The following is a 72,089-nucleotide window of genomic DNA, read 5'->3' on the forward strand; positions in this document are numbered from 1 at the left end:
CATGTGTCACTTCTCTAAGCTACATGTGCGGTTGCCGCTGGACGACTTCACCATGGGTGTGTTGCGTGCGCTGAACGTTGCACCTACACATCTACATCCAAATAGTTGGGCTTATATGCAAGCCTTCCGCGTTTTGTGCCAATCCCTATATCTGCAGCCTTCTCCTTATGCATTTCTATACTTCTATGATACTAGGCCCCGCCAACCGACTACTTGGCTGTCTCTGATAAGTCACCCCAGCATCAGCAGATTGGACGCATTTTCTCAGTCCTTCAAGCATTTTAAGGACGGATACATTAAAGTTGTGGTGAAGGAAGAGGGCAAGTCCCATTTCTTGAACGCATATTGGAGTACGAAGTTTCCGTTTAGCTGGACGGGAACCCCCTCTCGGTATAAGGATATGGGTACCAACAAGTTGTCGGCGGGGGATAAGGAGGTGGTGGAGACTTTGATGAAGTTTACTGATAAGTTGCCCACTAAGGGCCTAGTGAGAGTTTATAATTCGGTGCACCCGATTATTGATATTGAAGGTATCTGTTTATTACTTAAACTGTGTTAATGATTCTAAGTTGTCTTAACCGAGGTTTGATATGTTATTGTAGGGCACATGGCGCAATCGGGAAAGAAGAATTTGGCGCTCTTCCAGACGTTAAGGAAAGAAATGGCTGTTAAGGCCAAGGTAGCCGGGAAGACTGACGTTCCCAACCCGCAGGAATCGTTGGTCGAGGTACACGTGCATGGTGGGACCAAGAGGAAGGCCGAGTTGCCGCCTCGACCCGGCAAGGTGAAGGATGTGAAAAAGGTGAGGGCGACATTACTCAGGGCGGGGCCGGTTAGTGGGGCGGGATCGGCCAGCGGGGTGAAGGAACCTGAGTCCGACTTGATTGAGTTGTCGGAGATATCTGTCAATAAAGATATTGTGATCAACCTCCTAGATACCATCATCAACTCCATTGACGGTATGGAGGCGGATCATATTGTGAGGACGATGGTTGAGTTTGGAAGTAAGGCGTTGATATTGAGCTGTCGTGTTGGGTCTCTGTATCGACGGGAAGTAAAGAAGGGAGGTAGGGAGAAAGTGGAGGAGTTACAGGAAAAGGTCGACAAGTTTGAGGAGGAGAGAGCCGCATGGAAGAAGGAAAGGGAGAGTTGGGAAGAAGAGAGAAAAAGGCTGGGAACCTGGAAGGTCCGTTGTTTGGACTCGGAGGGAAAACTGAATAAGAAGATAGAAGATTTGGAGGCAGATTATGATGAATTGAAAGACAAGTACGATGGTTCTGTAGGTGAACTTGACGACTTGAAGAATTGCATCATCCAAGAGCATATCAATGGCTTTGAGAAGGGATTGCGGGAAGCTGCCTTTTTTCATCAAGAAGTTGACGTCGCTGACTCAAAATTTGATGTGAACAAGGACGTTGTTGATGGGAAGCTTATCAAGGAGGATGAGAGCAGTCCGGACGAGGAGGCGGAAAAGGAGGCGGCCGAAGAAGAGAAGGAGGCAGATGATGTTGCGGAGGTGGCCCATGATTTAGCAGAATAGGACCTCGATTTTTTAATGATTTAAAAGTATTATTGAGCCTATGTCTGTAATAACTGGTACATTATGTTCGTTACGTTGGTACATTTCTTTGCGTTTATGCTTAATGTGAATAATGTTTTGTATGTTATTGTGTATGTCGGGTGTTTGATGATTTGTGGTGTATGTTATGTATGGCGCAATCGATTGTATGTTAAGGGTGTTCGACCCAGGCCGTTTACATGTGGTAAGGGTGGGGAACTTAAACGAATTAACCAACGAGTTAAGGGTGTTCGACCCAGGCCGCTTACTTGTGGTAAGGGTGGAGAACTTAAACGAATTAACCACGAGTTAAGGGTGTTCGACCTAGGCCGTTTACATGTGGTAAGGGTGGGGAACTTAAATGAATTAACCACGAGTTAAGGGTGTTCGACCCAGATCGCTTATTTGTGGTAAGGGTGAGGAACTTAAACGAATTAACCACGACTTAAAGGTGTTCGGCCCAGGTACATCAGTCCCCCAGCCTTAACCGACATAGGTGTCGGTCAAGGGTGATATGTGTTGATATACTAGCGGGACCGGCTAGGTGTGGTACAATTACTTTTGTTTTGTGTGCTTAAAGGATTAGGAAGTTGTTCTTTTACTTAAAAGGTAAAGAGAAATATTTTTAGAAATAAAGATTGTGTCATAGATTACAACAAAAAACAGAATTAATTTAAGAAAGAAAGATTGTATCATAGATCATAACAAAATAAAATGTATAAGATTTTTCATAAAAGACTTAAAACATTATATATATTTATAATTATTTTATTATTGTGTATGAAAAGATTGTGTTTTATTTTAAGTTTTTATTAATTATGTAATAACATCGTTTAGGTTGAATAAGATAATCATATAACCATTTGTCCTTTAATATATATATATATATATATATATATATATATATATATATATATATATATATATATATTCCGATAAAGTCAAATAAATGTATACGAATATTTGACAAAAATGCATATCATCCCAAAAAGAAGTATAAGATCAATTAATAGTAAAGGTTTTTCAAACTTTATTCATATTAAAACTATATTATCGTCAACTGATTTTAGATGAGTAGAACCATTTAAATATTACTTTTCTATTAAGATAAACTAAATGTGATATATATTTTTTTATATTCAAGTAATCAAATAATACCTAATATTTACACTTATTTTTTCATGAATTTAATGTTTTATATATTGTCGAGTAACATACTATAGTTATGCCAACAGGGTTGTTTTTCTCTTTTCATTAATATAATTTCAGTGGTCTTTGGAAGACTGCTTGATGTATTGATCCATAAATACAAAATATATTTGTGCACCAGCCGGGAATCGAACCCGGGTCTGTACCATGGCAGGGTACTATTCTACCACTAGACCACTGGTGCTGTTTTTTAAGCTTTGAACAATTTTAAAATCTAGTTTAGTTTGACATTCTCGGATTCTGTGGAACTAGTCTCACACTGTGCATACAGATGTTTTTTTTTTTATTTTTATTTTTATAAGATTATGTAATATTGTAATAATTTTGTATATTTATGAATAATATATTATTATAAAAATGTATATAATAAAAATAATGTAAATGTAGATTTTGGTAGTATGGAGGAAAAAAATTATTAATAAGCATATTATAATGTTTTAAAAGATGATAACAATCGTACAGTGCTTATAAATATATTATTATTTGTAAAATAGATAAGTTTAAAATTTGTTTTGGATATTGTATTATGAGACAAGATGTTTCAGATGTTAATTTTTACAAGGGAGATTCTTTACACAGTGTTGTGCTTTTTTTTTAATTATTATTATAAAAGATCAGTGTTTAAAAACTATTATGTTGTGTTAGTTATTATTATATTTTTAGAAATATTATTGATTATTTGTTTCTTGAAAAAAATTAAATTTTTTTTTGATTATCAAGATTTTGATTTGAAGATTATTTATCTAAACAGATATATTTTAACCCTAGTTGGATTTCATGGCTGAATGCGCTTCAGAAACTTCTTCCAAAATTCCTTGTCGTTTTCTGTTTAATCGTTTTCCGTTTTCTATTATTTTTGTTTTATGCTGTTAACTGCAATTGGAATGAGTCGATCTAATGTAAAAAGATTTTTTTTTTTTCGAAAGTGTGACCATGGTAACATAACATCTTTGACTTTATGCATAATTGGATCCATTTCAACAGTCAAGTGGACAACACTAAAAAAACATTAAATGAAGACATTATTCTTTATTACTCAAACTTTATTGTATTTTTACAAAATAATAATAATAATAATAATAATAATAATAATAATAATGATTAATCTTTTCAGAAGATATCATTTTAAAATGAATTAAATCTTTTACGGAAAGACCACTACAGACAAACACTAGCATTGTAAAATTGTATAATGAAACTTATTTTTAGAGTAAATTGTCGAGGAAAGTTTATAATTAATTTTGAAATGATTTTTTCTGTAATGATGATATTCTTACGAAACTAAGCAATCGTCTTTCTGTTTTGACCAAAGTATATGTTAGAATATAAATAAAAGATAAATAATATATTTCCAATTTTTTTATAAACTTTTAGTAGTTAATATTGTTACCTGTGAGTTAATCATTCTTTTTCTTTGTCATTTTCTTTATATGATTGGTCGAAAAGTTTTAAATTTCGATTATAATTTTGTTTAAGTTAAATGTTAATTTTTAAAACATTTCAATTAAATCTTTTTCAAATAACAATGACAATAGTACGTCACGTGTTACATGTAATGTGTGACAATATATCAATTCAGTTTCATTAAATTTCTTTTTTATTCGATTCGGTTTGAATTCTTTTTTAAAATAAATAAAGTTTTCCTTCCTCAAACTGTACTAAATTTATTATGTGTATAAATGTATATTGATATTTATATTAAAATTGATTTTTTAACATATTAAATAAAAATAATAGATAAACAAAGAATTCATTGATTATCTGAATAACAAGAGGAAATTAAAAATCTTCTAATGTGAATAAAAAAAGTCAAAGTACACTTTAAAAATTCTATATATAGGGACAATTATAAGTATATCCACATGGAATTTACACAGTGATTCAAGAAAATCAAAATGTAATTTAAGAATTTTAAGTGGGACCAATCGAAATATAACTTTGTGAAACTTGCACTGTGAACCAAAAAGAAAATTGTTATTTAACAGTTCCATTTAGGATGTATCTCCAACTCAAGTTATAAGGCTTTCAAAATTGAAGTCACACCATCGACTAAGATTTTAAGAGACAATAAAACTAATGTATTTGGAAGATGTCAAATCCATATAAAGTTCAAAAATAATTTCTACTTCCCACAAATTCAATATATAGCTCAATTGTAATATGAAAATTCCACAAAAAATTAAGCTCACAAACCATCATTGTTTCGTTTGATAACTACAAATTTCTTCTTGTAAAACGATTTGAAGTGTTATTAATTCCACAATACTCATCCTCTATCCTAACCATGAATAAATAATTCAATTTGTGCTTCATGAGCCTCAAATTATAATCTGGAATCCTTCCATTTTTTTTTATCATCAAAGCATAAAAAAGATAAACAAAGAATTCATTGGTCATCTGAATAACAAGAGGCAACTCAAAATCTTATGCTGGGAACATAGAAAGTCAAAGTGCATTGTGTCAACACCCAATTTCGTCAATAATTTTGTTTTCAGAAAATAATTAGGAAGTGGAGGAAATAAAAAAAAAAACAAAAGAGTAGTGAACATTGATTTGAGTATGGATATATTCCTACTTTATTTTCATCTCATTTTAAATTTAGTTTAATCTTGTTTTATTTTATTTAATCTTGGTTTCTTTGTCTTGTTTATTTTATTTTAATTTTTAATTTTTGTTTTTAATTTTAATTTTTAATTTTGATTTTAATCATATTTTGTTTACTTTTTTTTATTTTGTTTTATTCCTTTTTTCAAAAAAAAATGAATATAAAAAAAATGAAATGAAAAAATGAAAAAAAGAAGAACAAGAAGTTAAAGTAAAGTCTTTGATAGTTAGGGGTGATAGCTAGCTGGCCATGGTCATGATGGCTGAAGAAGGAAGGAGTAGGAAATAACATATACTTTCAATATACTTTGAGACTTATCCCACGTCTCAAGGTGGGAAAGGAAGATAGTGGGAAAGAAAGATAGCAGAAGCACAACAAATATCAATATCATCAGAGTCCCTTCATTCAAGGGGGCTTCACCTTCTTGACTCATGCTTGATTTCCTTCATTCTTTGCAAAACAAGAACAACACCTTCATCCTCACGATTCCAATAAAAAAAAAAACACCATAACCCATTGTTGCCCTGGATTCACAACAGATTCAACTCCTCCTCAATCCCTCCATCACCACGCATACACTTCATCTTCTACCTACACCAAATAACCAAAAACAGAGAGCCTCCATTCACCTTCCCCAAACACACTTCATTCACGTAACCATGCTATCCCATCCCATTGGGCTCTCCGTTACCTCTATCAGCCATTCATCCCAATCCACGCAAACACAAATGGAAAACATTGAGAGGAATGAGTTGGAGTCTCAAACAGAGGCGGTCTTGATCGCGACGGCCAAAAGGTTGGCTTCTGTGGTTCTCGCAAACCCAATCGCGGTGGCCTGCATGGTGGTTACGAGTCGTAGAGCCTATGGCGCCTTTCTCTCTCGCGGAGGAAGATAATCAAGGATTGGAGAAGAATGGAGGACCAGCGGTGGCTGGAACCGATGGCGGTAGTCTTCGACAAGCATGGCCTTGCGGCACTGAAGGGATTTAGTGTTGTGTGCGGCGACGATGAAGAAGAAGCGACCACTGTCTCGCACGCAGGAAGAAGAAGCGACGAGAAGCACTGTCTCGCGCGCGGGAGAAGAAACAAGAAGGGGGGAGATTTTGGGAGTTAGGTTCTCGCCGGCGACGCCTCTAGTGGTGGCTGGCGTTGATGTGTATCGCCGGTCGTGGGATGTGCAATGGCAACACCTAGCACTGAAGTTGTGGTGTGCGGAGATAAGGAGGAAGAGGTTGCCAGAGAAAAAGGAGTTTTAGTTCTAACTAGGTTTTTTTTTTTTTTAAAAAAGGTTGGATCTGTTTTCTTTGTGCACCCAAATCTTAATCTCTGCACCCCTGTTTTCACTTCATACACCTCCGTATTTTGATAACTTGCACCCCTATGAAATTGCATGGTACTTGTATGATAAATAATTTTCTACTATAGCTAAACCTTTTGTTTGTTGTTTGTTCTCTTTGTGTGTTTTCTCTCTTGCGATGATCATCAATTTATTGATGTGAGCAAATGCGAGAAATGCTCGTGGTCAACAAGGAAATGGTGATTCCACTTCGTAGCCATCTGGGCTGGATTCTGTTCATCTGAGTTTTTTTTAAGGCTATGCCCCAAGTATTTCTTTGTCATTGGGCTTTATTTTGAAATATTGTTGGTCTATTATTATACTTTGTTACTGACATCGTGGTGTGCCTTAGGTCATTTCTTGTTTTTTTTTTTTGAAAAATTGTAAGAAGTAGTGTTCATACTCCAGGACCTTGCTTCTAATATTATTTTGTGGGATATTTCCTTTAATTAGCGTTATTAATTAAATGAGATGTTACATTAGACATTGAAATTACCAAAACATATGTACAGGAGTTTTCCTTTTTGGAAAAAATAATATATGCTTTAGAGATAATAGTAGTGTACAAAAACTTTCCTAAGACTCTTTTTTTGTCTGGTTTAAATTTGTAGGCAGAACCACAGAAATCAGGCCAGAAACAATATTCATATCAAGTTCCAACTACACAGATTTCAATTAAAGAAAACAAGTTAAGAAAACTAAACCCTGATGAATGCATGAGCAACACTGCATGGCATGTTATTTTATTGAAAACTTCAACAACTTTGAGTAGAAGCATCCATTTTCAGCCCTTAGCTAGACTTTTGGAAAACTCAAGAAGCCTCTCTGTCTCTGGCATAACATCTTTGACAGCAGAATGTGCACAAAACCTTTCAGCCCATTTCAGCAGCTCAGGTGTGTTGTTTTGGTCAAGCAACTTCACCCCATTGATTATCTCTACCACCCTCAGCCACCCCAAGAAGCTTCCAAGTGCAATATCCAACAACCCAATTTGGTCACCACCATAAAACCCCTTGCCTTTGCTGCAATCTTTAAACACATCCTCCAACAATGCCAATCCTTTTCTCACCTCCTCTATCAACCTCTTCTTCTCATTCTCTTCCGAAGCTCCTCTAATGGATCTCATGGTTGGGTACAACTGCTCATGTAGTCACAAACTTCATAAGCTACGCTTTTTTTATCATACATTACTTCTTATGTTAAAATAATGAAAATGAGTTAAACATTCGTTCAATATCAATACAAAATATAGTACACTTTCAGCGTCTTGTTAATTGTCACTACTCATTAGATGTGCATCATTTTTACAATTTTCAAAGGTTTTTTTCATCAAAATTGCGTGATTTACTTGAAATTTACAAAAATGAGTAAACTTGAAAAAAATTTCTAAAATTGGTAAGTTGCCTTTGGAATCATAAAACTGCATCACTTTTAAAACTAAAAGGGGAACAATGGCAGGAATTAAGAGTGTTATTATACCGTTTGATCAATGTAGACGGTCCAGAAACGAGCAATGGCGCAATCATAAGGATCAGAAGGGAGAATGGGAGAGGCAGAGGACCAAACATCATCCACATATTGCACAATGATCAAAGACTCGCAGAGGGGTTTGTCCTTATGAATGAGAACTGGGATTTTCTTGTAGATAGGATTGGATTGAAGAAGAAGCTGGCTTTTGGACGATAACTTTTCGTCATGGAATTCATACTCCACTGATTTCATGTTTAGAGCTATGCGAACCCTCAACACGTATGGGCTTGGCCATGCTCCCAACAACTTCACCTCATTCTTCATGGTCACCTGTTACAATTCCCTAGGTTTGTCTTTCTACTTGGATGCTCATCACAAAGAATTAAATAGAAGAATGAAGCACAAGTGATGAGAAGATTAGTTGATGTAGAGTGTTAGGAGGTTAGTTCACAACGTGGACGTAGAATGCTAGATGAAGTTGTGTCCTGTTACCTACCCCTCTCAACTATTTTACTGCACCTACTTCCTACCTTTCATTAATGTCACCGCAAAGTTATTAGATTGAAGTATTAAATATTGTAAATATTATTCTTCAACCAAGATAAAAATAGAAACCCACCTTAAAAAACAAATTTGAAACAAATCCGATTGAGTCATATTCTTACTTTCTACCACTATACCCAGATTCCCTTTCTATTTATACCGGTTCACACTCACATCATCCACTCGAGAATATACATGCTTTGATATACAGGCATTCTAATTGACCACAAAATCAGATAAAGCAACTGTAATTGCAAAAGCTGGATCCCAGGGAAGAACTTATATGTCAGTGAAGCAAATTCATACCAACATACTAGAAATATGCATCTAAGTCCAGTATCCCATATCAGGGAAATCTCAAGCCCCTGTGTGCACATACTGGTTCACCAATAGCCACATTTATGTCATATATTGATTTATGTTCTTCGATTAGAAGAGCACACCTGCATCTCTTTCAAGAACAGTGAGTATAACGCAACATATGATGGAAGAAACTGAAATTGTCAAATACTTGCCTTTGCCTGGACATTTGTCAATTGAGAATTAAGACTAGTGAGAAAATATTTCTTTAAACACTGTATCCTTATGCTCTCCATATATTGAGAATACTGAAATTATAATTATCACAGTACAGAAATAAGATATAAAAAGTTACCAGCAGACCATATGGATATACAAATGTATCTATGCTCCCATGATACAAAATTCTTAGTACCCAGGTAGAATACCAATGCTAGAAAACAAACACATAAGAAAACATTGTTAGATATAAAAAAAGAGAACAATACCACAAAGTAGTGGGGACTAATTCAGGTAGCTTGCAAGACGTCCATGTCTAGACATCTGTGAAGTTGAAATTCCAATTTTGGAACTCTTACAGTTGCTGATTATTATTATTATTCTCAAGACCAACTAGACTTGTGTACAAAATTCAGGATACTATTTCTGACAGGATCAGGGCTAGAGAGTAGACTTGCTCTGTTTGTTTCATCTCCCCCCTAAAAGCTTATAACCCATTCTGGCTTCCTAACGATTTCAAAGTATATCTGCATATGTTGTTACAACTAAAATTTTCTAGTAGTTTATTTCCTTCCAGCTCTAAATTAAGTAGAATTTGATTTAATGGATACAAGCAAGTTCGAAAACTAATACAGAGAAATGAAAGTGCAATAAAATATGAATCATTATTATGTTTTTCAGCCCTCCAACCAGTATCGGTGTGTCACTGAAACTAATAATAGAAATCACACGTCGGTATACACTCTCTATTGGTTTGTCACATTTGGGCCTCACTGTTTTTCTTCATAAGAATATCCCCGTTTCTTTTCTCCCTCTTTCACTATTTATACAATTCTGTTATGCTAACTGATGGCTATTAATCTGCTTATATAAGTAACCATTCTGTTACAATTTTCTCAATACCTGATAGGTTTGATACAGCTTACAAAAGAAGGAAAAAAGAAGGTAGTTAGCACAGTTGTAATTACATAACTGTAATAGACTATTATAAATAGTCTTATTAGGAGGTGAGAAGGGAGTTTTTTTGGTTGTTTTTTAAAAGGAAGTTGGGAGAGAAAGGTCCTCTCGAAAGACCTTGGGTTTGTGTACATGGTTGTTACATGTTCTTACTAAATTGGTAAAACAGTTTGTTCATAATAAATCATACAAGAACCCTTATATCTTTCTGTAAATCCGGGTACCTATGAATTGGTATTCAGAGTCTCTTTCTTGGTTCTGTGGTAGTTGTGTGGGGTGTGGTGAATACAAGAATGGAATCAATATTGGATAGGTTGGAAAAGATAGTCCAAGAACTGGTTCAAGATCATGACAGAGCAGAAAAGGAACATCATGAGATGAGAGGTTCCAGCGGCTGGAAAATTTGATTAACGGACTTACGGTGGTGGTGGAGAAGATGTTGAGTGGGCCGACGTGTGGGTCGAATCGGAACATGGGTAATCCTTTCAAGTATGTTGAACAAGAACAAGACTGGCAGCATAATACAGGTTCAAGATGGTGCAAATTAGATATTCCTCTTTTTGCAGGAGATGATGCATTTGGCTGGACCAACCGGTTGGAAAGATACTTTCATCTCCAAGAAGTATCTGAAATGGAAAGAATGGAGGCTGTGATGATAGCTTTGGAGGGGAAGGCCTTGAATTGGTTCCAATGGTGGGAATCATTCAAATTGGCAGTGGTGTATCGCTTCCAGTCCAACATGTTGAAAATCCTTTTGGGGTGCTTATTTCCTTAACTCAAACTAGATTGGTTGAGGATTATGCTGAAAAAATTGAACAGTATGCAAGGCTACTCAAGGGGATTGATCAAGATTATCTTATTGGGATATTCTTGATTGGATTAAGGGATGATATTAAGGCAGAAGTGAAGTTGTCTGATCCCTCAACTCTGGCTGAATTGACGACGAAGGCTCAGATCGTTGAGGAAAAAATCAAAGTTACAACACAAGGGGGAACACCGAATGGAAACACAAGCTAGTGGGCAATTCTATTGTCACAAGTAATCATAATAAAGGGATAGGGGAGACCCCAAACATAACAAGTAGCATCACTAGTCACCAGGGATGGCAGCCAACCACATCTACACAGCCCCTGCCTCCTCAACTTACTGAAGACTATATTCTGGAAGTATATCCAGAACAACAGCTAGATACTAGAAAGACCACTCAAGGTGACTTAGAAGTTCTTATCAAATGGAAACATCTTCCAGATATTGAGAATAGTTGGGAATCTGCTGCCTGCATTCATAAAGAATTTCAAGAATTTCACCTTGAGGACAAGGTGAATCTTAATGGAGGGGTATTGATAGGTTTGATAAACTTACAAAAGAAGGAAAAAAGAAGGAAGTTAGTACAGTTGTAATTACATAATTGTAACATACTATTATTATAAATAGTCTTATAAGGAGGTGAGAAGGGAGTCTTTTTGGTTGTTTTGTAAAAGGACGTCAGGAGAGAAAGTTCCTCTCGAAAGACCTCGGGTTTTTGTGTAATTTGGGTACCTATCAATACCCTTCCAACCCCCCTCCCTCCTACACTAAACTCTCTTCGTTGAGGTCTCCTCTTACAGGTTAAATCAAACTTTGACAGAAATTTCAGTAAGATTAAAGGAATTTAGACTTTCAGCCCTTGTATCAAGTAGAAAGTAAATCATCATTGGTTACTGTTCTCCGTAAAAAATACAAGAAAATAAAGGTTTCTAGAGTTACTTTCATTTAAACTTTCTGTTTAAATATTTATACTGTTGCTTTTGGTCTTGCACAATTCCAACACTTTTTAGATCACCATGCTATCAAAATGCCTGATTTTGCTCTTTAGCAGTTGCTGATTATTGTTATTATTCTTGAAAACAACTAAACCAGGTACAAAATTCAGATTAGCATTTCAGACAATTTTACTAACCAGTTAGTAATGACTAAAATTTGTAGTAATTAATATATTCTTTCAACCAAATTAACTAAAACTAATTTTAATAGATTCAAGCAAACTAATCTAATTTACATCAGCAGTAATGCCTCTTCATGAAAACAAACCTTAGCACTTCATGATTATTAATGATTCATTTAAAGGAATTTAAAATTTTAGCACATGAGTACGACAACTTTGAAGTAAATCATCAACTTTTCATTATTGATCACAGCTCTCTATAACAAGTCTTAAAGGATGGAAAAGCTACAAGAATGACTTCTATCTAAAATCTCTATTTACATTCTTCTACTAAAAAATCCTATCACATTTGAAGAAATCTCTATTACATTTGTTCCGTATACTTACTGGGCCCAAAGGGACTCAGGCCTACATTGCACAATCCTAATTATCCAAAAAAATCTTGAAGTTTCCTATTGAATTCGAGGTTGTAAAACTCCCTCGTGTTTGTGTGCGCTACTGTGATAATCTGTTTCAATGTTTTGGGATTGGAAAATTCCTGGAAGTCAAGTGTCACTTACCAAGAAAGAAGAAACAATAGAAACAATAATTACTGCCCTGATAATTCCCTCATAAAGTGGCATGTGCAAAAAGTCAACTAAGTTTTCTTAACAAGACATTTCTCTATTGCTTCATCACAAAGCTCAAGAGTATTTTCCCAATTCCCTTCTTCATAGTTTACATCAACAAAAATATCATATATCTCTTTCTCTGCAACAAATCCTTGAGTTCTCATCTCCTCAAATAGCTTCTTAGCCTCAGCAAATTTCTTCCTCTTATAGAAACCCTTTATAAGAGCATTATAAGAAGCAGCAGTTAGACTAAATCCCTTTTCAACCATTTCTTTATGCAAAAACCATGCCTCTTTCATATTTCTAGCTTTACAATGCCCTTTAATCAAAATATTATAGGTATTATTGTCAGGCACCACTCCTTGAGCATACATCCTCTTATAAATCTCTGTTGTAGCACGCATGTTATTTCTAATACAGTACTGCTTCAAGAGAAAATTGAATGTTGTGGCATTCGGCGCTATACCTTTTTCCAACATCCAGTTAATTAGTCTTTCACCATCTTCCAACATCCCTGACATGCAAAACCCATTCATTAGCACATTGAATGTAACAATTGTAGGCTGAAGTCTTTTACCAAGCATAACCCACAGCATTTCATGAGCCTTGGCCATTTCACCCATCTTACAATAAGCGTCCATAAGTGTAGTATATGTAATAGTGTCAGGATAAAACCCTGCCAGATCCATATCTTCCATAAGTTTTATGGCTTGCTCTGTATTTCCTACCTTACAAAGACCATTGATTAGTGCATTATATGTGCAGACATTTGGTTGAAGGCCCTTCTCAGACATTTCAAGAAGAAGCTCATTTGCAACATCTACCTCACCACGTTTACATAGGCCATCAACCAATGCTGTATAAGTGACAACATTAGGAGTCAAACCCTTCTCAACCATCTGGTTGTGAAGAGAGAATGCATTTTTCATTTCTCCGGCCTTGCAATACCCATCTATAAGAGCAGTATAAGTAACTTCATCTGGTTCCAACCCTTTTCTAAACATTTCACTAAACAGTTTGCGTGCTTCCACAACCTTTCCAGCTTCACAGAGCCCGTTAATCATGGAAGTATACGTCACGAAATCAGGAACTATTTTGTTATGCCTCATTTCATCAAACAGTTTGTATTCAGCTGAGACATTCCCAGACTTGCCGAACCCACTGATGAGAGTTGTATACACAACTTTATCAGGAAGAATCCTCTGGTTTATCATCTCCCTCAGGACTTGCTCCGCTTCAGCTACTCTACCAGTCTTACAAAGAAGGGAAATTACACTATTGTATGTGTATTGATTTGGCTTACACCCCTTTCCCTGCAACTCTGCCAGGAGCTTCAAGACCTTTCCTATCTGTTCAACCTGACAGTATCCATTAATTATAACACTATAACTTACAATATCAGGAAAACTCCCCCTAAACTCCATTTGTAAGAGCAGATTATGCGCTTCTTTTAACCTGCCCAATTGACAAAGTGAATGGAGAATAATGTTATACGACATGGTGTTCCAACAAACACCCACTTCTGGATACTCTCTGAACACCTTAATTGCCATCTTTTTCCCATCAAAACTGTTAGATAGCCTAGCCAGAAACAAATTACAAGAATCCACAGAAACAAGAACGCCGTAATTTACCAATTTCTCAAACAGTTTCCCAGCCTCTACAAGCAACCCTGCTTCAACAAGAACTTGGAAGAACACATCAAACACAAAGGGATGTGCACCCCAGTCTTTGTAAGTATAAATCAACCTCTCAGTAAATTGAGCAAACGAGTTACCTACATCCAAATGAGACTTTTCCCAGAATTCAAAAACCAGCCTATGAGCCGTTCTCAAATCCTTAGAAGCGACAGCAATCTGAACAACAATGCAAAGGGCTTCCAAAGAAGGGTCCCTCCGAAGGCGCGTCCAGTTGAAGAAATCCAACACCAGTTTATAATCATCCTTGATGTTCAGAAGAACCCATATGAAATGGTCAGGTTTGAACTTTGCCTCAAAGGGCTTGAGAATCCGGCGAAGAGGCTCGGAGCGGCGCTGCTTAATGGTGGTGGAAATGTGGTGCACAAAGTCAGTGTCTTTGACTGAAGGCTTTCTTGGGGAGTAATCAGGAAAAGGTCTGGCATTGCTTGAACCCAAAGAAGAGGAAAATTTCACAGTAAGAGACTTTGGACCAAAACCCATAAAAGGATTATGATATTTATAACGTAAACAGTGGAAATAAGAGGAGATAACTGCTCTCTTCATGTGCAAAAGGTAAACCCATTACACAAGTTTTGAAATTACTCTTCTACTCTGCCAACAGAGAGGGTTTCTCATGGACAATTCAAATAAGTAACGAACTTTGGTGGGGTTTTGTGAAGGAACGGAGAAGCCCAATACAGTAAGAGAATACTGCGTTTTTTCTTTATTATTATGGCAATTTGTAAACAGAAAATGAAGATGAGAATGAAATGAATGATGAAAGAATCTGAGAAGAAGGAGAAGGTGAATGGGGAAGCTCTAATGTTTTCGTCTTCGATTTAGGGATGCGGCTATGGTGGCAAAAAGACTGTTTGGAAGCTTAGGCAAAGAGGAACAAAGAGACCAAGCCAACCCAATAAAAATTTCCCTTTTCATTTTCGTAATAATTTATTTTAAAATACCTATAATCATCTACTTCAATTAATTTAAATGTAACCAAAGGGGAAAAGACCTATTTAATTTTATTTGAAAAGTTTTTTACTCTTATATTTCAAATTTACTATTATTCATTCAAATTATATATATTGAATGTAGAACGATTTGGTGAAATTATTTTGCCTTATTATGAATTCCTTTGAACACAGACCGATCATGAAGATAATTTTTTTTAGATGTAGACATACTTTAAATTAAGTTTTTCACTTCTTCCTCATTCCATGGCTTTTATTATACAACTAAACTTATACACATTTAAAATACTTGAATTCTATTTTATAGTTGGAAAGAGATATTATTTTGTTTTATTGTTGGAATGGGATATCATTAACCAAATCGAATCAGGTATATAATTATATAATTCAAAAATTCGTCTATTTTCAATATTATCTCTAATATAATATTTGATTTCTAATATAATATGTGATTGCATCAATATCATGTAATTTAATAACTTAATAAAATATAAATGTAGAAATAACTATTAACTATATCTATAACATAACTTTTAATAATTTAAAAATTATTTCTAACATAAACTAGTAAAAACACGTACCATTGTCAATGAGTTATCTGGTCCGGCCAATCCATCACGGATAGGTCATTTAGTGAGTTAATCCAATCCAACTCAGTTATTAGTGAATCAAATAAATTTGAATCCGACCAGATTTATCACGAGTTGGTGGGTTAAACGGATTAACTCAATGACTCACTTAATTAAAAAAATATATATAATTTTTCTTTTCCTTTGTCTCAACAAAAACTAAATTTTAATCATGATTAAAATATAAATAAACTTTATTACAATCCAAAATAATGTTCTGTCCCAAATACAAACTAAAATCACAAAAATAATATGTTTGCATTTGTCAACCCAACATGTTGCCCAAGAAAAAAAAAACAAAAAAAAAACAAAAAGAGTCCAACTCAACCCATATACCAAAAAATTATGTGTGGATGGGTTGGTGTGCCAACTTCTCTCACCATGAGTTTAATTAGATGAGTCGAATCAAAAATTAACTCGTAATGAAATTTGTAAAAAAATTTTAAAGACTTCTCCATAAACCTCCAAAGACTTCTAATGCACACCCAAAAGTATTAAATTTCCTATAGTACCCCTCTAAATCTTTAACCATTCAGTAAAAGAAGTTAAAAAAAGATTTTATGTGCCTATGCTACTGTGAAATCACGGTTCTTCAATTCACCTCACCCCCTAATACTTTTTAACCTAATATGTCTCCTCCACTTTCAATTTTTTAAAGAGAAGTTCTCCACTCACGCTACGAAATACAGAACCCATTATGAATTCGAAATTCACTGCTGCTGGATATTAGAGGCCCTTTGCATGGACACCCACACGAAATTCAAAATCTAAGGCATCCACAAAATCTGCAAGGAAGCAAGGGTTCTTTGTTTCTTCTCAACAGTGGCATCCGTGGTATGCATGATACTACTGTTCATGAATAGCTTTAGTTTGAATGTACATGGAAAATATGGTTATTGTTTGAACTTTGATTATGTCATGTGTGCAAATGATATATGATGTCTAAAAAATGAAAAAAACATATTGTATGTGTAGCATCGTTTTAGAAAGCATGTAGAAATGAAAATCTGAATTGGGACACATGATGTATTTCGAAATCTGATAAAATCGTTAATAGACTTTCAAATTTCTGTAAAGAGTGATAAACAGATTTGAAATTGTATATCGGTATTCGAGATCCGATCAAGTACTTTAACGAAATTCGATTTTTTTTTTTAAATGGTATTCAAAGTTCAGCTAATGAGTTTAGTTTTTCTATTTTTCTATTTGATTTGTTTATAAAATTTAATTTCAATTATTTTATAATTTATGTATTAATTATTTAATTTTAGATTATTAATATTTTATATATTTATATTAAATAAAATTTTATTATTTTATTTTTTGTAGTTATTTTTATTTTTTGTTAATTTTTAATTAATAATGACAAACTTTTGTTAAAAATGTTTGTCTTTATAATATTTAGATTAATTTTATTTAATTATTTTCAAGTTATTTTAATTTATTTCTTGTTTGTTAGTTTTTAATGTTTTTATTTATTTATTTGATTTTATTTATAAGATTTAATTTTAAATATTTTATAATTTATACATTAGTTATTAAATTTTAGATTGTTTATATTATTTTTAATTATATTAAATAAAATTATATACCAGCATCGGAAGTGCGGTTAGTAAGTTACTTTTTTTATTTAATGTTTTTATTTGTATACGACATTTGAAATCCGCTTGTAAGTTTAATTGATTTGTTTATAAGATTTAATTTTAATTTTTTTTATAATTTATGTATTAATTATTTAATTTTAAATTATTCATTTTATTTATAATTACATTAAATAATTTAAAAAAAATTATATAGTTATTTTTAGTTTGTTAATTTTAATTAATAATAATAAATTTTTGTTTGAAATATTGGTCATTATAATATTTTGTTTATTTTAATTTAATTATTTTGAAGTTATTTTTATTTATTTATTGTTTTTTTAGTTTTTAATGTTTTTTATTTATTTATTTTATTTTGTTTATAAAATTTAATTTCAATTTGATTAATTTGATTAATATTGTTAATTTATTGTTTTTATTAATATTTATTGTTTTTCTAGTTCTTAAGTTGAGTTTTTATTTATTTATTTTATTATTTTTGTTTTAATTTGTTTCTTTTATTCAGTTTATTACTTTATTGTTTTATAAATTTTGTCATTTACAATTTTTGTATTAAATTTGTGATAATTATTTTCTACATTTTTTTAACTTTTATTTATTTGATGAATGAGTTTTCAACATTAAATTAAAAATATTATTAAATTTTCAACCAATTAATAAAATTAAAAATATAAATATAAAAAAATATGTTAAATAAATAAAATATTATAACTAAAGCTAACAAAATCATGACAACTAAAAAAATATTCAAAATAATTACAAACCATTTCAAATTAAAAAAAATCAAAAAAATTGATAAAGTAAAATACAAACTGGATTTCGAATTCCCGTCTGTATAAAATGAAATTCGTGGGTTCCATCTCCACTGAAAGTCAGTTTGTATTAAAACAAATTTAAAATTAAGAATTAAAGACTTAACACATTATTTAACTTTTAAAAAATTAAAACTAAATAAATACATAAAATAAATAAATATCTAATAAATTACAAAAAATATATAATTTAAAATTTAATAGTTGAAAATATTTATTATGGATCATTACAGATGTTGAAGTTCGTAACAAGATGAAACGAATATTCAAATCCATTTCGTAACAAGATGAAACGAATATTCAAATCCATTTTTGGAAATGTGGATGTCGAAATCTGTGTAATTCATGAAGCGAATTTCCAAATTTATTTTTTGGTACAATTGGATATCGAATGTCGGTGTATGATTTTTGGTTTTTTTTTTTTCATTTTCTAGTGTCATCTATCAACATCTTCATGTCATTTACAAACATAAATCAGTCATTCATAACATGCATTCAATATATACAAAACTTAACTAATAAAATGCATCAATATACACAAAGTTGAACTATAAAATGCATGCATCTCATTAACATTTGAGTATATCAGTAGCATGAATAATGAACGTGAAACAATAACTTACATATATCAAGTAGATAAAACTTAAACAAGTGAAAAACAAAACAATGTTTCGATAGACTTGAATGATGCAACCCAAACAATGGAATTGCAAAATTTCAAAACATAGTTGAGAGCGAAAGTCGTAGAGCTTCTGAAAACAGAAATGCAAACAGTAAAAGTGACTTCTCGAGGGGTGCAACATCAAAACCAAATACAACTCTTAATTCACCTAACACAGTAATTATTTTAATTATTTTTACCTATTTAAGTCAGAGGTAAGTCAGAGGGGCAAAATCAACTGCACAATTAAGCTTTGAAGGTACAATAGAAGTATTTGGAGGTGTAGAGAGAAACTCCCAAAAATTTCAACTCAACCCGATCCGAACCAGTAGTGAGTCAGGTTGATCGACAAGTTGTGACCCACTTTGACAGCTCTAACCACAAAGGTGATCATGTTTTTTGTTGATAATTGTCACAAAATAAAATAGTTAACATGATAGGTAAATCACCTATGGATAGATGATAGCTTTTATGTAATACCCATGAATTATATTTTCGCGGATAAAAGTTCATTCAAAATTTATCTACACTCATTATCTAATAAACTTACTCACAATCTTTTATCATTTTCTACAAATTTTTGTAATGGGTAAGTATAATATTTTTTATAGTGGTACATAAGTCACCTATTTTATGTTTCTTTACTGAAATGAACGTTAAAAAAAATAATGATATTTTGACTAACTTTTAATCTATTATTCTAATCAACTTTTATTTTATTTTATTTTTTTTAACGATGTGATATGATGATCTAAAAGTGATGAAAATGATAGATTAAAAATTGATCAAAATATTATTATTTTAAGAAAATAAAGTAAATAAATTTCTACAATTAGAGCCTCTAGAGGAACACATAAGTACACTAAAGAAATAAATGTTTTTGGAGTGTGTTTATTAACACAACTAAATTAGTTGCATGACCACCAAGTGTTTTCATTTGAAACTTATAAAAGCTTAAAAAAAGAATGCTTAAATCTATTAAATCTATAAAGGTAAGAATATTGGTTGAAGAAATCATATTAAGTTTAAAACTTGCATAATCAAGAACTTGACAGTAAGATTACATAAATATTTGGAGATATGAAAAATATTTGAACCAAACCTACAAAATTAAAATATTAACACAAAAATGACAACATTTGTTGCATACATACAAAGCATTGTCGATATTAACTTAGAACAACTTCTTAAGAATTAGAAAAAATAATGTGCAACCTCTAGAAACTTGAGAATAATGTTGTGAAAGCCTAAAAAACTAAGGAGAAACAACATTCTTTATAGTAGGTAAAGTTTCAAGCATACGAAATTCGTTTAAGTAAAAATATATTTTATCATAATGATACCACTTAAATTCAAATACTATACCAAAGAACTAATGTTGAAAAATATTGTCTATAAATTTTTGTTTTATCTAAGTAAAATATGTTTTGAAGTTATTTCCTTCAACTGTATAAAATTGAATTCACACTATTAATATCTAGTTGTTTTAATATTTATACACACAAGTGAGGAATATATTATCCTATTCCAATTAAAAAAGTTAGTTAATACTTTTATATAATAAAATTAATTACTTTTTTAAAAAAAAATTAGATGGTTTTGTATGGTATCATTTATATTGTGAATCAAAATATGAGTTTGAGTCTTATATCAAGTAAAAACAAGAAAGTTAAGTAATATATAAGGAAGACTAGACCAATTGATTATAAGTTTTGGGTTAAAGGTGGTACATAATATCTTATATGAGTTTATTCATAGCTTATTGGTCTCAAATCTCGGTAATTCATCTCCTATTGAATGATCAAGGGTTAAAGATCGTACATAATCTCTTATATGAGTTGATGCATAGCTCATTGGTATCAAATCTCATCGATTCAACCCTTATTGAATGATTAAACAATGGTGTCAAAATTGATGGTTTGTATTAATAACCAGCTTAGAAAAGTACATAGGTGCAAAATCCTATGTTGTTGATTTTTTATATAAAAACTCTTTTCTTATAAGCAATGGTGGATCTTCACCAAAATTTTTAGGGGAGACAAAATAACATACTCAAAATTTATATATTTAATATTACTATAACTAATTCAACAAAAATGAATACATAATCTAGTATATCTATAACTATAAAACAAATTACACATATCTAAAGGAATGTCTATCGTTTATTCATATCTTTGAACTCATGGTAATTGAATCATAACTAAATTTTTCAATTAACTTTTTTCGATGTAAATAACAATATTATCTATAAAATATTCATCTTCCATTTTATTAACGTGCATTTGATTCAAAAAGTCTTCACAAGTTTTCATTTCGTTATTATGCGACGAGTAACCATATTATCATATTTTCATCTTCATCAGCAGTTTCTCTATCAATTTTAAAAAATAAATTTATTCTTTTGTTTTTCATCAATATACCTATTTAAAAAAGAAGTTTAAGACTAAAAAATAATTTATCATAATCTAACCAAAATTTGAGAGACATAATTATTAAAAAAAACTATGATAATCAAGTTACAATTAAAAATCGACTATGAAAAATCACATAATACATTGCTTCTTCTTCTATATTAATAAAAATGAATATATAAAAAGGTCATGAGATCAAAAATAGTGCTAAATGTTAAAAAAATATTCCACTATCAAGTGAGACCAGAGAAAGTTATCCTTTTTATTTATTTAAGAATGGGAGAGAAGATATGAAAAAATGAGGACAGAAATGATGAATTTCTGTCTAACTTTTTTTTATTAACAAAAGAATATAAATAAGCATGAGAGATGAATACAACATATGAAAAACTCAAAAGATGATAGGAGAGAAAAAAAATATCTTAATAAATTTGTTTCTTTATATATTTGATTCTATATGTTTTATTATTTATTATTATACTTTATAACATAAATAAAAAATAATTAATTTAATTTTCATTAATTTTCAATATAATATTATTTAATTTAAAAAGATATAAACAATTTAAATAAATAAAATTTATATAATTTAAAAAATTTTAAATATAAACTAGCGAGCGTCTGTGTTCGCATTTTTTAATTTTTATAAAATTTGAGTTAAAATCAATAAAGAATATATAATTAATTTTTAAAATAATCGTTAGATGTTAGTTAGAAAAATAAAATATATATACAAAAGATGTTTTTAAAATAACAGAAGAGATTGTTAGAATAACAGTAAACTATTTATAAAATAATTAATTTTTAAAATAATAATTAAGGGTAAAAGTGAAAATATGAAATGTGAACACAAAAGAGAGTATTCTCTTTATATATTGTTATAGATAATGTAAAAACAATTTAAAATATTTGGGTAGGGGGGTCGTGGCCTCCGCCTGCCCTTCTAACCTCCGCCACTGCTTATAAGTTTCAAATAAAGTCATGTTAGACATCGCTATGAACTTTGAACTTTGACATCTCAGTTATGTTGACACTCCAAAGTCCATCAATCATTTGACATCATATGAAAATTGACTGAAAAGAAAAAATAAAATAAAAGAATACAAAGTATGAGAGAATCACACCAAATCCATGATAAAAATTACATTTCACGAAACATAGACAAACTATACCTATTAAGACAGAAGAAATCTAAATAAATATATAGATATAAAACATTAAACTACTGATATTGTTATCTATGAATCAAAGCTAAATTAGCTAACAATCACTCATTTATCCAAAAAACTATGACAAACTAAATTTCTGTACGATCTCTTCCATCGAAGCATGTGCGAGGTTCTCGAAAAATAACCTCAGATCTAACTTTTCCACTACAACGCCACCTTTTCCTCTACTACTCCACTACCTCCCTTGCCACCTCTTCCGCCACCTTCGCCACCCATCTTTCACTAGGTTCTTCCTTCCCATTCTCACTATGATCCCCTCCACCTCATCACACGCACGCCCTTTTCCTTGTTTGATCATGGGTTTAAACGGCGAAGCTCCACATGGCAGTTGTGTGAACCGGTGGAATCGATTGATGTTTATAGGTTACCGTTGTTCGCAACTCCTATAGGCGCCTCCGAGTACCATTGTACGCATTTCTTTCCTTTCTGTTGAAATGATTGGTCATCTGCGGGGAGGAAAGACTACCACTTTCTTCTTCTCTCATTTTCTGTACAACTATGGCGAGTATGATTTGTGGAAGGTGTTCCAACGATGGGGAAAGGTAACCGACGTTTTCATCTCGCGACTACTGGACAAATAGGGACATAGGTATGGTTTTGTTTGGTTCATAGAGGTGAAGAATGAGCAAAGTCTCCAACGAGAGCTAGACTTAATTAGAATTGGATCAACCAAACTACATGTCAATAAACCCAGATATGGAAGGGAAGAATGGCAGAAAACATCTTAGCAATCTAATAAATTGGAAGCAAAAAGGTCCCCTCAAATTTGGAAAGTGTGGAGAGAGGTCAAACATCACCAATCTTATGCTCAAGCTGTCAAAGCGTCTACCAATACATCCCAACATGTATGGAAAGGTATATCCTTCGATACGGCAGAAGTTGACATTAATTGGTTGGAAGGTAGCTATATTGGCAGGGTAAGCGATTTCTCGAGAGTTAACATAACTATAGAAGAAGTTATTCAATATGGGTTAGGCAGATTAAGTGCAAAATATTTGGGAGAGAATGCGATATTGATTCAAGGAATCGAAGGTGTAGAGATTAGTAATATCATAGATGAGAACAATGAGTGGTGGGAGTCTGTTTTCGATACTATTACCCCCTGGAACTCTTCTCAAACGGTACAAAATAAGCTGGTGTGGGTTAGATGCAGGGGATTGCCCTTCAATCTATGGTCACAACAATGCTTTGAAAAAATTGTGGCTCTGACAGGGGAACTAGTTTCCATAGATGAAAAAACACTTACTTGGGATAACTTAGAATATGCAAGACTAAATGTTAAAGTCCCGATTGGAATGAAGATCTGGATCCAGAAAAGTATGAGAATAAATGGGAAAATTTATAATGTCATTCTAGAGGAAGAAACCAATAATGGTATGCAAACCACGTGTTGTTGTGCAAACGTCAATGACTCTTCCTCTAAGTATAACTCAAGCTGCAAAGGATTGTTTAATTTTAGTTCAGAATCAGAACGGTGCGACAATGATATCCTGAATGTTGTTGAGAAGAATAAGATGAAAGAGGATAGAACGGTCCAATCACCAACAACTATAATTAATCGGAGCATCCAAGCAACATCGGAGATGTCGAGTAGAATCGGTAACGTCTCTCCTAACCGTTGTGTCCTGAAAGCTGGAAAAGGAAGGTCTGAGCCCAAGCCGAATGAGGTACTACCAATGCCAGAGCCTATAAATAACAATAGCTTAATTAATACCTTTGTTAAGGAGTCTGCCCATAGAAATCCTGTTACTGTTGACTTTGGGTCAACATTAGAGGTAGCCCAATATAATGCTGAGGGGGGTACCGACATTATTGTTAATGAAACAGATTTGGGCCTTAATGGGAATGTTGGCCCAGACTATGGGAACACTGGTTTGTCCGTTGTGGGGGTAACTAAAGACAACCAATCTGTTAGACAAAGTGACCATCAACCAGGAAGCGTCATGATGGGGTTCGATCATCAGATCAACAACTTAGGAGTTCGCGTTCAAGAAAGAGGTTCCCATGATGTTTCTTATTCATTCGGGAAGACTATATGGCATAATGCCAATGCGGCAGATAGAAGTGTGAATCCAAGCGGTTCGGTGATCCCCAGCAAAGATCTTGCGAGATCTGAAGGCCATGATCGTTGCGAAACCCCAGTGTCGAAGCAGATGACCCTAATCAAAGAAACAACTATGGACCCAAAAGACTTCCAGAATAGGCGACAATTTTGGATAGGAGAATCAAGTATGAAACGACCAATCTCATTGAATCCTAGTGCGAAGGACAAAGGAAAGGCTAGCAAGCGAAAAATTCTCAAGTCAGTGGTTCAAACTATATGTAATTCGTTATTCGATGATAATATTGTAAATTGCAATAGACTATTCTGGTCCAAAAGGTGCCCGTTGGGTGACTTTGATCCTGTAACAATTTGGAGTCTAGCAAAAGAATTAGGTGTTACATTTTTAGATGAAGAGGAACATATTTTGAAAGAATTAGAACAAATGGAAGAGAGGGACACAAATCATGGGAAAAGTAAAGTAGGAAAGAACGTAGTTGATAATGAAAATCATTAGCTTAAATATAAGGGGTCTGGGAGGGAGTCATAAATGGAAATGCCTAAAGGGGATTCTAGTAAGCGAAGGAGTAGACATGATAAGCATCCAGGAAACTAAGTTACATGATCTGCAACCATCCAGTTGTTACAACTTGTGGAGGGACAACAATATTGACTGGGTGAGTAAAACAACAGTGGGAAATTCGGGGAGGATACTAACAATGTGGCGTAGGTGAGTATTGTAATGAAGTTAATAGCAACTTAACTCCAGTTGTTTTAGTTAATGTGTATTCCCCTTGTAATTTTAAAGAAAAAGTAAAATTGTGGGAGGAATTAATCAATGTTAAGTTGGGGGTAGCATGTAGTCAATGGTGTATTTTAGGGGACTTCAATGCAGTAAGAAAAACTAGTGAAAGAAGGGGCCTCAATCCAAGTGGTAACACTACACTAAGAGAAATGCAATGTTTTAATAATTTCATAGAAACTATGGAGTTGCTAGATGTACAATTGATAGGTGGGAAATATACTTGGTACAAAGAAAATGGAATGGCTAAGAGCATAATAGATAGGGTATTGGTCTCTACTGAATGGCTAGTGCATTGGCCAGATAGTAAACAATATATCAAAGGAAGGCAGATGTTAGACCATTGTGCTCTATTGCTTAAACCGGTCACAATTGACTAGGGACCTAAAACTTTTAAAACCCTTGACATATGGAAATCTGACCCAGCTTTCAAGAAGGTAGTAAAACAATCATGGGAAACCTATATCGGGAAAGGCAATCCAATGATAAGTCTAAAAGAAAAGCTAAAAAAGTTGAAGTTTGATTTAAAATCATGGAACAGAGATGTGTTTGGATTCATAAGCCTAAAGAAACAAAATCTTCTTCTAGAACTTGCCGAACTAGACATGAAAGATTATGAAAGTAATTTAGGAGATGATGATAAGGTCAGCCGCATGAAACTTTTACGCAAGTTGAAGTTACTTTTACACAAGGAAAGTGCATTACTAAACCAAAAGACAAGGCTTAAATGGATAGAAGAAGGGGATACTAACTCAAAGTACTTTCACTCAAGGATAAGATGGAGAAGGGTCACGAACGAATTAAAAGGGGCGGATGTGAATGGGACGTGGTGTGAGGACCCAACAAAGGTGAGAGAGGAAGTAAGGCAAGTCTTCCAAACAAGATTTTCTGCACCTAAAGCCCTTAGAATTCATCTCCAAAACATAGAGTTTCAAACAATATCTGTGGATGATAACATGTTACTAACGAAGGAAATTAGTGATAATGAAATAAAGAGACGTTAAACCAATTTGGAGAGACTAAAAGCCTAAGTTCGAACGATTTTAACTTCCTCTTCTTAAAGCACAATTGGGAAACGTTGAAAGAAGATGTCAATCAAGCAGTGAGATGGTTTTGGAGAGTAGGGAAAATTCCAAAAGGGTGTAATGCATCCTTCATAGCACTAGTACCGAAAAAAAAACCCTCTTGGTCTGGATGACTATAGACCTATCTCTCTAGTTGGCTATGTGTATAAGATAATATCCAAGATCCTAGCAAATAAGCTTAAGACTATGTTGCGTAAGGTTATAGATAACTCGCAATCATCATTTATCAAAGGAAGAGGTCTTATGGACAGTATTTTGGTAGCTAATGAGATAGTGGAGGAATATAGACTTAAAAAAAAGAGGTTGGCAATAGTAAAGGTCGACTATGAAAAAGCATATGACTTCGTTAATTAGGACTTTCTATACTACATGATGAAGAGAATGGAGTTTTGTGATAGATGGATTGGTTGGATTAAAGAATGTTTGGGTTCCTCGTCAGTGTCAATTCTAGTTAATGGGAGTCCTACTAAAGAGTTTATACCCACAAGAGGTCTTAGGCAGGGAGACCCTATGGCGCCCTTCCTATTTCTTATTGTCACAAAGGGTTTGGCAGGGCTAATGAGACAAGCTGTTAAGAAAGACATGTATAGTGGGATAAAAGTTTGCGCTAATGGAGTAAATGTGGGGTTATTATAGTTTGCAGATGATACCCTCTTCTTCTGTGAAGCAAAAGCCCAAAATGCACGAACCTTAAAAGCGATATTAAGAAGTTTCGAACTGGTGTCAGGATCTAGGGTTAATTTCTCCAAAACCAAAGTTGGGGGTTTGGGCCTGAGTGCATCTTTGTTAAAAGTTTTTTCAAACACCTTAAATTGCAAACACATGAAAATTCCATTTGTATACCTAGGAATGCCAATTGGAGGAAACCCAAGGCTCAAACAATTTTGGCAACCCATGATTGAGAAGTGGAAAGGTAAACTTATAAGTATGGTTGGTCATGTATGTTTAATTAAATTTGTATTATCAACTTTGCCATTATATTACCTTTCTTTTTATAAACTGCCAAAATGTGTGAGCAATAAACTAGTAAAAATTCAAAGAAACTTCTTGTGGGGTTGGGGCGCGGAAGATAAGAAAATAGCATGGGTTAAATGGAGAAATATATGCAAACTGAGGGAGGCAGGGGGCCTAGGCATAAGAGACATTCAAAATTTTAATGATGCACTTTTAGCAAAATGGAAATGGAGATTAGGTACAGAGGATAAAGGGTTAAGGAAACTGATCCTAGAGTCAAAGTATGGGTCGTGGAGAAACCTCAGCGATCCTAACATATCAAGATCCTCTTCAAGATGGTGGATAAACATTCATAAGGTGTCTGGGAGTACTAGGCAAGGAATTTGGTTCGATAATAATCTTGAATGGGTGTTAGGAGAAGGAAAAACAGTGAAGTTCTGGGAAGATAAATGGATTGGGGAAGAAACACCGAAAGATAGGGTCCCCGGGTTGTATTGAATATCAGAGTGTAAAGATAGAGTTATTGGGGAGGTTGGACACTGGAAGGACAACGTTTGGTTTTAGGACCTAATTTGGAGGAGACCTAGATTTGTTTGGGAATCAACCATGGAGGAACAACTCCTCCTACTTATTAATGGGCCATGATTGCGTAAGGGACACCCAGATAGTTGGAAATGGAAAGATGGGGAGGATGGGATATTCTCAGTAAAAATAGCCTATAATGCTTTACAAAGTAATGTTGAGGAAGAAGAGAATAAAAAGCTTAAAATATTATGGAACACAAGGGTAACCCCAAAGGCTCAAATACTAGGTTGGAGGGTATTCTAGGATAAATTACCAACCAAGGATAACCTACTAAAGAAGGGGGTCCAATTACAACATAGTCTTTGCAACTTGTGTAATGCACACGAAGAGACTGCATAGCATTTATTTCTCTCATGTAAGGTGTCCCAAGTGGTATGGAATATGTGCGACAGGTGGTTGGGGTTGAGTATTGTGCACCATATCAAACCTAAGGTTAACTTTTCAACACTTTCACCTTCTTGACCTTAATAGCAGACAAAATCTAGCTTGGCGAGGAATGTGGTTAAATATTATAGGGGAAATTTGGAACCATAGGAATGGAGTGATCTTTAAGCATAAAAAAGTTAACCCTATAGAAATCTTTAGTCATGCTCAAGTGGTAGCTTGGGTGTGGATGAAACACAAGATTCTAGCTGTGATGTTCTCATTTAGTGATTTGTACCTATCGCCGCATACATGTTTAAAATTATTGTGATATGGTAATGTTGTGTGTTTCAGTGTGTTTCAGGGTGATAGGTAACCAAATGCAAGTTCCTCAAGCAAGGATGAAGATAAATTTAAATATTGAAAGGGAATAGTAGAGAGGTGTTGCCTATATATAAAGGAAACCCAAAGCAAGTATCCAAGGCATAAGGTTGATGCACGAGTGGATGAAGGCAAAAAGGATAACTGAGATGCTATACTCTGGGTATACTGTCAATGACAAAGAAATTTTTCCAATATATGTAGAGGCTATTTTCCTCACTGCTGCACATTTTGCACACCATCATATATGTCTGTATTGTTTCTTTAGAAAGGTTACAAGAGCAATGTATGAAGGGGCTAGATGTTGGTATAAGTGATTGATATCCAAGGCAGAGTCAAGAAAGTGAAATACCTTAGAACCTAGTTGGATCTTGTTGTTTGCTTGGTATGTGTGACAGGGTTGGATTTGGTTGTCTAATATCCATGACAAAGTTGGATCTGATATAACAGTGCAAAAGTTGTGGGGCTGGACGCATTATAAATAGAAGGGACACTAGGCTAGCATTTAAATAATTGGTCTAGAATGTTGGACAGAATATGCCAGGTCTAAACATAATGGGGCATATATATTGCTGTCTTCTTGTTCGTGATTCACAAAATTGGGTCCTGCTGCAATTGATTTTGATTCTAGGATCTCTTTTGCTAGTGTTATAGTGCTAAGTTAGAGCATCAAATTATATAAGATATTTTGTATAAGGGTTAGAGCACCCCTTAAGTGCGCTTTTTAATTAAAGTTCATTCTTTGTTGATCAAAAAATAAAAAAGAAGAATCACTCTCCAACCAAAGTCTTTGATAAACTTTCATTCAAGCATACTTCAATGCATAAATAACCCCTATAAATTTGACAATAATAGAAGCTTGTATCCTTAGATAAATTGAAGAACTAGTCCGACAACCAATCCCACTTTTATAGAAATATAATTAAAATTTTCTATTATTTATAAAACATTGTTTCTTAATTGATTATTGATTTCACATAAAACTTAATCAGTTTTTACTATTTTTGTTATTATATTAGTTAATCTTATATTATAAATTAATACCAATCTTTTAACAACTTCTTTGACATAATTTTTTTAAGGGATAAATATGTTTTGGTCCCTTAACTTTGAGTGAAAATTGGAATTAGTCCCCTTTGAAACTTTGGACCAATTTAGTCTCCTATCTTTAAAAAATGTGTGTATTTAATCCTTTTAATGAATTTTTTTCAATGTTTATAAATGTGTTTAAAACGTCAAATAAACTTAACAAAATTTTGTTAAAATAACTAAATTCACTCATTTTTGAAAGATAAGGAGACTAAATTGATTCAAAGTTTAAAAGATAAATTAATTCCAATTTTCATTAAAAATTTAGAGACAAAAAACATATTTAAACTTTTTTTAAGACGATATGACTTCTCTTGCAGTGAAAAAATGTAACTTCCTCACGTCAAATATATCATTCTACTTTTTATTTATATTGTTTATTTCTCTTTAAGATTATTACTTAAGTTTAGTTAACTCAAATTAAACTAAATTTTAAATCTTAATAAACTATATCAAATTGAACACATCTTTCCTTTCTAAATATATATTGAATATTGATATTATTATAATTTATAACCTTAACAATCGCACTTTAAATTCTTAGTATTAAATTTTTATATTCATTTCAGATTAATAAACATGAAAATATTATATTTTTTATCATAAAAAAGTATTTTTCATACAAGAATCTCCTCGTTGTGGAATAAGTTGGGTGTATTATTGAGAAAAAAAAATACAAGTGCTGCACATTCAAAATAAGAGAATGTATCAAGTGAGGCCCCTTCCAATAGATTCCACAATATTCCAGCTCACACAATTCTTGAAGAAAAATCTGGGCTATTCATAAACTTCTGTTTACTTTCAAAACTCTTGCCATTGAAAAAATTAGAACATTCACCTTAATAATAAAGACACATTTTATTAGATTTTATTGCTTTGAAATTATTACTTTATAGTGCTATTTTTCATTGCATAAATTAACATAATTATGCTTTGAATGTTTTTTAAACAACTATTATTAATATAAACTAGTTTTATCCAAAAAAAAAAAAATCTTACATCTTTCAACTTGCTATTTTCATAGTAGTTTAGTGGTTTCACATCTATGTTCACTTTGAAAGTCACAACAGTGAATATTTCATATAAGAAAGTCAAAATACCATTTTACATTTCAAAACCTTAAGATAATAAGTAAAAGATTCTTATATATTGCTCTCGAAATAAGACTCATTTCTATCCAAATTCACACTTATAATCCTAATAAAGATATATATGTTGAGGAGATATAAGATCAAGAAAAAGAAAGGGAGATTGAAGGTCTTTCCAAAACACTAAACTAGACTCAGTATTCACACAGTAATTCTGGTATGGCAAACCAAATATGAAGTCAAACCAGAAATAAACATTTCATTTGGCTTCTGTTACAATGTCTACCACATTACAAATTCACAAATCATTGGTTTGCTCCTTCAGCGATCGCTGCAGTATTCAACTTTATACGATAAACCTAGGCCTTCTACTTAGGAGAATCCAAATGGGGAAAAGTAGGAGGTAAAACAATGAATGAATATGTGGAGGCCAAAAAAAAAGGTCCTCAGTGCCTATGTACAAATATATAATATGAATATTATGATCATAGGCTATCTCATGTTGCAACATAAGGGTTTTCCCTGGTGTTGCAACTTATGCCACATACAAGTCATTTGTCGTGGAGATTGGTAATGTGCAGTGTAGTAATCTTCAATGCAACCAAATTGGCAGAACTTCAAGCTGTGCACATACTCAACTGCAATTGAACTGTTGAATTCTTCTACCCACATTCCCATGCTCACATCCTCCATTTTAAATAACTACAACACATTCAAATTGTCCTCAATAATCAGCCAAAACTTCAACCCTTTATGTGAAAACACAAGTATATGCACACAAACACAAGATAATTGAAAACGTACTTTTAATTTGTGATTCTCAAAGTTGGATACAATGAAGTGAGCAATGTCTGAAGAGATTATATAACCTGGACCATTAGCATAGGTAGGATACTCTTCCTTTGACCATTCCTGGTAGATATGAACCATAAGTTTAAAACAAAACAAAAGGGCATTATCCACAAAATAATATAGTATGCTAACCTATGAAGCCTGGGCACGCCATATTAATGGCATGTCCCATATCTGACACGTATCGGACACCGACACACGTACATACTCGTACGACACACGTGTCAATAAAGTGTCCAATTTGAAAGACATCTTTTTATCTTGACATGATTTTGAAATACTCCAACACAATATTAATAATTACAAATTCAATGATTTTCTAAAAAACCCATAAACTTGTAAACTTATCACATAAGTTTCTATTATGATTATAAAAATAAGGAAGAAATCTTATATGATCACTATTTTTCACTTTTTTGAATATTAGATAGATAGATTAGATTCATTTTTGTATTAGTTGAAAGTATGTTAGTTAAAAGTTTGAAACTAATATGTATATATATGCCGTGTTCAGTGTCTTATATTTTTTCAATTTAGCCGTATTCATATCTGTATCCGTATCCAGGCTTCATAGATGCTAACTATATATTTTGAAGAAAGATAGGCTATAAACATAAATGATAAGAGACGCTATACCTCATATGTTACTGCCCATTTGCCATTACGTAGAGGCTTGTGGTGAAAATTCATATTTCCAATATACAGACTTCTACCATTTCTTACTTTTCTTACTTCGCTTATCATAGAATCAACTCTCACAAATGTGTCATCATCGCACTTCATGATATACTTGGCGGCCACTCGAATCTGCAAATATTAATTTTCAACAACAATGAATAACTCAACTCTGATATTCCTCGCCCCATATTCAACTCTGCTATTACTCACCCCATATTCAGTGATAGCTATTGTCTTCAACACAACCAGGTCATAATGATCCATGTAAGGGACAATAACAATGTCGCCAAAATAATCAGCTTCTTTCTTTATCTCCACATTTAAATCTTTCCTTCCATGCTAGTATACAAAAAAATGAGAAATGAAAAATAGTAGATATATATTATTAACAAAAAGAAAGGTAGTTAAGGATTGTACTTTATCATCATTGGTGGATAGGGAAGATGCATTACTCTTACCAAGGCAACAAAGAAGCGAGCCACGACATTTGAAGATTTGACTAGTTTATGTTGCATCCATGATTTCCTCACTGCCATCCGTTCAGCAAAATGGTTGCCAGCAGAAAGTATTCCAATGAAAAGCTCTACATTTGCATGAAGAAGCAATGGAGCTTTCCACTGAGGAAGTAATTCAAGATGCATTTGTGGAGCAAAACTTGGATGTGATGTAGGTAAAGAAGCTGCAAATATAGAGTGCACATCAACATCCCCTTTTATGGATAGACCAGTCGCATCCTCAAGAGAAAAGCCCTGACAATATAGCACAAACAATTCAGAAATGTCTGAATGAATTCACACAGAAAAAGGAAAAATGATCAGAGTGTACCAACCGTGCGATAGGGAAAAGATGTCACATGCCTTCCATCCACATTAACATGGTAACCTTCCAATCCAGCACTTACGGTTAGAACAAATAATCTCCCCTCAACAAAAGGGTATGGCCAATCTACAGCCACCTTCTTAGTTCGCCCTATCAGTCTGGTTAACCACCATGTTGCCTTTGCCTCTTCTGTGCGGCTATCATCATCACGAATCCACTTTTCACATTTCACCTGTTCATCAACTACAGAAAGCACAGAAAATCAGCAAATTGGAAATCAAAGATGCTAACCATGCTTTTAATGCAGTTCACAGCCCCAATTCAAAATCATGATGCTAATCAAAGAAAACACAAAACATAAAACATTTTCAAAACTGAAAATGAGAAAGGATGAAATGCATCACCAGTATCCTCATCAGCCCGGGATTTCCATCCCTCACACCTGAGAGCAGAACCCCACTGCATTCTGTAACAAGTGTTCTGCTCGATAACAGGCTTCCCACTGTAATCCCCCTTCAACCTGGGGTTGAAATGTAGTATCCTGGGAGGGTCTTCCTTGTCCACACTCTTCAAACCCTGAAACTCCATCATGAACTGCGACACCATCACCTTCCCCTCCCGTTCCTTCACCACGGATATCTTAGGATCGTCCTCCCAGTGAGCCCAACGAGGGGTCCCCACGACAGTAACATGAGACCCCAATGTCAACCCACAAGGAAGCATCATCACCGTGACCCCTTTCTCCCCCCTCAATTCAGAACCAGATAAAGAAATTGAATGCTGGCACGAATCAGAAAGGTTCTCAGCCTTGAACCTTGTCACATTCTCGATTTTCGTCACACTCTCCACTTCTTCCCAAAGCCTCTTCCCTTCAAACCAAGCATGCTTAGCAGCCTTGTGGAGTTCAGAAACCTCGTTTTTAGCAACACTACTGTAGTTCAAAACCTCAATAAAACTCAAGGTAGAAGCTTTCCGATGCACTGAACCTTGGAACACCCCTTGTGAGGGAAAGTTTGAGGCCTCGCTGAGATGGGTGTATTCGTGTTCAGTCCCCAGCAAGGAGGACACTGACACAAACCTGGTCTTGAAAGCAAGAGAAGTTTCGATTTCGAAAGTGGTGAAGAGCAAATAGAGAAACATCATGGCCATGAAAATTTGAAGAGGTTTAGGCCTATAAGAAAGGAGTAACAATTGTTGTAGCTTCTTCACCCTCTTCATTGTCTTAAAAATTCTCAAACTTTTGCATCAACTAACCAGGGGAGAATGAAGTTATTGCTGAGTTCTACTCAGAAAGAACAAATGGAAAATTTCCCTTTTAGAGTATCGTTCAATGCATCAACAAGGGCTTTGGAATGGAAGCTTAGCCGTAAAGAGGAAAGGAATCAACTGGGCCAGCTTGTGCACTACCGATATTTTAATCACATGAATGCAAAAAGAAAAAACCGGAGGAAAAAAAAAAAAAGCTTGTCCTCTGTGTAAAGTTTTAAACTGTTAAAAATTATTTTCTTTTCTATAATGCCAAAATTTGTTTTCTTTCTTTTGCAACTAAAATTTATTTTCTTTTGTTTTCTAAAACTTGGGATATGACGTATTAAAGATTACAAATTTCTTATCACGGTTCCCATAACAAAACACTGACACGTGTATTTTATCCAAAAATATAGTGACACAAATTATAATTTACTATTTTATAAAGGACTATTTTTTTTTTGTCGGGAATGAAATCATAAAATTTGAAGTTAGTTTGTTTAAATTTAAAATAAGATTTAAAAGAAATAGTTAATTTGAAAAAGTATATAGGTGTGGTTATAAAAATATAATTTTTTCTTTTAAAGCATTAGACCAATGCATAGAAAAACAAAAATCACAATCTATTAAACCTTGTTTAAGAATTCTCTTTTATGGGGACATCATGAAAGAGTTGGAAAAACATGTTGTGGTCATGAATTGTACAACTCACATTCTTCAGCCTCCAGCTCCAGCTAGGGCAGCTTAGGTTGTCAACTTGTTTGTTCTGTATGTACGAAGCAACATAGTTAGGTTGTTGAATAAAATAAACACAATTTTACTTGCTTCATATTGCATGCTTAAAATAGTGGTTCTTTTATTTGTATAAATTAAGAAATTTGGAGAAATGAAAAGAAAAAAGAAAAAAGAAAGGGAAAAAAAGAATTTGAAATTTTGATTTGAAGTGGAAGACCGTTGTAAGGAAGGAGATTATTTGAAGTGGAGGGACCCTTAGATGGACATGTCAGATTCACATATGTTGTTTTTCGACATTTAGTTTTCTTTCATTTTTCCCTCTTAATGAGTTGGCTAGAGTTGTCACAAAATATTTAATCAATGATATCATATTATTCACTATCCAATTTTCTTGAATCAATTTATAATGACTTAAGTGACACACATACAAAGATTTCAAATCCAACTTCCAAGTAACATGGTTTATTTGATCAATGAGAGACAAAAATATATTATAAGAAATAAAAATGACTCATTGAAATACGGAATAATTATTGAAATTTAAGTGTTACGATACAAATTTTTATTTATGGACTTAGGTACACTTTCCTCTATCTTTAATGTTGGAAAGAAGAGAGTTAATTTTATCCTTTAGTGGAAGAAGAGTATGGAAATGTATATCAAGAAAAGGAGTAGCAGTTCACTTTATTATTTTTCATATACTTATATTTATTTATTTGTTTTCCTTTTTATTCTTTTTAATTAATCAATTAATATACGGTTTTTAAAATACTTTTTTTATTGGAAATGGCAAAACAGGTTCACCTCGCTCATTTTGACCCACCATCTTCTTGGTCCGTTAAAAATACGTTAAAAATACATTGATCCACCTAAAATTGAACTAAAATTTTTAACTCATCTTGCCATAAATGAACAGCCTATTTTTACACCCCTAAATTTAACCTACTTAATGGGCCTAAAAAATCATCATTATTTTTATTTAAAAGAGGTTGCAATATTTTAGTTTAGTTTATTTACACTAGAATCAACAAATATTTTGATCCATTTTATATTTTTATAAGAAAATAAAAATCAGATAAATTTAAATACAAAATAAAAATGCATTTTAAAATTTAACTTAAATTATTAAATTTATATTTTAAATATAACAATATATATTATTTATCATTAAAATATATTCATTGCTATTTATTCAATATTTTCATATCATTATATATATATATATATATATATATATATATATATTTATTGTCTCGTAAATTTTTTAATTTTCTAAATCTAAACAAATTATAAATTATGTCTTTTACAAATAATTAAGAAAAATTTTTGAAAGATAAATAATGATATTTATTTATTCATAATATTCTATTTTATATATATATATATATTAACAAAAATAATTACTTTTAATAAACAAGAAATTTAAAACACATTCTAGACATAATTTTTATTTGTAAATTAATAATACTTTCATTTCGTACTTTTCTCTTTATGTCAATGTAATAAAAATATTTTTTATTTTATTAAAAAATGTAAATTTACTACATAGATGACATAGAAAGAAAAATACTAAATAAAAGTATCATCGATTTACATATAATATATTAACCCTAAATCTCAGGCAAATATATTAGACATTAATTAATGTACAATCTTATGAGTTTTGTAATTTACTGCTTCCTTCTTCAAGCAGGTGTAGACCAATGATAAATTGTACTTTATTACTCATAATATTATATATACGTAAAAAATGCGAATACACATACTTATTACCTATGTGTTTTTGCTAATTTTATATAAAGGGGATTTGTAATTATTTTTTTATTTATCTTTTAAATAATTTTTTTAAAATTAAAATAAGGATTTTAGTAATTTTACTCTTTAAGTATCTGTTTTTGTTAATTTAACTAATTTGTTCAATTTAATCGTTTCTTAAACTTAATATTTTTTAAATTATGAAACTACTTACAAAATAAATAAAAATAATTTATAATAAAATTATAAAAGTAATTAATATTTAATTTTATAATTATAACAATATATAATAATAATAGTTTTATTATTTTTTATTATCATAAAAAAAATTGACCAATGATTACATACTAAGAATACATCATGGAATAATTTTAGTCTTCTATAAAGAAAAAATTATTTATTTATTTATTTAATAAAATAAATAATTAAATAATGTATTTTTATTTCAAAGATAATTTTTTTAAATAACTGACACATAATATTTTAATATTATTTTTATCAAATTATATATTTTTTAATTAATTATTCATAAAAATAATAAAATCGTTAAATATATTTTTTGTTTTGTGCAAATTGGAATTAGTCTCTTTGAGACTTTACATAGTTTAGTCTCTCAACTTTTAAATTTTTGGATTAAAATAAATAAATTGACATATTTATAAAGATGGAGACTAAATTAGTCAATAGTTAAAGGACAAAAAATATATTTAACCATAAAAATTTATATATATATATATATATATATATATATATATATATATATATATATAACTAGTAAATTATAATAAATATATGTATTTAAAAAAATTATTTTTATTTTTTTAAGATATAATTATTTTATAAAAGGACTTGAACATAAGTTTAAAGGTCAAATAAATCGAGTAAAGAACAAATTGATTCAGTATAGGTAGGATGACAAATAAACCTGCCTCCCTTAGTAGGTATTGCCCAACTGGATTCCGTTTTAAAGGAGAATATCCGCATTGACTGGATATAGGTATGGACAATGACGGATCTTTATGGGGGCAACGGGGGTCATGGTCCTCCCAAATTTTTTAAAATTTTTTAAATGTGTATATAGAAAATTTTTAATGTTTTTTGAAATTTTCAAATTATATGTATGTAGTATATATTGAGAATGGATGGAAATTAAAGTAGGTATCTTTTTATTTCTCTTATAAAGCCCAACGTTTAATTTTAATAAATAATAAAACATAAAATCAAATATAGTAAATAATAAAAATATCTATATTATTGAGATATTTTTATTATTTTTTTACACTGTCTTTTGAGTTTCTCATTAATTCTACTCTTCTCCCACTCTCACATGTTTTCTTTTTATTTTTTTAAGAAAAAAAAAACAAGTTATCAATATTTTTTTTCCTTTCATATTTATTATTTAAAATATTTTTCCCTTTAAAAAATATGAAAGAATGAGAGATAATTTTATACATGTGTGATTTATTTTATAGATATATTCATACTAAATTATGTATTAATATTTATTGTGTGGAGGATGCTAACCCGGGACATTGGTTAGGAAATAATTAATAATAATCGATTTCATGATTTTTACATTAAAAATTAGAATAATTAACTCCATTAATTAACTATATTATAAATTCCTATAATAGATTTTATAAAGACAAAAATACCTTTGAATTTTTAAGCAATATATTTGTGATACAAAAAGATAAACACTTTGAAATTTCTATTGTCTTTGTTAAAAAACAAGAAAAGGGATCTATTTGACACTTGAAGAATCTTTCCGTAAAAACTTGAAAAAGATTTGAAAAGTATGTCTTTAATTTTTGCAAAAAAAATTCTTTGAAATTTTTAGCAACATTAAAATATACTTATTTTTTTATTTAATGTATATTTTAATTATTCTTTTGTAAATATTTTAGATATTAAATATTATTTTTTGTTGATTTTTCTATTAATTTAAATTCTTTCACGTTTAATCATATTTTAATTTTTAACAATGATTATTTTATTATTTGTTAAATTTTTATTAGTGAGTCAAATTAATAATAAACATAAATGTATAACATTTATAGACATTTTTACTTTTCAAATAAAATAATCACATTATTAGTGATTATTAATGATTATTTGGTTAGAATTATTTTTTAATCACATGAATGCAGAAAGAGAAAACCGGAGGAAATATAAATGCTAGTCCTCTGTGTAAAGTTGTAAACTTTGTTAAAAATTAATTTCTTTTTGATAATGTCAAAATTTGTTTTCTTTCTTTTGCAGCTAAAATTTATTTTCTTTTGTTTTCTAAAACTTGGTATATGACGTATTAAAGATTACAAATTTCTTATCACGGTTCCCATAACAAAACACTGACACGTGTATATCCAAAAATATAGTGACACAAATTATAGTTTACTATTTTATAAAGGACTATTTTGTTTGTCGCTAATGAAATTTAAGTTAGTTTGTTTAATTTAAAATAAGATTTAAAAGAAATAGTTAATTTGAAAAGTATATAGGATGTGCTTATAATATATATATATATATATATATATATATATATATATATATATATTTGAAAGGAAAATATATAGTGACATACAAAATTTTACATGTATCTTATAACATGACATGACAGTATTTTTTTATTTTATTTAATTTTGAATTAAAGTACATATTGGGTAAATGAATGGTTCGAAACCAAAAAGTATTCAAACAAAAGCGATTTTGCAGAAAGTTTTGTAGTTTCAACCGATCTCCTCTTTTTTTTCAAGCTATCGTCTTCTTCAACTGAGAAAGTGTTGAACCCTTTTTTCTTTGAAAACCCGTTTCATTCTTCGTTTTCCTTCTTATTTTTTATGTGTTGTTGTCGTTGGTCTTAACGGTGTGTGTATACCCATTGGACGAAAGTGTCGTTGGTTCGTCGTCCGTAACCATTAGCGTGGAAATGAGCCAGTTTTTGTTGGAACCCCTATTGTGGAAAAGTTGTAAAACCTTGTGGAAGTTCGATTTTCCCGTAAGTTTTGAAATCCCTAAATCTAAATTAAATATTTTGGGTCTGTGTTTGAATTGGGTTTTTTGTCGTTATTTTTGGAGTCATTTTGAAGGTGTTCCACGTGAGTCCTATTTCCCACCTGCCGCGTCCCAACTAAAATGTGACATTACTTACTTAAGTTATGCGTTGACCACAATATATGTTAACCCAGGTGTTAATAATTGTCAACCCCTGTTATTGAAATTGCACTTCTGTGAAGGTTGTGAACAAACAACATCACTTGTTGTCAAACTAAATATAGGCTAACAAATATAAAAAATACAAGGATACAAGGATAACAACATATGATTGCTTAGAAAATATAGGCTAACAAATATAACAAATAAATAAATCTCAGAAGCTTCAAGAAGAAGCATCTTCACAGGGGTTCCTAATGACAATGTGTAATGAACAAATTTCAGTGAACTTTTTTAGTAGTAAAATGCACACAGACTGAGATATTCTCCCTTAACCTATTTTACAAGTATTTTTTTTCAACAATTAAATTATCTGAATTCATAAGATCATGAAAAGATTAAAAGAGTAAAATGGTTTTATTAATAATTATTTACTCGACAAGAAACAAAAGGAGTGCATCACAAAACAACAACAAATAAAGATCTAATTGAAGAACAAATCTAGAAGCTAGGGAAATTCTTGTGTTCTCCTTAAACTACAAATACCATAAATAAACTGGATAAAAAAATACAACATAAACATAATGCAAGGAAATAATCTTATAACATAAGTTCAAACCAAAACTCCAATTCCACCTGAAATTTAGACAATTGGTCAACATATTGTGTTGGTCAACTTTGATAAACATAGGACCTAATCTCAGAATTATCTTTTTCAGCCACTAGGCAAGGGTCATTCGCCTTAAAGTTTTCTTTTCCTTTGTCATTCATCCTGTAAATAATATCTTTTTGCATCAAATAAAAAACAAATGGTAACATTGTTGAGATTCCTCAAATCAATAAAAAAACACTTCACAATTTATATGTTAACCGATTTATCTGTTGTTGCTAGAAAACTTCTCTACCAAATGTTAAAATCGTTAGTTGATGTCTATGATTACAATTACTCAAATTCTCACTCAACTAACTTTACACTAGAATTTCAACACCCAAGAAGTAATGCTTAATCATATATGTAATTTAGTATTACAAGTACCGTTTCTAGAACACACTACTGTTAGAAAAACACTCCCACTAGTAACACATTGAATACACTTTGCATTTGTTTATCAAATCAATAAAATAAAATAAAAATATAATGGATCCCAAGTTCCTCCAAATGAACACTCTAAGAGTCATTTAAGCAAATCCTCTCCAAATATTTTTAATTTGTAATTAAGCATAACATAATGTCTCCAATTAAAGCTTATATATATATATATATATATATATATATATATATATATATTTCTCCATACCTAACAAAGTGATAAATATAAACAAAGAGATGAAATCAAAAGAATGACAAATTGAAGGAGAGAACGAATTAGAAAGAAGATAGAACAATGATGACATTGAAAGACGGTGTTTATTACCTGATTTCAAGTGGAAACGATTGATGAAATCGAAAGAGCCTCCAAGGGCACGAGCCACACAATTGCTTCAGGGAGATAAAAGAGAGACTAAAATGAAATTGAAATTCACTGAGACAATGAAATGAGGGAGATGAGAGGTACACATTTACCATGGAGAGGCACGAGCCCTGAAAGCTTCCTCGTAGGACACAAAGGATCCACAACTACTTCACGGAGATGAAATCAGAGAAACGAAAATTGAAATTAAAAGACTCAGATAATGAACTGAGGGAGATGAGAGGTAACACACGAGAAACCCCCAAAATCTTGTTTCTCCTTCCTCATCCTAAATTCTCTAGCCAACGAGAGAGGTAACATACAAGAAATCGAGAATTTTTAAAAATTATAAAAAGAGAAAATAAAAAAAGGTGAGAATAAGTTTGCTGGGTTTGTTAAACCTGATACTTAGAGAGGAATTTTAAGACTTGTGGTACGTATATTTTTTTATTGGAGGTTATTATAACCCAAGTAATAAACCCAAACTAAATTTATATATTTTTGTAGTGATTTTTTACATTTTTAAATAAAAAGTATCCCTATTTAAACTTATAATTTTTTTAAAAAATATTAAAATTATAAATGTAAAATAATAATTGTAATTTTTAAAAATTTAAATTTGTCACAAAAAATTTAAAAATTACCAATATCACTTTACATTTATATTTTTAAGATTTAAAAAAAAAGTATATGTTTTGAAAAATGATTTTTTATCATGTATAGATATGTTGTAATAAAACATAATAACTAGGCCTAACCATGGTCTAGACCTAGTCCTATTACTCATTTTTACCCGTCCAATAAATTTAATGAGTCTTTCACTTCCTTCCAGTAGATTTAATGAGTTTTTTCACTTACATATTAATCATCTTTATCAATTTGACTTGATGTGGGACTTCAAACTATATTCAATATCATTAGATTTAGTGAATAAACTACATTTCTTAATCATTTTCACCCATGTGGGACTCCAAACTCATATTAAATACTAATAATCTCCTCTGCATGGAATTTAGTGAGTCCTTTTACTTATACACTACATCTCTTAATCACTTTCATCGGAGATGAGACTTCAATTTAGTTCATATATTTAAAATTTTGAATTAATTTAGTGCCAATTTTTAGTTCCTATACAACTTAAGACCGCATTAGTAACTAAGTTTACTTACAACTTATATAAAATTATATATACTTGTTAAAATAATTTTCTAGAATTTATACATTAAATCACTCCTCCTAAATATTCAAATTGAATTTACTTTTTACTTTTTTACATAAAAATGTCTCTTTTTAAATTTATAACTTTTTTAGATATACTAAAAATGTAAATGTAAAATGACACTTGTAATTTTTGAATATTTACATTTGTTACTTTAAAAATTTAAAAATTACAAGTGTCACTTTACATTTAGATTTTAAAAAAGTTATATAAAATTATAAAGATTTTTTTATATAAAAAATAATAATTTGAATATATTAGGTGGAATGATGTGATGTATAAAATCTAAAAAATGTGGGACTTCAATTTAGTCCCTATGCTTTTTAAATTTTCAAATCAATTTTATTTTTTACATCTTTACATTTAAATTTCTTTATTAAAAATTATATATTTTTTTTAAAAATACTAAAAATGTAAATGTAAAATAACATTTTTTATTTTTAAATATTTACATTTCTCATCTTAAAAATTTAAAAATTACAAGTGTCACTTTACATTTAGCTTTTTAATATTTTAAAAAATGTATACGTTTGAAGTATAAATTTATGTATATAAAAAATTTAATACGAATATATTAGGTGGAGTGGTTTGAGGTATGAATATTAAAAAATGTGAAACTTCAATTTAGCCTATATATTTAAAATTTTGGTTCGAATTAGTTCAATTTTTTAGTTTTTTTACAATTTAATACAGAATTAATAATTAAGCTTAATTAAAATTTACATAAACATATTAAAATAATTTTATAGAATTTACGCATCAAATCTCACTGCCTAAATACTCAAGTTACATTTTTACATTAAAATATCCCTATTTAATCTTATAATTTTTTTAAAAAAATACTAAAAATGTAAATGTAAAGTTATAATTGTAATATTTAAAAATTTACATTTTTCACATTAAAAGGTACAAGTGTCACTTTAAATTTACAATTTTAATATTTAAAAAAAAAATTTAAAAAAATTAATTTGAATATATAAGGCGAAGTGATTTGATGTATAAATTATAATAAATATTTTAGCATGTATAAATAAGTTGTAATTAAGCTTAAGGTTAAGGTTAAATTATTCCTTTGGTCCCCATTTTCGTAGCAAAATATCAATTTGGTCCCTATTTTTGGAAATTTGATGTAATCAAGTCCTTTCCGTTAGTTGTGTAGTAACGGTGTTAAATGGGGTGCCACATGTCAGTTTTTAGATTTTTGAATTATTTATTTATTTATTCTTTGAATTTTTTTTTTGAATTTTTTACTTATTTTTTAATTTTTTTTAAAAAAAATTAAAAATTTGTCACGTGTCAAGCTGACATTGTGCCACATAACCATGACAATGTCACGTGTCACAGTTATGCCAGGTGTTATTTTCTCATTCTCAATTTGGTCCTTGTATTTTAATTTTTGTCTCAATTTGGTCCTAATTTTTGTAAAAATTGTGCAATTTCGCCCCCCTCCAAATTGAAACAAAAATTAACTTTTATATAAATGTTATACAAATATTTTTATTAAATTTGATTTTTTTATTCAAATTGATATTTTTATTATATATTTTCAACAAAACTAAGTTTATTTAAATTTGTTTCACATTCAATTTTACTTAAAATTGTTTTCAAATTTTAAATTTATTTGTTTTTTATTGTTACATAAACTAGTTAATTTTTCTTAAATTTATATAATTATTCTTTTTACACTAACTAAAACATTTGTATAGAAATTATTGAATTTTACACATTTTAAAAATATACAATTATTTAAAATATAAATTCAAATAAAAGACAATATTAAAGTATGATGTAATAAAATATCAATATAATTTATGATTTTTTTTGTTATTAGAATTATTTTCTATTAAAACCTTTAAAACAATTTTAAATAAAGTTTAATGTAAAATATAAATTAAAATAAACTTAATCTTGTTAAAAATATTTACTTAAAATATCAATTTTGATAGAAATATTTGTGCACATTTATACAGAAATTAAATTTGGTTTAAATTTGGAGAGGGACAAAATTGCACAATTTTTACAAAAATTATGTCTAAATTGAGACAAAAATTAAAATACTAGGACCAAATTAAGATTAGGAAAATGACACCTGGCATAATAGTGACACGTGACACTATCACTGCCACGTGGTACGATGTCAGCTTGACACGTGACAAATATTTAATTTTTAAAAAAATAAATAATAAATAAAAAAATTTAATTGCATCAAATTTCCCAAAATAGGGACCAAATTAAGATAAAAAAAATTGAGGGACCAAAGGAATAATTTAACCTTAATATTAATTATTAACCCTGACCGTAGCCCCCTAGCTCTAGTCCTACTACTCATTTTTTACTTATATACTAGTCATCTTAATCACTTTCACCCGATGTGTGGAACTTCAAACTCATATTGAATACTAACAATTTCTACCCATTAGATTGTGTGAGTCATTTTACTTAAATACTACATTTCTTAGTCACTTTCACTCGATGTGAGACTTCAAACTCATATTGAATACTAACAATCCCTTCCCATTAGATTTGGTGAGTCCTTTCACTTATATAATACATCTCTTAATCACTTTCACCCGATGTGGAACTTTAATTTAGTTTCTATATTTAAAATTTTGAATCTATTTAGTGCCAATTTTTAGTTCTTATACAACTTAAGACCAAAGTAGTAACTAAGTTTAATTACAACTTATATATACACGTTAAAATGATTTTCTAGAATTATACATCAAATCATTCCACCTAAATATCCAAATTAAATTTACTTTTTTCATTTTTACCTAAAAATATCCCTTTTTAAATTTATAAATTTTTTAAATATACTAAAAATGTAAATGAAGAGTGACACTTGTAACTTTTAAAAATTTACATTTGTCACCTTAAAAATTTAAAAATTACAAGTGTCATTTTATATTTACAGTTTCAATATTTTAAGAAAATTATAAGTTTAAAATAAGGATTTTTTTATATAAAAAAATTAATTTGAATATACTAGGTAGAGTGATTAGATGTATAAATTCTAAAAGAAGTGGGACTTCAATTTAGTCACTATATTTAAATTTTTGATTCAATTTAGTCTTAATTGTTAGTCCAAATATAATTTAAAGCTGAATTAATGAGTAAGCTTATTTATAACTTATATATACATGTTAAAATAATTTTTTAAATTTATGCATCAAATCTCTTTATCTAAATATTATAATTAATTTTGTTTTTTAGTCCTTACACTATAATATCTTTATTTAGAATTATAATCTTTTTTGAAAATACTAAAAATGTAAATATAAAGTGACCATTGTAATTTTTAAAATTTTACATTTGTCACATTAAAAATTTTATATTTTAAATATTTTAAAAAATTTGTAAGTTTAAAATAGAGTTTTTTTTATAAGAAAATTTCTTTGAATATATTAGGTAGAGTGGTTTGACGTATAACTAATAATTTTTTTAAAATATAAATATAAATTGACAATTGTAATTTTTAAAAATTTACAATTGCCACATTAAAAATTTAAAGTTTACAAGTGTCATTTTATATCTACATTTATAATATTTTTAAAAAAATATATGTTTAAAAAAAGGATTTTTTTTTCATGTAAAAAAATAATTTGAATATATTAGGTGGGGTGGTTTGATGTATAAATTCTAAAAACATATTTTAACATTTATATTAAAAAATATTTTAAAATAATTTAAGAATGAATTAGTAATTAAGCTTAATTACAACTTATATATACATGTTAAAATAACTTTTTAAAAATTATACATAAAATCACTTTCACCTAAATATTCAAATTAATTTCATTTTTTAGATGTTTACATTAAAATATCTTTATTTTAAATTATGATTTAAAAAAAATGCTAAAAATATAAATGTAAAGTGATCCAGAAAACTCATATTCAAATTTTCTCATACCTGTGAATCTGCTTCAGCCACTTGTCTATACATGTTCTATGAAATTCGTAATGACATGGCAGTAGTCTCATGTTGTCTCAATCCTCATACTCCACAAGGCAATATGTAAAATACCTCTATAGTATGTAATACTTGCACATATCGTAAAAGTAACAAGTTGCACAAACTAGGCCTCAAAATGTCAGGTACAATATCATTCTACTTAGTAGTATTTTCTTACTATCAGGTACAATGATATCATATTATTCACTATCCAATTTTCTTGAATCAATTTACAATTTTCTTGAATCAATTTACGATGTTGTAAAGTCTACAGTTAAGTTATGACTCTAAGTGGTCTATATGATACAAACTCAAGACACAACAAATGTCTTAAATATAAGATGTTGAAATATATAGTCAACATGATAGTTTTAAATCCGGATTAAGCATTATATATCCATCTTCTGAAATAAAATTGTTAAATATAACAATTTTCGTATGACAGTGACTTACACACAAATAATACTAAAACGAATTATTTAATAAAATGGTATTTACTAAGAAAAAGACATCAAATAAGGAGATGAAGTATATCTGTTAAAGTAAGAACAATTAATTCAATCCTACTATAACTAGCTTTACAAAAAAGAAAAAAAACGGTAAAAGTTTTGGAGTATTTACAATATAAGTTGTCTCTTTTACTTTTTTTTAATAATAGGTGTTTCTTTATAACAGGTCAGAGTAAAACACAAATCTTCACAATTTTTCTTTATTTATCAATTTACTAAATTATGGTGTATTTTATATTAATTTTATTCTATATTATTTATTCTAGTTATATAGAATTTTTACAGAAAAAATTTAAAATAAAGGATCGTATCAATAAAGGTGTCTAAGAAGAGTATGGCAAAAATATAGGGACCGGTTGACTCTCCTAACTTATATTCAAACTATGTCGAAGAAGTGCTAAAAAATATTACTTGTGACAATGATGAAAAGTGTCTGATAGGAGCACAACATATTTCGCAAGTGTCATGTTCCAGCAGTATCTGTACTTGATTTCAGAACTGCAATATGACAGGTAAAATTGGATCCTAACATTTGATTTTAAGTGTAAGAGTGGTTGTAAGGGACAAATTCCAGTCACTTATCCAGATAATCAAATGAGATGGGCCAGTCTTTGAATTAAATGGCCACAAGCATTATTATTAAGCACATAATGACACAGACAAATATTCTTTTCATCATATAAACATATTTAAAGGGAAAAGGTGATCCAAAAAGAAAAAGTTAGATCTCTGAGAAGAACTAGCTTTTCTTAACTGTGCCTTATGATCTATTCTCAAGATGGAATCCAAACCAACAATCTTAAGTGCATTTTCAGCTGCAAGAGATCACTCCAAAAGAACCAACTTCATTTGCTAGTAAAAAACATGGATCATCACCTGCTGCAGGTAGTTGCACTGTTGACACTGATAGCATTTGGAGGCACAAGTTGGAGTATAGAAGCCTGCAGCCCCATTGACCTAGAAGCTTTGATGAGCTTCAAGAATGGAATTCAAAAGGACACATCTGGTCGCTTAGCTAAGTGGATTGGTGCAAGCTGCTGCAAGTGGGAAGGTATTGTCTGTGAAAATGCAACCTTTAGAGTGATTCAGATCAATCTCCCAGGACTTATTTCCACAGATACAGATTTGTCTCAAACACAAATGATTGGGCGGATTTCTCCTTCCATAACACTCCTCTCCTCCCTTGAAATCATTGATCTTGGTGGTTTAGTTGGTCTCAGTGGAGCTATTCCGGACACCATTGGTTTGCATCTGCCAAAGCTCCAAAAGCTCTACCTTTATGGCAACAATTTAACTGGTCCAATACCAGAAAGCATTGGAAAGTTTCCAAACCTCCAAGAACTAGCTCTGCAGGAAAATAAGCTATGGGGGTCTATTCCTATGAGCCTTGGAAGCCTTCAAGGTCTCAAAAGGTTGCTGCTTTATTCAAATAAATTATCAGGTATAATACCAGACTCACTTGGGAATTTGATAAATTTGACAGAATTGGATGCTCATGACAATGCTCTTGTGGGTAATATACCCAATAGTGTTGGTGAGATGAAGGCTTTGACAAAGCTTGATCTTTCAAACAATTTTCTAAGCGGGAAGATGCCTTCTTCATTAACCAATTTAACTGCCATTTCAGTTTTATATCTGAACACCAATTCTCTTGAGGGAACCATAGCATTTCCTTCAAGATCTGGTGAAATGTCTTCTCTAGGTTTCTTAAGACTCCATAACAATCTCCTTGGTGGAAATATACCTTCCAATATTGGCTATTTGGTATCTCTTCAAAGGCTTTCACTGTCAAACAACAAACTTGAAGGAGCACTGCCATCTAGTTTAGGCAATTTGGTATCGCTAACTGAGTTATATCTCAGTGGTAACTTCTTGTCTGATCAAATACCAAAATCACTAGGCCAACTTTCTCGGCTTATAATGTTGAACATCTCTAGAAATTTGATTGAAGGACCATTACCTCAAGAGATATCTTCCCTTCAAAATCTTCAAACACTTGACCTTTCTTTCAACCATCTGCAACTCTCTGCCATTCCAAAATGGATGGCAAACATGTCATCACTTTCCAACGTTTACTTGGCTGGTTGTGGAATCCAGGGCCAAATTCCAGATTTTTTCCAAACAACCAATAGTCCAATACAGGAACTGGACTTGTCAGTAAACATTCTCAGTGGAAGCATACCATCATGGATAGGAAGCCTCAGTCAACTCTACTTGTTAAATCTCTCTGGGAACTCTCTGTATTCAGACATCCCTGATTCCTTTAGAAATTTGCAAGATCTTGGTGTCCTTGATCTTCACTCAAATAGACTAACAGGTTCCATAGCTCCAGTATTTGAGATAGAACAAGGTATTTTCGGGGGTTCACTGAAATTTGTCGATCTTTCTGAAAACAGCTTCTCAAGTGGAATTGAAGAAATTGGTGGAGGGCAACTTAGTATTCAGTTTCTGAATTTGTCTCATAACCATCTGGAAGGTAGGTTACCAAATTCAATTGGGAGTTTGAATTCACTTAATTGTTTGGATTTGAGCTTCAACGAATTAGGCTCCACATCCCAGAAGTGCTGGCAAATTTAACCTCATTGAAGATATTAAAGCTACAGGAAAATCTCTTCACGGGTAAAATTCCAAACGGATTTCTCAAGTTGTTGAAGCTAAAGGAATTAAATGTATCTAACAATCATCTTGAAGGGGAAATTCCAGAGGGTAAACCTTTGGTTGACTTTCCCGAGAGTTCATATTCTGGAAATAAAGGGTTATGTGGAAAGCCTCTCGGTCCTTGTAAACTTTGAAAATTGTCAAGTGTAATGCTACTTAAAGCTATTCTCGCAATCGTTCAGAAACATGATTTTCAGCTTGATACACAACCAGAAAACTGAGCATTCAAATATTTCACCAGGAAAAGGATAGATACATCTCTTTTTTCATTCCTTTTTTTTTATTATTATGTAGAAATAGAAACCTAAAGACAAAGATCGGATTTTCCGTGACAGTTTAAGATCCCGGATTCACAGTATATTTATTACAATATCTCATTCCTAGAACACGAGAAGAAATGTTATGCTTAGTGTTAGAAGCCAATTGTGAAAAGTATCCTAAAATTTGCGAACAGCTTCATGAGGGATGATTAAAATATGTAAAATCCTGAAATTCCCTTTATTATGGCTATTGATTGATTCAACTAATCCCTTTAACCGAGAAAAAATTAACATTTTTTTCCAACTGCTTCCTTCAACTACTGTACATCCATAATGAAGCATAATTGACTTAAAAATTATATGGTTGTTGCTTCTAGCAGAATTACCTCTGTTCCTCATCAGAACCCACACATTAAGTTGATTTAGTTACCTAGATAGAATAAATTTGTTTGCATATGGAGACTGTGGACCCTCTGGTCGTTATTTAAGTTGGTGTAGGTAGTTCCCTTTTTGAATTATTGTGTCAATGACATTTCCTTGAGCCTGGTCTTTCCACTATAAAAGTATGCTATAAATTGCCATCATCACAGGCTTATTTCCTCTCATTTGTGATAAGATATTAAACTCTATACCAACAAAATAAAAAGATGACACTGAAACCCATCTCGAAATGACCATTGGTGATCATAATGTTAAAGGGAATCCTCAATTTGCCCCAGTTGCGGGTAATTCATATAATCTACACTGTTTAGCCTAATACAACATAAAACCTGCTCTGGCAACTCCTCTGGTTTGTTCCCCTGAATTGTGATGCAAATATAAGAAAAAATGTTAGTAATTAACTGGAAAATAAGCAGAAAATACATTTCATTGTTACAATAGAGAAACTACTTGCCTGAATAGTTAGACCAACATCTAGAATGCAGTTCTTTAATCTGTCCAAGAAAGTATCGAAACCTTTCCTGGAGATATAACTGAACCTATGCATGTCCAAATCAATCTCAAAGTAATTTTCTCCCTGCCACAAATATCATACTGATCAGTTTTTTCAAAAGATTCGAAAACAAAGTACTGCATGTGCATATTATGTGTCCTGCAAAGGAAATGACACCACCATAAATTGTGGTCCAAAGATATATAGGTCCTACAAAGACAAAAATGTACATTAACAATAAACTAGTGGAAGTAGCCCAGAGAAAATTATGTTCCCTTTTAAGTCTAACTAGTGATTCATTCACAGTCTATTTTTCCAGATTGATGATCGTTTTTTATAAGTGATTGATGACCGTGTTTGAAAATTAACTGCTTGATGAGACAATTTTTATCAATAACATAACAACAGAAAGCATTCACTGGAGATATCAAAGATGTTATCGTTAGGAGATTGAACGAGTTAAAGGAAATATGAGAAGCGTTATAGGTGTACTGAAAGAAACTATAATACATAAATTTCAGGTATTGCTCATTCTCAGCATTAGTTATAGGTATATTGAAAAACCATTATGAGAAACACTGAAGCTTACTGCGTAAAACTCATGTTGCGGTCGTGAGAGAAAAGGTTTCTCATTGTAAGACTGTATAAGCTTCCGTTCTGCTGCACTTAAATGAAGATCTTCTGGGTTGACAATACGACCTAAAATTTTCAATCTTTCCCTGAAGGGAACAATTGCATCTCCTAGAAAAGTCTTTACTGTTTCAACTTCATCGTCCATCAACCTCTGTAGGCATGAAAACGATGTTACTTCATCAGAATACGAAATCATCAACATTGCACAATGCACACTTTGGCAGAATTTACTGTGCGATATTAAATGATAAATTAACTGCATTAAGGACCCATCGTACTCTGATGTTTTCTTGAAAATTCAACGGAAGGTCTTTGGAGTAACTTTCAGAAAGTTTGAAGTACATCACAAAACTCATTCCTTCCCCATCAGTTTCACCTTGAAAAAGTGAGGGAGGGTAAACAGGAATCTGAAATCCACAAAATAAGAGTATAAGAGTATGCACCCAAAAACAATAGATTAGAGCATCTTGAAAGAGAATGAAGCAGTTAAATGGTCATTTGTTATCGGTTTTTGTGTTAAACAAATTTTTTTATTTTCCAAATGGAAATTTTACATAAACCTAAAAGTGCTTTTTGACTTTTCTGTTAACAATGTACTATGATCAGGCAAGTTAAAAATAGACAGATAAAAATATATCTAGCAATCCACAGTTACTACTAGAACAATTCTCATCAAGAAGGGGAAGAAAAATATCAGTACCTGAACATTTACTACAAGTAGGGGTGGAAGTTTCCCAAAAGGACTCGCCAGAGGAAGTTCCACAAACCTGGCTATATGGTCTATTTTCCGAGGGGATAAGAATACATCAACACCAAATGGGTAATATGCAGAATGGTTTGAAGCAAATTCTTTCTTCTTATCCCTGTCATAAAAATGATATATTTTCTCAAATAAATAAGCCCAAGTCAAACGTAAATTTTGTCTATGGATACGTACGTTAAAGTATACATTTTAACTGTGATTTAAATCAAGGCATCTGTGTACAACAATAATGTGCTCTTGAAACAAATTGCAAACAGAATCTTAATCTTACTTCAAATAATTTGGTCCTCGAACTTTAAAAGTGCAGGGGTCAATTTGTGACCAAGAATCAAGCATTCTCTTCTCAATTGGACAAAAGGATACTTGATAACCAGCTAGTGGTCTTAGTAAAATTGTCTTGGATGAAGCTGAAAAGCATAAAAAGAAAAGAAACATAAGGATATACACTCATTGTTTCATAATAAGAAGCACTGTGCTGAGAAAATAAGGATTTGAAATCATAACATAACATAAAAGTTGAATTTAGAATCGTGTAATGTTCATCAATTCAAATTAGCATGCATGCTACACAGTGAACTCTGATAAAGAATGGTTCTGTACTAAATCGTTCTTTTAATGGATTCTGCTTCCTTTTGTAAAATCTATACAGTTATTCAGAGATTTAAGATATTTTCTTTTCTAATTTAAAAACTACTCCTCCATAAAAGAGGTTAAACATACAAGTCCTAACTCAACATTCCATATGACAAAATGCAGAGCTAAATCATAACTAATAGATCAACTCAAAATGGGTGATATACAGCACGGTTTGAAGAAAATTCTTTCTTCTACTCCCTGACATAAAAATGTTTTATCAAGAAAATAAGACCAAGCCAAATATAATTCTGCCTGTGGATATGTATGTACAGGTCTAAATTTTATCCGTGTAATTAAAAACTATTAAGGCATTGTTGTAAACGTATATATCAAACAATAGAATCCCAATACTCGATTAGTCCATTTCAGTGACAAGGATCTTTAATGATAAGAATTTTGTTTCGAGAACTTGAACTCACTTAGAGTAGCATTCCCATTCCATTTAGAAGAATGTTTTGTAGGATCCCTCTTCCTTGTATTAGGACTAGAACATAATGATCTCTGATCAATAGATGAAAGACATGACAAACAATTGTTTGGAAGAATGCCGCAATCGTCCATATCTTCATCATCCCTTTTGGAGTTCTCATCCATCATAGAAAATTCATCCAGAAAAACAGGTTCATGTGCTTCATTTACACTTCCCTCTCGTTTAAATTTAGAATCCGTGATATCTACATCACAAGACTCAGTCTGTGAATTTTTTACACCTTCAGAGTCATGTGCAGAATGTCCTTTTGATAGCTCCCCTGGTTCGTGCGTCTGATCTGTTAAAACTCCACGGTTTGATTCAGTTCCATTTAGAGATATAAAATCTGCATAAATAAATTGTATTCAATCATATATTGAAAAATGTGATCATATACCATGCATGAAAGTGATTGTAACTAATACATCAAAAATTAAATTCAGAATACGCCAAATCATACCGTCAAGAACACTCTGGTAATCATCATCACACTCTGAGTCAAATAATCCAACTGAATCAAACCATGCCTCCTCAACAATTCCATCTGCGATACAAATTAAACACGGGAGAACTACGGGTTTCAGGAAATAGCTTTTCGCACAAGCTAATTTAATAGATGTAAAGGGTGAGAAAACTACAGAAAATAGATATCCACTAACTAGCTCAGTTCCAGTTTACAAATTTACGTTCAAACTTTTTCTGCGGATAAAACGATCTGTGAAGAAAAGCGTAAATCCCACGACCAATGCTTAGTTTACTATTAAATTTCAGGGAAGAAAATAGTAGTTTAATCCTACTACCATAGCACAACCGCCGATGATTACATTACTTGGGTTGTGACTTGTGAACGAGCACTGATTCAGTATGCTTCAGTTTTAACTTCAATTTTAACTATATGATCTATTCCCACCTCAACCTCCCATACAGTTTATTCATATAACAATTGCCGCAAACTTCTAAGCTTAAGAGGAAAATTTTCACCAGTTATTAAAATCTGTCTACTTCAGTGGTTCAAGGTTTGTTATAACCTCCATTTAGATCCATGTTGAATGCCATTCTAACTATTTCACTCAGTCAGGTTCAATTGCTTCAGAATATGACAAAACATAAATCCAAACACTCACTAAACTGTAATACCTGTTAAAACAATCAACAGCTATCTCAGCTTTTCACATGGCATAACCATTCTAATACATACTCACATTACAACGTTTCCTATACCAAAGGCATAAAAGCAAATAGTAAAACTGCAAAATGCAGCTATAAAACATATAACACACACAGCAAATCACTCTCCAAAAGAGGATAAAAACAAAACCAAATCAGAGAAATGCATAATAAAAATAAAAGTATTATTAACCTTGGGAAATGGGGTTGGCAAAGGGGCGAGGCTGAGTCTCTGGCTCTGGCTCAGGCATATTATCAACCTTGTTCAGTGACCCATTGGACATCTGAGAAGACACTCTTTTTCTGACTTCATCTTGTTTCTTCATAGTCTTCTTGCAAAAATTCAACCTCCCTCCTGCACATGCACCAGTCTTTGACATACAAGTCCCCATAGCACAGATATCTCTGCCTCAGATCACTATCACACCACTCACACCACCATTCCAACACCTATGTCACGAAGAAAAAGTGACAGTGACAACAACATAGGGAGGTTGAACAAACCAATACAACAACGTTGAATGGAGGAAAAGTATTTGGAAGGCACATACCTTCAAATAACCTCTAATTTTATTTCTTTAAGATTGGAGAAACAAGTTATACACTTTTCTCCCTTCTTATAATTAATTCAATCTTCGTCTTTATCACATAAACTATTAATATTAAATATATTCATTATTATAATTTATGACAGAATAATTTTTTTTATCTAAAATCATTTTCGTAAAATTCAAGAGTATAATTGTAATTTGACAGAATAAAATTATAACGGACTTTCTTAATTGTATGCTGATTCAATCATAAATTTACCGTATGTACTTTGTTAGTTTTTTGACAATAAATCAATTATATGCTAATATAACTAAAAAATAGTTTAATAAAACCAATCAGTATAATTATGAATTGACTGAGTAAAAATTATTATGGGCTTTCCTATCATATGCTTATTCAATATAAATTACATATATGCTTCATTTATTTTATATTAATATCTTAAAGATCATATAATGATGATGAATTTTAATTGATTGACTTTCTATAATAATTATTTTAAAAACTACACTGTTTAAAAATATAATATTTAATAAAGATTTTTAACTTTTATGACAATTATTTTAAAAGTATATTAACATTAACTTTTAAGTGAATTTTATAATCAAGGTATTTTTTTAATAAGTCGATAGAATAAAAAATTTTAGTAATTTTTTATGTGACTTGTTCACAAATTCTTTTTTTATTTTTCTTATTTCATTTGTATACATATGTATTATTTTTTCTCTATTTCTATTTATCATAATTAAATTTTGCTATAAGTCTGGTTTTAAGTGTTTTTTATTGTTATAAGGTATTTGATAATTTCTATACTATTTCATTTTTGTTTTACTTGTTTGTCATTATTAAATATCTATAACAATATATATAAAAAGATATTATCTTTTATATTCACATTTCGTTATTTCAATTTTATTCTTAATTAAAATTTTAATTATTAATTATTTTATAAATAATTTTATAAATAGTTTACCGTTAATTCTTTCTTAAATAGCATTTAACTGTTATTTAAAAAAAAAATTATGTACGTATTTTATTTTTTTAATTTTACATTTAACAATTATTTTAAATATTAATTATATATTTTTTATTGATTTTAACTTAATTTTTTATGAAAATTAAAAAATACGAACACAGATACGAAATAACATTTGTAGTTTTGTTAGTTATGATTATTTATATTGTGTATTAATAAATATTGAGAAATTTAGTTTTAAAATCTTTTAATAAAAAAAATTAGTTTGAAACATTAATAATATTTTTAAAATTTTTATTTAATAAATTTACGTGCTATTATATTAAAATTAAAATTGTCTTATACTTAAGTATACCATTACCCAACAGATTACGAGGATCATATAAACTAGAGGAATTAAGATAATTTACACAAAATGTTATGAGATTAAAGCTTATTGTTTTTCTCTACTATATGTGAATATAATTATTTAATTAACCATAATATTAACAGTAACCATAAACCAAAAGTTTGGTATGGCTTTGTTGAACTGGAGAAGAATCCAAAATATTTGAAAAGGAAAAATCATAAAAACACCATTCGTTGAAAGTAGCCAAGTTTGAAGGAATAAAATTGGTGGCACAGGTTCAGTGGGGAGGGTCCACGTAGGTTAGGCATTGACCACGTGGAAGGACTTTATTGGCTTAAGGTGTGAAAGACGGCCGCGGAAATTTGTGGACCAGGTTTGCGGCTGGTTGTGGCTGTTGTACGTTTGCCGTTTATCTGACGTCGTTTCACATTCTAATTAGTATAATTAAATATTAATTTAATGTGACTATAACTATATGAACAAAAATTAATGTTATAATTAAATGAAATCAAATACTGTAATACTATTAAATTCATTAAATTTTGATTTAATATTTTTGAACACAATAAATAATATTTTCATGTGCATACAAATTATAATTTGTTTTATGTATATCACTTTGAATCATTTTCCTTCTTCGGTCAAAACATATGTTATGTACTTTGAAAAATATTTATTCTATTTCTAATATTTAATTTATAATCTCACTATGTCCCATTAATATGTTATAATTAAAGTTTTTTATAAGACTAAATTCTTAAATTTTAAGATTTGTTAAGACCTTGAAGATATGACAATTGGTGTTTATCCAATGAATTTTTTAAAATTAAAATAGTAAAGTAAGCTGCATTGATATCTTCTACAGTTTCTTTTTAAAAATTTACACGTAATTTGACTTTATATTCCATGTAATAACTCCTCTTAAATGTTTGAACCATACTATATGGTGTACTCTCAATAAATAATAGTTAATTTAGAGAAGAAAAAAAAAAGACCTTTTTTATGGACTGGTAAGTCCAAAGAGTGCTATGTCCAATTAAGGTTTAGTTTTCATTGAAATAGGTGTCATAAGTAATATTTTACGGCTTCAAAAAATATGATTGTATATGAGGATACGTGTTGAACACAAGAAAGTTAAAAGGAAAAAAATAATATTTCTTTTAAATATAAAATAATATGCTTTTAAAATAAATAGATTAGATAAACATATATAAAAAACAAAAATTATTTATTTTTTTCTATAGTATACAAATTTTCTTACAAGTCCGAAGTGTACAAGGACTTACGTGATTACTCTCTTGTTGATTTTGATGGGAGCTAGATGATCTTGATCGGGGAGTATATAAAGATACTCCAGCAGTCAAGTTAGTTACTAGCAGTAAAATATTAAGACTGAAATAAATGATTTTCCTAACATACATGATCAACACAATAACTATTTATAGTACTTGGATGAACCCTACTCATTGGGCCTAGGGTTTGTAGAGTTACCTTACTTTAGAGTTTTCTAATTTGCTTAACTATCTTTAATCCTTTTGTGATTTGTCATTTTGTCTAGGTGAATCCGTATTTGAGAGCTAGGTTGCGAATATGACATTGTACTAATGTTCTCGTGTGGGATAGAATATCTTTATGTTCTTTTGTTTTGTTTTGAATTTGAAATTCAGTTTCTAAAGTTACGAGTGACAAGTTATTTGATTTTTAATCTTCAATAAATTTGTAATCATTAATAACAAAAATAGTTAATTATTGAAATTATATTTGGGGTTTAACTTTATTTAATAATAAAACTAAAAACAAAAAAGTTTGTTTACAAATATTTCTACAAATATTTAATAAAAATGTCAACTTTAGTAAGAAAATAAGCATAAAATTTATATAAAAAGTAAATCAAGTTTCAATTTGAGGATGAACAATATTGTTTCATTTTTACAAAAAAATTGGACTAAATTGAAACTAAAAACAATTATAGGAATCAAATTGAATTATTTTGACACGTGACACAATTGTGAGGTGACATGTGAAAAAATTAAAATAAAATAAAATAAAAAATCACAAATTGACACGTGACGTTGACTTTAACATCGTTTGGTCAAAATTGATGACAATAACCAAATTGAATATTTTTTAGAAAAAATTATGACTAAATTGAAACAAAAAAAACTTGAACCAATTTGATATTTCTTAACAAATAAAATTACCAAAAGAGTAATTTATCCTTAATTTAATCTTGATTTCTTAATATAAAGTGAAAATTTTATGCAATCTGTAATAAATTTTCCCCCAAAATTTCAACATATGTTTTCCTTACAGAAGTTGTGTGCGGCTCTTCCTAATTATTTATATATTGTTACCTAACAAATTTTACAAAAACAGGGTCAAAGAAAACAAAATAATTGTTTGTCAAATGTATAAGTATATACTCAGGCCAGTAAACTATAATATATAAAACAATTGTTTAGAAAAATAAAATCATGCACTGCTTATCTTATATAATTTATTATTACAGCACATATTTTGAAAAATAAATGCATGGTTTTACTTTCAGAAATATTTTAGTACAATATATTGAATAATATTAATTAAAAAAACCAATTAAAATACAAATTCAACCATAAAATTGGGTTTGATACTCATTAATAATTTTATAAAAAAAATGTTTATTTTATAGCGAATATTAATGGCATAACAAACGATTTAGTGAACATTAATGGTGTAATAAACAATTTAGTGAACGTTAATAGTGTGACAAACAATATATTAAATATAATCATATAACTTTCCACCATTAATTGACACTATTTATATTCTTTGTAACTCCAACACAAACTATTATGTAACCCTAATTATGTTAAGGGAATTGCCAGTTTCTCAGTTTTTTATTCTAACCATGGGAATTGAGTACTGTGTAATTAATTTATCACTTGTTCTAAAATTGTAAGAACTTGTGAAGAATAATTTAATATTTACCCAAAATATAATGTATTGCAATAGTTTATGGGTAATGAATTCAATCTACCTTAACATCTTTCAAACATGAATTAAGCATTGAAGTCTTCATAAAAATACGTTTTCATCTTTCCATCACATCCACCTTCACATACAACACATCATCTTTCACATTCTCTATATATTTTTTTTCTATGACACTGATTTTAATGTGATAAAAGAAAAGTAAATATAAGTGATAAACCCTTGAATTGGTAAAATTTTATTTGTTTTGTTTGGAAACACAATTACATCTCAACTTTATCTATTTCTATTTAAATAATTATAATAACACGAAGCATTTTTTTTTTTATCCCTAAAGTAACTACCCAACCTTCATCCACATTGGGTCTTATCTTTCCCCAGCCTAATTTAGGACCTTTTGGGCCTAATTATACTTCATAATACCAACCATGGGTTTTTCTTCATGTACCCTCATGATTCCTCTCTTTACTCCCGCAATCTTAATATGATATTTTACTCTGTAAAAGTGATTTTTGAATTACTTGTTTCGAAAACACTATAAATCCAAAATTGTGTGCTTTCTCAGCAACATTGTAGATCATGGTTGCACCTTCTTAAAATAGTGCAAAATAGAAAAACTATTTCTTTTTATTTTGCTTGTACAGCAAACAAGTCGACTAAATATAACACAAAATAAAAATGTACACTTATCTATCATATTAAAAGAAAAGTTTTAAATAACTAATTTTAAAGATAAAAAATATTAATTATTATTAATACTAATTTAAATACTAATTTATAAACTAAAAATTATCAATATCTAAAAGAGTTTCTATTATAAATAAAAAATTATAATTTGTTAATGAATTAGATTTTAAATTGCCCTTTAACATAACTTACAAAGATTTTATCTATTAAAATAATTACGGTCTAAATTAGTCTTTATTAAATATTATAAAATATTATAAATGGTTTGTGAATTAGATTCCAAATTATCACAAAATTGATTACACAATATTTTCTTTGTACAATTATATTTAAATTATGTATTATCAATTTAAATGAGTTAAATAGTTTTTAGTTCTCATATTTGATTATTTTTATTTATTGTTTATCTTTTTAACATAAAAATGTTTGACTCTTAGTTTTAAATATTCAATCATTTCTTTTATGCTTAAATTTTGTTATATTTAAAAAATTTCTATTTCACCAAAATAAGTTTGATTATTTCTCGACAATTTGACTAATTTAATATACATTTTATAAGTTAACTTTACTTTTTTATTTTTTTATCAGTGGTGTTTCAATTTTTTATAAGATACATATTTAATCACAAATTGACTTTATTAATGTATGAAAAAACAAAATTTCATTAAAAATTAAAATTTAGATAAAATAAATAAAGAAATATTTAAAATATTTTTAAATTTAAATATTTTTTTTATAATTTAAAAAAAAATTAATAGATATTTTGATTGTCAATTAATTTAATTTTTTTTATGTGAAATTATGTCACATTTTATATGATTATTTTACTTTTATTGAGTTATTAGTTGATAAAGATATTATATATCTCCTATTTTTATTTATATTGATAGAGATATCACATATTTGATTCTCTTCTATTATTATCAAATATTATTTTTTTATTTGGTTTTTATTTTTTCCTCTATATGATGGGACATTGTACGCTATATATTGAATAAAGGTTCTAATAAATCAATAAGCAAGCAAACTCTCTTTGAGTGGTTTTTCACCCAAACTTTTCTTGTGCGTTTTTTGTACGTATCCTTTTTTTCTTTCTCTCATGGCTTACACATGTCTAACATGGTATCAGATTTAAATCGCCTTCTGCATTTTTTTTCCTTTCTTGTTGATTTCCTGCCATGGCCAATACTACATCATCCTCTGGTTCTCCCCCAAATCCTGGGCACCCCAACCCATGCTTTGATCATCTCACTAATCCCGCCCATCCCCCGTTTCTTCACCCCGGTGAGAATCCTGCTCTTGTCTTGGTGTCGCCTCTTCTTTCCGATAACAACTATCCGCAATGGCGACATGATATGCTCATTGCGTTGGAAACCAAAAACAAGGACTGTTTTGTATCGGCACCCTTCCATGTCCACCCTTTAATGATCCCTTACATGAAGCTTGGAAACGTTGTAACAAAATGGTAATTTCGTGGCTCACTCGCTCCATGACGCCCGCCATTAAACAAACTATTATGTGGATGGAGTTTGCGTCTGATATATGGACCGATCTTCTTCAACGGTTCTCTCATGGGGATAAATTTCGCATTGCCGATTTACAGGAGGAAATTCAGAATTGTCGACAAGGTGATTCCACAATTTCTCAATATTACACACGCCTTCAAATCCTTTGGAAAGAACTCTTTTTGTATTGCACGATTCTTGTCTGTACTTGTGCTTCTCCTTGCACATGTGGCTTGATTTCCAAGATTCAGAAAGAGCGTGATGATGATTGTGTCATCAAATTTCTTCGTGGCCTGAATGATGAATTCTCTCAGGTTCAGTTCCAAATTATGCTTATGGAGCCTATGCCTACTTTGGTGAAAACTTTCTCTTTGATTCTTCAATAAGAACGTGAATTTAAGGCTACTTTTCATTCTAATTCTCAAGATTCTACGGCCAATCTTGCCTTTCACGAGGGACATGGTAAAAATTTTCGTGATGATTTCTCTAGCAATCGTGGACGAGGCCGCTTTCCTCGGTCTGGTGGCCTCAATCCTAGATATTGTGACCATTGTCACCGAACCAATCATACCTCTGATTCTTGTTGTAAGACCCGTAGAATTTAATTAATTAAATAAATAAATAATTAATAAATACAGGAGGGGTAATAATTATGACATTAAATTATGGTTGGTATGACGTGGAAAAGTGCTAGCTCATATGGTTGAGAGCACTTTGATTGTGTGAGAGGACTTGGGTTTGAGTCCTATGCATGATACTTTTTGTGTTATTATTATTATTTCAATCTATGAAAGCATGTTCTGTTATGATATGATGCTTGAATTGTGATGGTTAGCATGAAACATGATTGGTTGAAATGGTTATGCACTTGAGTGGTAACAAAGGGGTCATGGGTTCAAACATTGGAAATTATGCTTGTTTTTATTTTGCTAATGGTGACTTTAGAGGGAAATGGGAAAGGTTAACAGAGGCCATGGGTACGGCCAAGGGGGGGGGGCTGCATTCCCATTCATGATGAGAGATGGAGGGTTATTAAAAGGTAAATGAAATTAAATTCGTTTTAATATTTTAAGTAACCTAAAGTACTAGTTTAAAAGGAAAAAGTTGGAGTTTAGGCAAGGTTTTGGCAAGGCTGAACTTAGACTTAGAAAAACAGAGGCAAGGGTGAGTGAGAGGGGCTGACGTGAGGGAGTTGAAGGCAGAATTGAGGGAAACCAAGGTTGGCCATTGGTGATCAAGGGAGAGCTTCATCAATTGTTCAAATTTAAGCTAAGGAACCAGGTTAGGGGAGCTGGACTCCGTAATTTTATGCATATAATTATAAGTGTGTAACTGTATGGTATATTGATTGTTTGAGTACTGTTAAAGTCTTCGTAATTTTGGGTTTCTGGAATTTTCCAGAAACCGCCTGGCGGGTGATGAACCACCGCCAGGCAACTCATGCGAATTGGTGTGTTCTGGGTTCCTGGAAGAGGAACCGCCTGGCGGCACATTCCCGGCCGCCAGGCGACGCAAGGCGTCTTAACCAATTACTGGGTTTGTTGATGAAGCGCCTGGCGGGACTGGTTAAACCGCTAGGCGGCGCGGGGTAATCTGACTCGTTTTTGGGTTTTCTGGAATTCTGGGTGAAATCTGATCGGAGCAAAAGGCAGTGGTGATCCTTATAGAGGGGTAATGATGATCGACAGTAGGTATAACCACCTAATCGAAGGTTAATTGAATGGAACAGTGAATATGAGTTAGGGTTGAGCGTATGTTATCAGAAATCACGAATTGGAATGGGTTACTATGAATTGGACATAGGAATTGGTGATCAATAAATTAAAGTGTTATGATTGTGCAGGGGTTAGTTTTGTGTGTACTCTTAAAGATGAAAAAATGGCTGAGAAATTGGTTGCAGGTGGAGTCTGGAAAATTCCAGAACTGACGCACCGCCTGGCGGCGCGAAGCTGGCTGCCAGGCGACGTAGGTGACAGCGCAGAGGGAGTGCTCGTTGTGATGGAGCGAGTGTTGAGTGTCAGTAGGAGCTTGGGTGTAAAAATGAGTGCATTTGGTTGAAGTTCGGAGTCTTAGAGATAGGAGTTGATGGAATGGAATGATATAGATGGAGGATAAGATATGCGAGGACGAGTATATTAGAGTAACGAAGGATAATTGAAATTGAGGTTTGGTATGAGTGATATAATTGGGTGAGGGCAATATTGGACCTTGAGGGGTATTGTTAGATAGTGGACTGTAATCTGGGTATGGTAGAAATAAGTATAAAATATAGTGAGATGAACTTGTGTATCTAAGTAGGTTATAAAAAGGGGAAGGAAAAGAGGACAAGTACAGTAGGAGCAGGAGTACTGTTTGGAGAAAAGGGTGAATTATACTAAAATTATAAAAAGAGTATGTGAACCCATACTAGGAAAACAGTTTCAAGTAAGGTACTTCCATTGATGCAAGGGCATTGTGAATGGTCAACTCTAAGGGACTTGTTATGAGTCAGTTAGTGAGAATAGCATTGGAAGCTGGAAGCAGTGAACCATGAAAACTCGTGACAGGGAACTCAAGCGGAGTGCTGCTGTACTGATACAGCGCCTGGCGGCGGGAGTGGGTAGCGCCAGGCGACGACAAGGACTTAGTGGGGTTCTGGACTGCATGGCGCCTGGCGGTTGGATAGGCTCCGCCAAGCGGCGACGACACGGACAGTGGTTCCTGGAACAGCGTCCGCCTGGCGGTGTAGACTGTCCCGCCAGGCGGTGGTTGCAGACTTTGTGAGTTGAGGCGCTTGGCGCCTGGCGGTACGTGTCCCCCGCCAGACGGTCTGGAAGCTGTGGCGCCTAGCGGTACGTGTCCCCCGCTAGGCGATTCAGCTGCTGTAAGTCCTAGTTGTTGGACTTCGTAGGGTGTTCTACAAGGCTTCTGGTAGTGCTTTAGAGGTGAGGTTGCTGGAGTTCCTTGAGTTGTGGCTCGGAACGTATCCCTTGAGTTGTGGCTCGGGATAGGGGTTAAGCACGTGGTATTCCTTGAGTTGTGGCTCGGAATAGCATCTCTTGAGTTGTGGCTCGGGATGGCGGATGAACACGAGAAATCCTTGAGTTGTGGCTCGGGTTGGCGAGTGTTGCCGGTATGAGTGTGCTGGTTGTGGCCAGTACGGATGGGTCCAGATAGATTGCCCTCCTCAGTTGTTGGCTGACGAGTTTGGTAGTCTTGGGACGATACGGGCTTTGTTTGTATATGGGAACTCTACTTGGCGTTGCGGTGTATGATCCGTAGCATGTTTTCCCGCACGTGCTCTATCGGTTGTGGCCGATAGGTATGGCAGCAAGTCACCTTGAAGTAATCAGCAGACGAAGTAGAACACGAATAAACGTATTGGAGATCGAATTGAAGGAATAAAAATATAGGGCAATGTGGAAAGTTAATTTAAGTGATGTTATGTGTATGTATACTACTTTATATATATATGTTTATAGCTTTGTATATATATGTGTTTTATCTGCTAAGCTCACCCTATCTGCGTGTGTGTGGCGATGATCGTGTACGCGGTACACGGGAGCAGATGTTGGTGATGCAGGTGGCTCTGGTGCAGCTTAGTCGCGGAGAAGGGATTGATTTGGGGGAACTTTTACTTGTATTACCTTGTTTTGGAAACATTTGTAAACCCGGATGGGTGACTTAATAACATTGTGGTTTTAATTATGTAATGGACGTTCTAAATTTTATCCGCTCAATTAATAAAGCTTTAAATTTTTCCGCGTTTTGGGAAAATGAGGTATTATTAAACGTGCTGTCTTATTTATTCCATTTATTTATTTATAAATTAGTAATATCCTGACGGGATGTTACACTTGTTGGATTAAGCATGGTGTGCCTCAAGGCTCTAATCTACACACTAAAGTCCAACCTCCTCCTTCCAAGCCCTCTGCTCATGCTAGTATGGTTGATACCGTCTCCTCTACTGACGATCCTCGTGTCGGGAAGGATGACAAAGCTGAAGCTCAATTTGGTTTCTCTAGAGAGCAGTATGAAGCTCTTCTCACCTTGATTCAGTAGTCTCACAATGGTTCTTCTTCCACAACTACTGTTGGATTAAGCATGGTGTGCCTCAAGGCTCTAATCTACACACTAAAGTCCAACCTCCTCCTTCCAAGCCCTCTGCTCATGCTAGTATGGTTGATACCGTCTCCTCTACTGTCGATCCTCGTGTCGGGAAGGATGACAAAGCTGAAGCTCAATTTGGTTTCTCTAGAGAGCAGTATGAAGCTCTTCTCACCTTGATTCAGTAGTCTCACAATGGTTCTTCTTCCACAGCTACTGTTGTTTTCCCCTTTTCTTCTTGGATTTTAGATAGTGGTGCTACTGATCATATTTGTCCTTTTAAATATTTATTTCAAAATCTCAAACCTATTTCTCCTATTTCTATACAATTACCCAACCAAAACTCTATCATTGCTAAATTCTCGGGTACCATTGTCTTGGGTAATCTTATCCTTCACAACACTCTTTTTGTCCCTGAATTTTCTGTTCAACTCATCTCTATTCCTGAATTGCTTAATTATACTAATTGTCTTATGGTTTTCTCCCAAAATACTTGTCTTATTGTGTAGACAGATACCTTCCAAACAATTGGAGCAGCTAGGAAACATCAAGACATGTTTTATCTCTTAGATAGTTCTCAAGACAGACGTAACTTTAGTATATCTAACACAAATATTTCTTTACCACATTCTACTCTCATTAATAATGCTAGCCCAAACTTGGTCATCCATCTAATAAAATTTTACAGCTTCTTGTTTCTGATCATTCTGATATTTTTGTCTCCTTCTATTATTGCTTGTGCTTTTGCCAAACAAAAACGTCTCAAATATTCTTCTAGCACGAGTAAATCTCTTCATTTTTTTGAACTTATCCATGTTGATATTTGGGGCCCGATTTCCGTCTCTTCCATTGATGGATACAAGTATTTTTTGACTATAGTTGATGATTATAGCAGATTTACTTAGATTATTTTTCTTGAAAATAAAACAGAAGTCAAATCTCTTCTTCAAGACTTTATTAATTTGACAGAAATCAGTTTTCTTGTAAGCTTAAGAAAATACGTTCCGATAATGGCAAAGAGTTTCTTCTTAATGGTTTTTATAATAGCAAGGGTATTTCTCATGAAACTTCCTGTGTTGCAACTCCTCAACAAAATGGGATTGTTGAGAGGAAGCATCAACATCTTCTTAATGTGTGTCGTGTTCTTCTTTTTCAAGAAAAAATACCAAACATTTTCTGGTCCTATTCCCTTAAATTGTTTGTTCATCTAATTAATAGGTTACCGACTCCTTTTCTCAGTAATCAATCTCCTTATGAATTGGTTTATTCTACTAAACCCGATTTTTCTAATCTAAAAGTTTTTGGTTGTCTGGCTTACGCTAGTTCTACCAATACTGGGAGAACTAAATTGGATTCTCGAAGCTTAAAATGTGTTTTTCTTGGTTATAAATCTGGAACATAGGGATATGTTTTGTATGATCTTCACTCCAAGTCTATTTTTGTGACTAGGAATGTTATCTTTCATGAAAATATTTCTCCTTACTCATTCTCTTTGCCTTCTGATAACTCTATTGCTTCAATTGATGATTCTCCTAATTGTGATATTAGCATGTATGATTTTTCAGCTTTACCTGTTTCACATGCCACTGACCTTACTACGAATCCGGTTACTAGTATTGTTTCTGATAATGCTGAAGTTACTGATCTTGATCTTAGAACATCTCATAGAGTGAAAAACAGGCCTCGATACTTAGATCAATATTATTGTGGTGTTGCTTCCACTTCATGCTCTACTTTTTCCACACCTTATCCAATGCATTCTTTTGTTTCTTATGATAATTGTTCTTCTGACCATACTGCTTTTTGTCATAATATTTCTGCCCAAACTGAACCTTTCTCCTTTAAAGAAACTGTTCAACATGACTATTGGAAACAAGCTATGGATACTGAGTTACATGCTCTTGACAGAAACCAGACTTGGACTTTAGTTCCTCCTCCTTCTGACATCAAGCCAATTGGTTGCTGCTGGGTTTACAAACTCAAACATAAACCAGATGGCACAGTCGATAGGTTTAAAGCACGGTTGGTGGCTAAGGGTTCTACTCAAACCGAGGGGATTGATTATTTCGAAACTTTCTCTCCTGTTGTTAAACTTACTATTGTCCGCATCCTTTTAGCCTTGGCCACTACTAGTGATTGGTTTATTCATCAGTTGGATGTTGACAATGCTTTCCTCCATGGAGACTTACATGAAGAGATCTATATGAAGGCTGCACCTGGTCTTTCTCTTCCCGAGCCAAATCTTGTTTGTAAGCTTAACAAGTCTCTATATGGTTTAAAATAAGCTAGTCGTAATTGGAATAAAAAATTAACTTCAGAGCTACTTCTTCTTGGTTACACACAAAGCTCCGCTGATCACTCTCTCTTTGTGAAGAAATCTGCCTCTGATATTACTGCTTTATTGGTTTATGTCGATGATGTGGTTCTCACTGGCAATAGCATTGCTGAAATTAATGTTGTAAAAGCTCATCTTCATTCTAGATTTCATATTAAAGATCTTGGCCCTATCAAGTATTTTTTGGGCCTTGAAGTTTCTCGTTCTCTTGATGGATTAGTTTTGAATCAAAGGAAATACTGTTTGGACCTCATTTCAGAGACAGGGATGCTTGGATGTAAACCTGCACCAACACTATCTGATCCTTCTATCAAACTTCATGTCGACGAGGGAGCTCTTCTACCAGATCCTTATTCCTTTCGGCGTCTGATTGGATGATTACTTTACTTGACTAACACCAGGCCTGATATTAGTTTTGTTGTCCAACAACTCAGCCAATTTGTTTCTTCTCCGCGTGAACCACATATGCAACAAGCTTTACGGATCATTCGGTACTTGAAAAATGCTCCTGGATATGGCCTTTTGTATAAATCCAACACCTCTTTTAAAATTCAGGCTTTTTCTAATTCTGATTGGGCAACATGTGTCACTACCCGACGCCCTGTTTCTAGATATTGTGTTTTCTTAGGCACCTCTTTGGTTGCTTGGAAGTCTAAGAAACAAACCACTGTTTCACGGTCTTCTTCTGAGGCTGAGTATCGCGCCTTGGCATCCTTGACATGTGAACTACAATGGATTCAATACCTTGTTCAGGATTTGCATTTTTCTGTTCCCACTCCCTATACTGCCTTTTGTGACAACAATTCTGCTATTCACATTGCCAAGAATCCCACTTTTCATGAGAGAACCAAACACATAGAACTTGATTGTCACATTATTCGACAAAAGCTTGTTAATGGTCTTATTCACCTTTTCCATGTTCCTTCTAGAAGTCAACTTGCTGATATGTTTACTAAGTCCTTACATCCTTCTACTTTCAGGGTTGCTACTTCCAAGTTGGGCCTTTACAATCTTCATGCCCACCTTGAAAAGGGGTGATAAAGATATTATATATCTCCTGTTTTTATTTATATTGATAGAGATATCATATATTTGATTCTCTCCTATTATTATCATATATTCTTTTTTTATTTGGTTTTTATTTTTTCCTCTATATGATGGGACATTGTACTCTATATATTGAACAAAAATTCTAATAAATCAATAGACAAGCAAGCTCTCTTTGAATGGTTTTTCACCCAAATCTTTTTTGTGCGTTTTTTACGCATCTTTTTTTCTTTCTCTTATGGCTTACGTATGTCTAACACTTTTATTGAGTTATTAGTTGAGAATTATGTCAAGAAATTTCCTTTTTGTAATGTAGTTATTTAGAATACAATGAAATATTTTATAATAGAGCGCTACAAAGCATGCCAAAAATGCTGGTTGCATAGCTTTCCCTGCTGCTTTTCGCAATCAGTGGGGTGCGGCTAACTGTGCCCAAGTTACTGTTATTACTCTCCTTAACGGGTTTTGTAATAAAATAGTGTAATTACTTTTTAAAATTATTTATTTAGGCAGATGTTAAAAATATTACCGTTGTGTTAAAAAAACAAAATTTCAAACAAAGTCGTATTAAAAAAAAATAAGACTTATACATTTATATAAAAATTGTATATTTTTATTTTAATTATCATATTTTTTATTTTATACCTATATTTTTATTTTAATTTATACAAATAGTAATTCTAATATACAGTTTTTTATTTTATTCTTTATTACTTATATATGTTTTGAATTTTGTAGATTTATATTTTTAAAATTTTATAAAAATATATTTTTTAAGTATATATTGTTTATTAATAATATAGCTAATGATTTTTAATTTTTTTTATCTTTCCATAAATCTTTATACAATTATATTTTATTTATATATTCTTAATTTTTATATGTTTATTAATAATTTAATTAACCAACCAAAAATAATGTATTTGATTTTTTATATAAAATATTTTTCATTTTGAATTGCTTATATAATTTTATTATTAAAACATTTATTTAAATAAATAAATATGTATATTTTTATTTTTAATTTAGTTATCAAACTATTAAGAAATTATTATTATAAAATTTTAATAATAAATAAAATTATTCATCAAATTATCCAAAGAATCTTAAATTAAATTTTATATTATTAAAATTATATAATAATATTTTTTATTTAATTTTATTAAGAAATTAAAACTAAAAATGTATATATTTATTTGTTAACAAAATAAAATGTGTAAATATTTAAAAAACAAAATTATCTGAAATTTTCAAAATAAATAATATTTTCACATAAACTTTATAAAAAAAACATAACAAATTTTGCATAAAAATATAACTCTCATCTTTTTAATACGACCTTGTTTTTTGAAATCTTGTTTTAAAATTTTTCTAAATAAGTAATTTAAAAGAAAGAAGACATTATTTTGGGAAAAAAAAGTCCTCCTTAACTCATACCTGTATATAAATAATTTTTTGTTTTTCAAAGATTTTATGATTTGTTTGAACCAGCTAATTCAACTTCATATTAAAACAAAAGTTCTTACATCAACTGGTATTTCGGAGAAAAAAATTGAATGTGACTCAGAATTTTCAAAAGCTATTTCATGTCAAAATTTAAAGTAACGATTGAAGGTAGAAAAATTAAAAAAGGAGAAAACAACAATAACCCTAATATTATATATGTAATGATTCATTTCATTCATTATTTTGTATTTATTTATTTTCCAGTACAAACCAAAAGAATGGTCCGGAAGAGGTGTTAGAAGATAGTTCCGTCAAAAATGAAATGATACTAGACTAAGTATATTTCACCCTAATCTAGCACTTAAGATAATTATCGAGGTTATATAATATATATTAACAATATTTTAGATAATGAAGAAATATTATCGGTAAATTAAATATCGTTGACAAATTTTAGACTTTTAATTATAAGTAAGTGATGGACCTCTTAAAAGAAATATGTTAATAATATTAGTCGATAAAAAACATTTTTATTATTAACAAAAATATATGTCGATAATGAATTTGTCTGTAACATTTATCAATATAATCCATTGGTAATTTATAATGTTTATTATACATAAATATTTATGTCAGTAAAATAGATAACAATGTTTATGTTTTGGACTTTGACCATGTCGAGGTGAAATTCATCGGTAATTCAATTTTATTCAAAATTTGTCAGTAAATTGGTTGATAATGGATTTTTTTCAAAAAATATTTAGTGATGGACTTTCTCAAAATTCCACATGTAATTCAATTTTCTAAAAACAAAAATTTTAAAAAATTCATTAGTAAAGTAAGCGCCAATTTTTTTGTTAAATTTGACAAAATATTTGTTAAAGATTAATTGAAAGTGGGTGAGAAGAAGAAGATAATAAGAGAAGAAGAAGGAAGTGGGTGAGAAAAAGGAAGAAGATGAGGAGAAGAGGAATAAGAGGTGGGCGACAATAGTGACAATGACAACTGTGGAGGCTATAGGGCAGCGAAGGAGGTAATTGCAGCCAATATAGTGATAGAGGAGAAGGATAAGAAGGAGAATGAGAGGATGAAGAGGACGGTGACAAGGAAGAGTCGACGAAAGTGA

The 72,089-nt window shown here is 31.3% G+C and overlaps 4 protein-coding genes, 1 non-coding gene and 2 pseudogenes across 7 annotated transcripts; 2 read left to right on the forward strand and 5 right to left on the reverse strand.

Moving 5' to 3' along the window:
- Positions 1-2,880: 2,880 nt before the first annotated feature.
- On the reverse strand, positions 2,881-2,951 carry TRNAG-GCC (transfer RNA glycine (anticodon GCC)). The gene has a single exon. It is a non-coding gene; the product is annotated as a tRNA-Gly (tRNA).
- Positions 2,952-7,334: 4,383 nt separating this feature from the next.
- On the reverse strand, positions 7,335-8,653 carry LOC114179012 (glutathione S-transferase U17-like). The gene is made up of 2 exons (XM_028065192.2): positions 8,188-8,653; positions 7,335-7,846 (listed from the first exon to the last, which is right to left on the reverse strand). The coding sequence occupies exons 1-2, from the start codon at positions 8,500-8,502 to the stop codon at positions 7,493-7,495; spliced, it is 669 nt and encodes a 222-aa protein (XP_027920993.2). The 5' UTR covers positions 8,503-8,653; the 3' UTR covers positions 7,335-7,492.
- Positions 8,654-12,738: 4,085 nt separating this feature from the next.
- On the reverse strand, positions 12,739-15,236 carry LOC114179011 (Pentatricopeptide repeat (PPR-like) superfamily protein). The gene has a single exon (XM_028065191.2). The coding sequence runs from the start codon at positions 14,973-14,975 to the stop codon at positions 12,759-12,761; it is 2,217 nt and encodes a 738-aa protein (XP_027920992.1). The 5' UTR covers positions 14,976-15,236; the 3' UTR covers positions 12,739-12,758.
- Positions 15,237-31,316: 16,080 nt separating this feature from the next.
- On the reverse strand, positions 31,317-34,849 carry LOC114175894 (hydroxyproline O-galactosyltransferase GALT5-like). The gene is made up of 7 exons (XM_028060742.2): positions 33,870-34,849; positions 33,476-33,708; positions 33,105-33,395; positions 32,857-32,985; positions 32,605-32,775; positions 31,921-32,028; positions 31,317-31,818 (listed from the first exon to the last, which is right to left on the reverse strand). Exons 1-7 carry the CDS (start codon positions 34,681-34,683, stop codon positions 31,609-31,611), a joined length of 1,956 nt encoding a protein of 651 aa, XP_027916543.1. The 5' UTR covers positions 34,684-34,849; the 3' UTR covers positions 31,317-31,608.
- Positions 34,850-48,271: 13,422 nt separating this feature from the next.
- On the forward strand, positions 48,272-50,362 carry LOC114176413 (uncharacterized; annotated as a pseudogene).
- Positions 50,363-50,885: 523 nt separating this feature from the next.
- On the reverse strand, positions 50,886-55,598 carry LOC114176416 (uncharacterized). Of its 3 annotated transcripts, XM_085671632.1 has the most exons (10): positions 55,559-55,598; positions 55,201-55,457; positions 54,301-54,384; positions 53,791-54,186; positions 53,007-53,142; positions 52,673-52,835; positions 52,251-52,379; positions 51,929-52,123; positions 51,301-51,423; positions 50,886-51,205 (listed from the first exon to the last, which is right to left on the reverse strand). In XM_085671632.1, exons 2-10 carry the CDS (start codon positions 55,397-55,399, stop codon positions 51,098-51,100), a joined length of 1,533 nt encoding a protein of 510 aa, XP_085527758.1. In that variant the 5' UTR covers positions 55,400-55,457; positions 55,559-55,598; the 3' UTR covers positions 50,886-51,097. The 3 variants fall into 3 exon arrangements, with proteins under 3 accessions (XP_085527758.1, XP_085527759.1, XP_027917258.2); XM_085671633.1 differs by having other exon boundaries at positions 53,791-54,138; positions 55,201-55,588; XM_028061457.2 differs by having other exon boundaries at positions 55,201-55,587.
- A 6,076-nt stretch (positions 55,599-61,674) lies between these two features.
- Positions 61,675-64,107, forward strand: LOC146887844 (uncharacterized; annotated as a pseudogene).
- The last annotated feature ends 7,982 nt before the right edge of the window (positions 64,108-72,089 follow it).

This window comes from Vigna unguiculata, chromosome 3, assembly GCF_037176805.1.
Source record: "Vigna unguiculata cultivar grain cowpea cultivar isolate G323 ecotype 2 chromosome 3, ASM3717680v1, whole genome shotgun sequence".
Classification (NCBI taxonomy): domain Eukaryota; kingdom Viridiplantae; phylum Streptophyta; class Magnoliopsida; order Fabales; family Fabaceae; genus Vigna; species Vigna unguiculata.

Bases quoted from the DNA above. Each gene is read 5' to 3' on its own strand.
- LOC114179011 (XM_028065191.2), bottom strand. From the start codon at position 14,975: ATGAAGAGAGCAGTTATCTCCTCTTATTTCCACTGTTTACGTTATAAA.
- LOC114179012 (XM_028065192.2), bottom strand. From the start codon at position 8,502: ATGAAGAATGAGGTGAAGTTGTTGGGAGCATGGCCAAGCCCATACGTG. The intron at 7,847-8,187 runs GTATAATAACAC...CTACATGAGCAG, and splicing joins CCGTCTACATTGATCAAACG to TTGTACCCAACCATGAGATC.
- LOC114175894 (XM_028060742.2), bottom strand. From the start codon at position 34,683: ATGAAGAGGGTGAAGAAGCTACAACAATTGTTACTCCTTTCTTATAGG. The intron at 33,709-33,869 runs GTGATGCATTTC...TGCTTTCTGTAG, and splicing joins CCGGGCTGATGAGGATACTG to TTGATGAACAGGTGAAATGT. The intron at 33,396-33,475 runs GTTGGTACACTC...CTATATTGTCAG, and splicing joins CATCTTTTCCCTATCGCACG to GGCTTTTCTCTTGAGGATGC.
- LOC114176416 (XM_085671632.1), bottom strand. From the start codon at position 55,399: ATGGGGACTTGTATGTCAAAGACTGGTGCATGTGCAGGAGGGAGGTTG. The intron at 54,385-55,200 runs GTTAATAATACT...TTTGTATCGCAG, and splicing joins TGCCAACCCCATTTCCCAAG to ATGGAATTGTTGAGGAGGCA. The intron at 51,424-51,928 runs GTAAGCTTCAGT...TATTTGTGGCAG, and splicing joins CGCAACATGAGTTTTACGCA to GGAGAAAATTACTTTGAGAT.